Source organism: Camellia sinensis, chromosome 9, assembly GCF_055761805.1.
Source record: "Camellia sinensis isolate YWXY chromosome 9, ASM5576180v1, whole genome shotgun sequence".
Lineage (NCBI taxonomy): Eukaryota > Viridiplantae > Streptophyta > Magnoliopsida > Ericales > Theaceae > Camellia > Camellia sinensis.
In genome coordinates, this window is record NC_138969.1 from 87934653 (window position 1) to 88006741 (window position 72089).

At 36.8% G+C, this 72089-nt stretch overlaps 1 protein-coding gene across 1 annotated transcript; it reads left to right on the plus strand.

The window, feature by feature from the left end:
• The first annotated feature begins 12612 nt into the window (after positions 1–12612).
• Positions 12613–53689, plus strand: LOC114258054 (cullin-4). Its single transcript, XM_082887254.1, has 17 exons — positions 12613–13070; positions 27113–27228; positions 27312–27658; positions 33432–33612; positions 33821–33943; positions 34062–34349; positions 45281–45406; positions 45727–45828; positions 45947–46000; positions 50848–50954; positions 51068–51128; positions 51224–51355; positions 51472–51609; positions 51759–51839; positions 52060–52140; positions 52266–52346; positions 53128–53689. Exons 1-17 carry the CDS (start codon positions 12767–12769, stop codon positions 53239–53241), a joined length of 2436 nt encoding a protein of 811 aa, XP_082743380.1. The 5' UTR covers positions 12613–12766; the 3' UTR covers positions 53242–53689.
• The last annotated feature ends 18400 nt before the right edge of the window (positions 53690–72089 follow it).

Sequence of the window (72089 nt, forward strand, 5' to 3'; positions counted from 1 at the left end):
GGTATGCATAAACTGTACGTTGATGCTGAAGAGTCAAAGCGCCTAATGGAGGCCATCCACGGAGGAGAGTGCGGAGCGCACATGAGCGGAGTGATGCTAGCTCGAAAAATTCTCAAACAGGGTTACTACTGGTCAACCATGGAGAATGATTGTATTGGTTTTGTTCAGGGATGCCGCAAATGCCAGATCCATGCAAACTACATGAACATTCTGCCGTCGAAGCTGTACAACATGACTTCGCCGTAGCCATTTTCAGTCTGAGAAATTGATGTTATTGGGGCAGTTACTCCGAAGGGGTCAAACAGGCATGAGTATATCCTGGTGGCGATAGACTACTTTACAAAGTGGGTCAAGGCCCAATCCTACGTAGTGTTGAAAGCGTCATACATGGCTAAGTTCATCAGGAACAACATTATCTGTCGCTATGAGGTCCCGAATAAGATTATTTCGGACAATGGTTCCCACTTCAAGAAGGAAGTGATCGACTTGTTGGAGAAATACAATGTGGCTTTTCATAAGTCATCCACATATCAACCGTAAACCAACGGAGCTGTTGAGGTCGCCAACAAGAATATCAAGCATAATCTAAAAAAAATGATGGAAACTTACATGGACTAGCCAGATAAGCTGCCATTTGCTCTTTGGGGCTACCGGACATCAGTTCGAACTTCTACTGGGGCAACTCTGTATTCCTTGGTTTATAGGATGGAGGCTGTTCTGCCGATCGAAGTTGAGGTTCCGTCGCTGCGAGTAATGGCCGAGTGCCAGATAGCGGAAGCAGATTGGCAGCAGAGTAGGTTCGAGGAACTTATGCTATTCGACAAAAGAAGGCTGAAAGCACTGTATCACGTCCAAGGTTATCAATGAAGAATTGCCAGGGCTTTTAACAAGAAGGTTAAGTCCAGGAATCTAAAAGAAGGGGATTTGGTGCTCAAAGACAACCGAGCTCCCATCCATGACCCTAGGGGCAAGTTCAGACCTAATTGAACTGGCCTTTACATCACCAAATCTATTTGGTCGGGTGGAGCCGTCGTTCTTATGGACCTAAATGGCCTTGAATTCTCCCAGCCAATCAACATGGATAAGTTGAAGAAATACTACCCCTGAGTGGTTCGCTGGGCCGAAAACCTGAAAGGGCGACCTAGGCAAAAGTTAGAGCACACAAAATTTGAAATAAGAAAAACTGAGCTCGCAAGGTTGAAAACCCACAAAGGGCGGCCTTGGCAAAAGTTAGAGCGTAAAAAGAGAATGCTAAAACCCGAGTGAGCCCGAGTTGAACTACGTAAGGCTTGATTCCCATCTTCGGGATACGTAGGCAACTTCATTATGAAGTCTAGCCATAAACACTTCCAAATCAAGTGTGTCCATGTGATTATGTTGGTCATCTTTGTCTATTCCACATCCAAGAGTTCGGTTGTGATCTCCAATGCAGTGCAGTGTTATTCAGACAAGGGACAACTTTCCAGTTATTGGATTTGGGGTTGTACATCTGAAGGATAGATTCAGGCGTGTCCAGTTGTGATCCATATCGAAAATGGTTTTGAAAAGTTTTAATAAAAGTTGATTTTGTTCAAATGAATTTTTTTACAACTTAGACCATTTTTGGACCAAAAGGTAAATTTTTAGTACTCATAACTTTCAATTTCATTGATTTCAATACAGAGTTCTCCAACTCTTAATACAAATTGAACTTGCTTTTCACTACATTCAAAAAGAAAACTTGAAAGTACAGATTAAAGCAATAAACTTGAGGCATAGTTGAGTCAGGTGTTTTTGCGCCCCCTCCCAGAACTTGTGCAAGCTTCAGATGCCAAAATAGACCTGGTTTGTGCCTCATCTTCAAACCAAGCTATGCATTCGCCAGAAAGGGCACAACTGAAAGTGGGAGCAGGGGCCAAAAGTTCTTTAGTCCTCCATGCAGTGGTATACCGAGCTAATTATGTGCCTCGGATCGGAAATGAAGCTGGGTACTCTATCCCCTCTTCTGGGCAAGTCTGATCCTGTCCGAACTGGCGCCTGAATCGGAATGGAAAGTAGAAGACACAATGTGTCAAGCCAACCAACTGAATGCCAGGCTGCCGGGACATGCTGTAGCTCATCGCAGGCAGATCAAACCAAGGGCAGCGCCAAGCAATGTCAACAACAGATTTGTTGCACATCTAGTGGCACCACCATCCCTCGTTCGGGAAATTGACTAACTGTTGACGGAAGAAATAGCCGCGCGCTAAATACGCGGGACAAGCATTCCCAATGAATAATCTCAATGTAAGGAGGTTAAATGAATGTGATTCATAACTCATAAAATCAAAACAATGTAATGTTCTTGACTTAATTTAAACCAACTTCGAAAACGGATAATAGCAAATATGAATCATCAAACTTTTCATAACTCAACATATTTCGTCGTACCCAATAGTCTTATCAAAACTCGATTGAATACTACACAGAACGTTCACGGTGGAAATAAACATTTATTAGATATAAATATCTAGAGTTCATAAGGTTCGTCAAAGCGTTTAGAGTTACTTACATTTCATGGAATGACCCAATAGTGCTGAACAAAATATCAGCAAAACGATCACAATGGACCGAGGACAAAGGCATAACAATCACAACGGATCGACATATACATAACGATCGCAGTTGATTGACTTATACATACTAATCGCAACGGATGGACATAGACATAACGATCGCAACGGATCAACATAAGCATAATAGGAATTTCCGAACATCCAAGCATGTGTTGATGGATGCCACATTCGATAATCAAAAAGGGACTCTTATTCATTCTATTCAAAATCTCATTTTCGGAAACATATCATATCATACACAATTCAAAGTTTCAATCATAACTTAATGGTTCCAAAGTTCTTGTTCAAAAACTTATTGTATTAACATTTCATAACAAACAGAGGTTTCACAACTTATCGGATAACATAGTCATTTTCCAAGTAATTCATATACGAAAATATCTTCACAAAGACATTACTCATAGTACTTGGCTGAATGATACTCCTCATGCAAGCAACCTACACAACCCGTTTAAGCACAACATCTCAAATTACATTCAATTCGTTCAGTCAATTTTAAGCATATTCAGTTCATTTAGTACTTACTGGTTCGGTTATAACTATTCATTCTTTAATTTCTTTCCTTTTCATTCATTAATTTCCATCGTGTTCATGAGATGCATATGCACATGAAAAACACTTGAAAACTAGGCAATCAGACTCCCAGAAGTCACAAAAACAAGAAGAAAACAGGGCAAGGTTGGTAGCTCATGCAGTCAGAGTGCAGTGCAGTTCAAAAATTCTTCTATGTTTTGAAATCCAACCTTTCCAAGAACCAACTCCATTTCCATACAAATCAAGGCCCAAAACCCTTCAAAACACCTTTAATTTCATATTTCCAACTTCTAACAAAATCATAACTTAAAACAAAAATCCATTTTGTCATTTACAAAATCAAAAGCTTGAATTTAAGGAGGAAGTCAAGAACAATGCAAATGGGAAAGTCTAAACTCAAAATCCATGGAGTTTCTTCCTCCATCTTCAAGAATCATGCAAGAAACAAGTGATTGAACAAGAATAATGTTATGTATGACAAGATCTTAAGCAATTTCTTACAATTCCTCTCTTTAGGGTTTTTAATTTCAGCTTACACCACCCAACTCCTTAATTCAACTTAGATTCTACAATCTCATGAGTAAATTAACTCAATCTCATGAATTTAGAGAAGATTTCTTACCTTTGTTAGTGGAATTGTTAGAGGTTGACCCTAATCTTCCTTGATCATTTTCTTTTTCTTCTTTCCTAAGCTCTCTCTTCCTCTTTAGAACTATCTCTACAAAATATATATCTCTATAATTTCCCCTTCTCATTTGTTAACTTGAGCTAAAGAAGGGCTTAGATATTAATAAACTCAATAATTCCCAAGTTTAGATTAATGAATCAAAGTCAATAAATTTCTTTCTCATCTCATCCTACTTCAAAACAGGCTAAATTTATCCATATTTTTGTGAATCAGGCTCTAATTTCTTATTCCAAATATTTAATTTTAATCTTATGGTTTAATGATTCAGACAGGTTCAATTCCCATTCTCTGTATATCTGTTCACAGTATCGCATGGCAATTAACACATGGAAAATAACACATGGCACATAAATAACACACAACCACATAATCATTGCAAATCACATGATTAACTTAATTAATTACAGAGGTGGTTGTTACATTTAGCTTATTGAACTTTGCTATATATGGAAGTGTAATTAATATATTGAACATGGAATTGTAAAGTAAAAACCGTAGTTCAATGAAGAAGAGGATCTTTTGGAGTTAACTGTGTTTTAATTGATGTATTTATATTATATCTTTTGGGAGTATTACAAATTGGTATTAGAACTAACTAGGTTTGAATACCTTGAGCTCGTGAGACATGGCTTTGCCATAATGGGTTTATCATGGTAGGAAGGGACATTAGGTTGTCTTGTATGTTATATGTGTTTACATAACTATGTGGGTATGAGATCAAACTTCTAGGATACAACTTGGACCCACTATACTCATTGAAGTCCTTTTGGAAAAGCACCTGATCAATGCTTTTTCCACTTTGAAGTCCTTGAGCACTGCAGGACATGTTGATATCTTAGGAGGGTGGTTCATATGTGCTCTATGTGACTATGTGTTTAAGTGGTTTGCCCTCTGTGGAAATAGATACATGTATAGGCATTAGTACAAACCGTATGTGGCGTATGAGATCTCCAGCGGAGCATCTAAGTATGGAAAATGAGTCTTGAATTTGATTTTTACCTCTATTTCTTATAGAATGTCTGGGCGCATTAGAGGCTGTAGCAGACCTCACCGGGAAGGTCGGAATATTCCGGCCTAACTAGAGATCCCTTCACAAGAAGAAAAAGTGGGTCAAAACAATGTGGCCTGTCTATTGGCCCAAGATGCAATGGGGGCTTTGGCTTAGGAAATGGCAAGGGCTCTTAAAGAGTCCATGGATATACTGAAAGCCAAATAAGTAGCTAGGATTGTCGAAGGGAAGACTAGAACTTCTTTTCTAAAAAATGAATTCTTTCGTTCAAACCTCGCCGAGTTCAGTGGCAGGCCTGACCTTATGAAAGTGGATGAGTGGTTAGAGCAAACCGTCAAATCTTTTGAAATTTTGGACATTCGTGAGGGTGAGTTACGGGTGGGATTAGCAACCTATTAATTAAAAGAAAAGACCGGACAATGGTGGAAATATGCCAAGAACCGTGTTGGGCATACTTGGGAGGCATTCACATGCGCCTTCCAAAAAAAGTTCCTTTCTCTTACTGCTAGGGAACGGTTGAGGAGGCAGTTTGAAAAGCTATTGCAGCTCGATACCCTTGTAGCCAAATTTGAAGCCACATTTACTAGTCTTTCTCGCTTTGCACCTGAGCTAGTGACGATGGAAGAGCATCGATGCTTAGAATTTAAGAAACAATTGAGACCAAAAATCTTGATGAAAGTGGTAGGTAATATGATCTGCGATTATGATTGGTTAGTAGAGGTCGTGGCACATGTAGAAATCATGGTAAAGGTAGAGGAGACAAGGCAGAAGATGAAGATGACAGGATACTCAGAATCCCAGGGTGATTCAGGATCCTCTAAGAAGTCTAGGGGTTCATCATCATCATTTTAGTCACTACCACAGCAGACCAAGTTTTCTAGTTCTGTAATGGGTGAAAGTTCAAAGAACAAGGGTCAGATCCGTGGTGCATGTTACCGATGTGGCTAGTTGGGTCACAAAGCTTTAGAGTGTGGACAAAAGAGTGGGTCATAGTCTTAGTCTGCTCGTTTTTAGGGCCAGTCTCAGAATAGAGGTCAGGCTCTATTATGTTACTACTATGGTCAACTAGGACATTTGAAGAAGTTTTGTCCACAAAGAGCAGAGTAAGCCAGTGTGTCGGGGCCTCGTCAATCAAGAGGTTTTCAGACGAGTCAGGGGTAGAGACAATCTTTATCAATTAGCCTTGTTGGGGTCAGGCACCCAAGACAGTACACAGGGCTACATTTGTACAATCCCTACAGCAGACCTATGTTTCGAGAGACGATCTAGGAGATCAGAGGTTACAGGGAAGGGTGTATGTTGTCACTGCATCAGAGGTTTAGGACCATCCGTTGTGAGAGGTGCTTATCTTATTTTTAATACTTGGGCTAGTGTATTGATAGAAACCGGGGTATCTCACTCATTCATAGCATTTGTATTTGCATCCTCATTGGGGTTAGAAAGTGAGCAACTAGAGTCTTCATTTATGGTAGAGTCACCCGTTGAGGGTAAGACTATTTTGAATCGGGAATGTTGCAGGTGTGTGATTAAGGTTGCCGGTTGTCGACTTCTATTCAGCTTTGTGTTGTTAGATATGTCTGGTTTTGATGTCATTCTCAGCATGATTGGTTGTGCTCCTACTATGCCATCATAGACTGCTACCGTAGAAGAGTTACTGTGCGTACGTCGAGTGGTGATTGCTTATCTTTTTTGAGAGATAGAACCGGCGGATCGTTGTAGCCATTATATGATCCATGTGGTCGGGGAAAACTTAACTCTCTCTTGACAACCTTCTTAGATAATGGAAGTGGTAGGGTTCGAGATGCGTTTAGGGGCATTACAATAACGGCTTGGGTTAGACCCTACCCTTTCATGTTCTTGGATCTGGGATCTGATACTCTTTATTGTTGTCTATACTTCTTCTTGTTTTGTTGTCATTGAGTTTGGTTGTTTGGAGTTATTGGTTGTGTTGTGAACAGGTTGGTACATTTTTTAAAAGAATTCATGTCTGTTTTCTTCAAGTTTGCTTGAGCGGTCTTTGAGTTTTTTCAAAATTTTAGCAGGTCTGTGAAACTACTACAGGTAGGATGATCTTCGCTTGAGCAGTATCTTCTCTGCTCGAGCGATCTTCTGTAGTTTGCAAAACTTCTAAGAGCGGGTGTTTTCGTCACTTGAGCAGTGTCACTTCTTGTGCCCAACGGTCGAGCTGTGGTTTGGTTGCTTGAGCGGTCTGTGTATATATTAGATCAGAGAAAGGTCTTTTTTGTCACTTTTTTCTTTCTCTTTCTTTCTAAAAATTTCAAAACCTAATTTCTTCACTTTCTCTCTCTAGTTCTTGTTTAAATACTCCCATACACCTTAATCCGTTGATTTTTCCACCATTGTCCCTTAGAGAAAAGTGTAGAGCATGTAGAGGTGGTCGTTTTGATCAGAGAAAGTTTGCGTTTTGCCTTCATCAAATCTTGTGTCTTGTGTTGTTAACTCTTCTTGTCTTAAGTTAGGGATTTCTTTAACCTTTTTTGTATGATTCTTAGCTTCGTTATGTTTTCCTTGTAGAGTATTGTGATTTGGAGTTGGGGTTTTGATTTAGGGTTTGGTTTTTGAAATGCAAAAGAGGAGTTTTCAAATGGGTTCTTGAAGAATGTTGTGGGAATAAAATTATGGTTGAGTTGTGTTGAAATATTGGAAATTTCTCATTCAAATGTGTTTTTGAAAAGAAAAATGATATTTTCTTGGAAATCATTAGTGATTGACCATTAAAGAAAAAGGGAAAGATGTTGAGTTTTGAAAATATAAAATGAATGTATCTGTTGATGATGAGAGTGGAGTTAGATATGTATTATCACTCTCATTTCAAGATTTTTGAATTATATATTGTTGTTAGAAATTTATCAGTTGTATAGAGATATCTATTTTGGGCTATCAGTGGAGAATAATTTTGATTGTTGTAGAAATTGCATGTGGATTAGCTTAATTGAATTCAGCCACTCATACATCTTACATTGAGCATTGTTTCATACTTAAGCATTGAAAATGTATCGCTTTGAGAAAAGGGGTGTATACCTTAGTGAATCTAGTTAGGAGATGTGGTTGTGGTTTATTATGTTGGTCTGTATGTCCTTAGTGAAAGTCCAGAAACTTGCGTGGTTAGGTGTTGATCCTTTCTGTTAGTACCAGTAAAATGACTTTGGTAGTACTTGTATAGTTTACTGGCAGACATGTACCTAGAGATTCCTAGTGTTTTGTATCTACTGCCTTGTTTTATGATTTAAAAAGTATTGATTTATATATATAACTATGGCATTGCATTGCTTATGAAAAGAGAATGTGTAACATTTTTGACAAATGGCATGCATATGCATTCACCATATGACTTCGTTAAATTTCATTCATTGTGTTTAAATATTTCTACTGGGCTTTAGCACACTTTATGTGGCAAACAACTTTCAGGTGTTGATGGTATGCCTCTACCAAGGACGTAGCTTGGGAGGACCTTGGAGCCAAGGGCTTCTTTTTGTTTCTTTTGTGTAAATATTTGTTGTATGAGCTTTGAGCTTTATATGTATGGAGTTCAACTCATTTTGTTGTACCTGAGCATCGACTTGGAAAGATATAGTCATTAAGGCATTAACTTATTTGTATTTTCTTTTGTTCCTGTTCACTCACACATGTCATATGCTATAGATTTAGGATTTAGAATTTATGAATGTATACATGCATATGTCATCTTTTGTACGGTTAAAGGATATCAATAGAAGGTTAATATTACGTAAGTTTCCATTTTCCTTTGAATATCATGAGGTGTGTTGTTGCTATTATTTTGGGACATTACCTAATCAAAAAGCCCAAAAATTAATGGGCCCTGAGAAATTATCACCAAGTGACTTCAAATGAATTTTATTGAAGGGACATAGAAAAAAGCCAACCAATTGGACCGGAGAGGCCCAACAAGATTATATCTCTAAATAAAGTCTAACAAGCTCATCTGAGAAGGCCTAGATCATACGGATGTTTGATAAGGTTAACTGTTGCTTTTAAAAAAGACGAAACTCTCGAAGGAGATCCATTCTCCGAGGCATTTGCTTAGTCTTAAAAGGGCTCGGAATCACGATCCTAGAGACCTATTTGAGCTCAGATTCGAAAGGATTCGGATCCACGAACCTAGAGATTTCGAAGCGCTTAGCTTTGAACAGATTCGAACGCAATCTAGAAGTTGCTTTGTTAATGAATCCCAGAACACTTGTGGGCTCGGAACTTTTTGGAATCGACACACCATAACTATGGGTGTGACGGAGTCTGAACAAAGGACCTGATCCTAAGGATGGTAAGTGGAAATAAATTCACTTTTCGGTTAAATTAGCCTATACCCGAATCAAGGTGGCACGATCTAAGGGATCTCTAAGACTTGGCAATATTTACGGTAGAGTGTTCTCTTGAACTACCACTTACCCTTTCACAGCAAGGCATCCTTTGGGATTACCCCTGACCCTTTGGAATGATTGGAGATCATTGGTTAGGTGTGGCTAAGACGAAAGGTTCGCCAAGAGGTTGATCTCCTTTTTGGGGTTTTCCTTATCCTTAAAGAAGTCATCTCCTCGGATAAGATAGTTAGAGGGAATATTTTCCATGTGCCTCGCACATGGGTTTCATCTTGCATTATGAGGTGCCTATAAATATCACCCACTCATAACTTTACAAGAGAATGGATTTTGGAGAGACAATTTTTGGGAAATAACTAATTTCTCTTCTCCATTATCTACCTTGAGAGTGAAAGTAAGCGATCTATGGGAGAGTCTTGCCATTATTCTGGGGCATTTCCCTAAATAAGCCAAAATACTAAATCAATTCCCAAATTAAGCCGAGTTTTGAAAGATTTCCCCAAATAGGCTAAATCATGGTTTATAACCACGATTTCAACATATATGCGCTTGTCTCGTGTGAAATTTGGGAAGTTTTAAAATCGTGGTTACAAAACGCGCTTTTGATTAAGAAATCGCGGTTACAAAAGGCGCTTTTAATTAATTTTTTTTTCTTCTGAACTCGCTGTTCTAAACCACGCTTTTATCTAAAAAAAAATTTCTTCTGAACTCGCTATTCTAAACCACGGTTTTAGCCAAAATGTAGAAACGTGTTTTGAAAACATGTTTTTAACACAAAACCACGCTCAACTTTCAATTCATCAAACACACACAAACACTCTCTCTCCCTCTGACAACCCCACGCACAAACATCACTCACACTCAATATATATATATATATATATATTTTAATATATATTTATACTTTAATATATATATAAATTTTATTTCATAAAATTGAAACTAATGTTAAATATATATAATAATAATTTATAATAATAAATAATAATCAACTATATAAAATAATTATTATTTTTATTTTAATTTTACTGTTCAGGGATAAAATTTTTTATTTTTTTTATTTTAAGGTTTAAGGTTTAATTCTTAAAATTTATTTATTTTTATTTTAGGGTTTAGGATTTATAAAAAAAAATAAATTTTAAGAATTAAATTCTAAATTCTAAACCCTAAATTCTAAACTCTAAAATAAAAATAAATAAATTTTAAGAATTAAACCCTAAACCTTAAAATAAATTTTTTTTTTTTTTATCCCTAAACACTATGGTAGCGTTTGGTAACATTTACATTTTTGGTTTATGTTTACAATAATTTTATAAACTGGTTTATGTTTATTTTTAGAAAAACATAAATTACAAACGTGTTTGGTTTGAACAAAATGTTTAAAAAAAATTTAAAACATAAACTAAAAATATGTTTGTTCAAGCCTAAAATATTTATATTTATACTTATTATTTATGACAGTGGAATCACGCATATTATAATTGAAAAACATTAATTAAAAAAATAATTGAAAAAAAATTAATTGGAAAAAACGTGGTTTGTAAAAATTATTGAAAAAAAATTAATTAGAAAAAACGTGGTTTGTAAAAATTATTGAAAAAAATTTAATTGGAAAAATTTATTTGAGGAAAAAACGTAAACTCAAAAATGAGTTTACGGTTTCAGTTTTCAAAAAATTTTTTCAAATAAATTTTTTTGAAAAATAATTTTTTTTAATTAATTTTTTTTTCAATTATTTTTTTAATTAAATTTTTTTTCATTTTTTTTCAAATATTTTTTTTTCAAATAATTTTTTCAATTAAATTTTTTTTCAAATTTTTTTTAAATAATTTTTACAAACCACATTTTTTCCAATTAATTTTTACAAACCACGTTTTTTTTCAATTATTTTTTTAATTAATTTTTTTTCAATTATAATATGTGTGATCCCACTGTCATAAATAATAAGTATAAATATAAATATTTTGGACTTGAACAAACATATTTTTAGTTTATGTTTAAAATTTTTTTTAAACATTTTGTTCAAACCAAACACGTTTGTAATTTATGTTTTTCTAAAAATAAAAAGAAACCAGTTTATAAAATTTTTGTAAACATAAACCAAAAACGTAAATGTTACCAAACGCTACCTTAGTGTTTAGGGATAAATTTTTTTTTTAATTTTATTTTAAGGTTTAGGGTTTAATTCTTAAAATTTATTTATTTTTATTTTAGAGTTTAGAATTTAGGGTTTAGAATTTAGAATTTAATTCTTAAAATTTATTTTTTTTTATAAATCCTAAACCCTAAAATAAAAATAATTAAATTTTAAGAATTAAACCTTAAACCTTAAAATAAAAAAAATAAATTTTATCCCTGAACGGTAAAATTAAAAAAAATTAAGAATTAAAATAAAAAAATAATTATTTTATATAGTTGATTATTATTTATTATTATAAATTATTATTATATATATTTAACATTAATTTTATGAAATAAAATTTAAATATATATTAAATTATAAATATATATTAAAATATATATATATATATATATTGAGTGTGAGTGATGTTTGTGCATGGGGTTATCAGAGGGAGAGAGAGTGTTTGTGTGTGTTTGATGAATTGAAAGTTGAGCGTGGTTTTGTGTTGAAAACGTGTTTTCGAAATACGTTTCTACATTTTGGCTAAAATCGTGGTTTAGAACAGCGAGTTTAGAATTTTTTTTTTTAAAAAATAAAAGCGTGGTTTAGAACAGCGAGTTCAGAAGAAAAAAAATTAATTAAAAGCGCCTTTTGTAACCGCGATTTCTTAATCAAAAGCGCGTTTTGTAACCACGATTTTAACACTTCCCAAATTTCACGCGAGACAGGCGCATATATGTTGAAATCGTGGTTGTGAACCACGATTTAGCCTATTTTGGGAAATCTTTCAAAACTCGGCTTAGTTTGGGAATTGATTTAGTATTTTGGCTTATTTAGGGAAATGCCCCCATTATTTTCTCTCTAACTACTTTGCCTTCTTCTTTACCTAATATCTTATCTCCGTTATCTCTTTGTTATTGTATTTCTAGTTGCGACCGTTGAAAAATTCAAGCCTCTCACCACTTTTAAAGAATTTAAATTTTTTAGCCATCTTCAAATTTTTTGACGAGCATTCAAATTTTACCATAATATTCTCAGACCCTCTCATATAGAGCTAAACTCACCTCAGCACGGTCGATGTCAAGTTGCTCAACCCAATCCATATCAATCCAATCCATTTCCAAATATTAGCATGCAATAAACATAATTAAAACCCGAAACTTTATATATAGTAAAATTTAAGGAGTCCATTAAGTATATTTATAAGTGTATTTAAAAATTAAAAAATTCATTTAAAACAAAAAAATATGAAAATTTTTTTTTCTAAAAAGATTTTTTTAAAAACTAAAACCAGAAATATTATACAAATAGTAATGTATCATAACCCCAAAAAAAATAAAATAAAAGGGAATGCAAATCTCTCTCTCTCTCTCTCTCTCTCTCATAATCTGGAGCTTTATTTCTTCCTTTTCTTCTTCTGTTTGGGTTCTCTCTTACAATGACCTGTTGATTTGACCTTCTATGTCTCAAGCCAACAACAAGAAGCGCTCAGTCTACAACACTACCACCGGCAGCAGTTCCGGCGGCGGCGCTAATTTTCTGGCGATGAAAAAGGCCAAGTCTCAGGCCGTCGCTTGTTCTCTCGACAATAAAAACGGCCTCCAACACCACCAACACTCTTCCTCCATGATCCAAGATCCCAACGACCCAAACGACGTCGTCGACCCCGCCGCCGCTGGACTCGGCCGCTCCGCCACCAATTTGTCCCGCAAGAAGGCCACGCCGCCTCAGCCTGCGAAGAAGCTCGTCATCAAGCTCCTCAAAGGTTTTCTTTGATCTCTATCGATTCATATTTTAATATGCTTAATTTTTGTAAAGATTCATCATTTATTGATTGTTTTGATCGCTCGATTGCTTGTTTGAGTGTGGTTCAGTTGGACCTAAAGACCTATTGTTCATTTTGTTAATACATTACTACTTGGAATTGCAGGTATTGATCAATATCTAGGGCTCTTTGCTATGTATACAACGTTCTTTTTGTGAACATATGTTAATTTAATATTTAGAATTAGAGTTGCTTTGATTTTGCTATTGTAAACAAAGTATAACGTAGCGGAATAAAACAAAACATGGTCATACCTTTCAAAGTGAGTCTGAATTGAAGGATCTCGTGGGTAAATCATGTGCTTCCTGAATATGGTCAATCAACCCAGCAATGGGGTGATATTACAATAGTGAATATCACCCACACAAACCACAATGCAAATGGCTTTAATCGTTGTTTTTGAGAGAGAGTCAGTATATGAGAAAAACTCAAAAACATATGTTAATCACCCATATCCCATATATCAGATATATAATCTATTTATCTCATTTATCCATATTAGTTATATGAGATAATATCTGATATCTATATCATTTATCCATATCAGAATATGATAGATATATATCCTGAGTGGCTATTCAAATAGGTTTGAATTCAAATTCAAAGCCTATTTGGAAAAGGTTCAAAAAGTTGAAAAGGGTCATGCCACATGGGCGCCCATTTCTAACATCTCCCAGTCGCACATGAGTTGGCATGACACTGCCACATCTCTATCTCAATCTCCCCAAAAATGAACAATCTCATACTAGCCAATGCACCGTGCGACCGCTGAGAACACCTGCAAGTGGGAGCTCTATACTAGAAATTCAATATGAGTCAGCATAGAGACATCAACCCAAAAAGAACAGAAATAGTGTCTCATGTACCCAGACCCATCTAGCTACATCAGTCCAAAAATATCTCTAATCCCTCAAAGAGCATGTTTGACTCTCCTAGGTCCCGCATTATATTCACACCCAATCAGCATCCTATAAAGAGCGATGTGAGTTGTCGACAATGAATATAGAACAGAGATGTAGAACTAGATGATCTTCCCTTCACCCTCATATCATTTAATTTGAAATTGACCGCTTTCCCAGTAATGTCCCTTAAAGCCGAATCATACATGACCGCAGGCAACATACCAAAGTAGCTGAACATCAACTCTTTATCTTATGACATAGTCAAAGGTCACAAAAGGCACAAAGTGAAGTCATTTAGGGAAAAATGACTTTTAGGACACGGTGAAGAAGCAGGGATCCATTCTTTCACCTCGCTAACGGGTCGATAAGCACATACAGTATGAATGCATGTTACAGTGGAGTTACTCTTCCAAAGAGTGATGTTAAACTCACACACCATACAGATCTTAGTCTAGTCGCTCTTAAGCGCACGAGTCGCTTCCTAGCGTCTAACTCGAATTCTCTATTTGCTCGCCTCTCAGGCATCAAATGAGATCTCGCATATGGCTATCCATAACAGACATATCATGGAAAAGTGGGTACTCTCATATCCATGGTCGGTCTCTAACAAGACCTCTTGGCTCCAACCAAGGCGACATAGCTAGTGGATAATTTATTAATTTTAGCTTCTAGTCTCATCCTTACTAGCTACCTAGCGCTAAGGGCGATTGCTCGTGTGAGTGAGCCAATCTTGCCTGCTAACATCAATTTAATTATTTTGTGTATGCTAATTCACAAACCATTACTCAAAGTAGTAAACATAAATGTATAATAGAAACAAATATGAATACTAATGGCATAAATATCCCCAAAAAAATGAGTTCAACTGAATACACATAAAAATATCACCACCTACGTAGTCCTAAAGCCCTAACATGAGTAAGATAAACATCTCTAGCAATGGGTTTAGTCAAAGGGTCCGCAACCATGCGACTCGTAGGGATGTGCTCCAGGATCATTTCTTTCTGCGCCAAAATGTCTCTGATAAAGTTGAACCTCACATCAATGTGTTTGGTTCAGCCGTGGTATTTAGGATCCTTAGCGTAAGCGAGTGCAGCTATGCTGTCACAATGGATAGTCACAGGGTCTGTAGTGTGTGTGACAACATCCAAATGCTGAAGGAATCTCCTCAACCACACAGCTTCCTGAACGACAGATGAACAAGCCACAAACTCAGCTTCCATAATCGATAAGGCGATACAGGATTGCTTTTTACTGCTCCAAGAAATAGCACCATCGCTAAGCATGAAAGCATATCCTGAAGTAGACTTACGCTCATCTAGGTCTCCTCCCCAGTCAGCATCACAATAGCTAACTAGATGTAGATCTGAACTCTGGTAGCAAAGTGTGTAATTTGCAGTCCCTCTAAGATATTGTAATATCCTCTTAACTGCTTTCCAATGAGCTGGTCCTGGGTTGGATTGGTAACGACTCACCAATCCGACTGCATAACAAATGTCAGGACGTGTACACATCATAGCATACATCAAGCTTCCAACAACATTTGCATAGGGAACACGGGCCATCTTTTCATTTTCTTCTTGAGTCTTAGGACCCATATCAAGGCTTAGGCTCTCGCCTTTTGCAACAGGAGTGTCAATGGGTTTGCAGCTCTGCATCTGGAACCGCTCTAGAATAGTCTTAATGTAAGTCTCTTCAGACAAACCAAGAAGTCTCCTAGAGCGATCCTTAAGGATCTTAACACCGAGCACATAGCTCGCCTCACCCATGTCCTTCATCTCAAATGTAGAGAACAACCACATTTTAGTGGCGACAATCATCTCCTTGTCATTTCCAGCCAATAATATGTCATCTACATATAATGACAATATCAAAAAAATGTCCTTGGACCGCTTAACGTACACACAGTGATCTTCATCAATCATCATAAACCCATTAGAAACAATGGCTCAATGAAATCTCAGATTCCACTGTCTAGATGATTGCTTTAAGCCATAAATAGATCGTTGAAGCTTGCAAATTTTGCGCTCCTGACCTACTGCCACAAAGCCTTCTGGTTGATCCATATAGATCTCTTCATCCAATTCTCCATTGAGAAATGCAGTTTCAACGTCCATCTGATATAGCTCTGAGTCCAACTGAGCTACTATGGCCAGGATTAGGCGAATAGAGGCAAAACTTACAACTGGTGAAACAGTTTCCTCATAGTCCACACCCTCTCGTTGGGTGTAACCTTTCGCCACTAGGCGAGCCTTATACCTTTCTATGGAACCATCCGCCTTGCGCTTGATTTTGAGAACCCATTTGTTCCCAATAGTCTTGCGCCTTAGCGGCAAATTAACCAAGTCCCAGACATGATTTTTCTTCATAGACTCTATTTCTTCATCCATTGTAGTACTCCATTCTTTACTAGCAGGGGATGAGAGAGTCTCTTTGAGATTCTTAGGCTCCATCTCATCACTCGGAGCAATCATGAATGCTTCCCCTTCAATCTCAAAACGACGACGGGGTATAGCTCCACGTTTGCTTCTACGTGGTTGAGAATCCTGAGAATCCTCATCCATTGGATCTAATCCATGGGTAGGTAGATCGCTCCCACTGTCCCTAGGAGCTTGAGGAATTATTTCCTCATTCTCTACTAGGCTACTAGGTGCGCCTTCAAGTAGATCCTCCATCTCATAGAGTTCTACTTCTCCAGTTACCTCACCTCTGCTAGGGAAATCCTCCTCTAGGAAATCCACATCTCGCAACTCAATTTCAGTCACACTTCCATCCGGATGCTCCCCAACAAACACATAGCCCTTAGAATGCTCACTATAGCGAATGAAGATACACTTCTTTCCTCTAGGGCCCAACTTCCCAAACTTATGAGAAGCGTTGTGTATGTAAGCTGCCGAACCCCAAGGCCGCAAATTGCCTAAATCAGGCTTTTTGCTAGTCCACATCTCATATGGGGTGGAAGGAATTGATTTGGAGGGCACACGGTTAAGGACGTAGGCAGCAGTCAACAAATCATCTCCCCAATAAGAAATTGGAAGATTAGCTTGCGCCATCATTGATTTAACCATGTCAAGCAATGTGCGATTCCTTCTCTCCGCTACACCATTTTGTTGCGGAGTCCTAGGAATTGTCAATTGCCTGATATCTCTTTTTTCCTCACAGAGCACTTTAAATTGCTCAAATAGATACTCACGTCCTCGGTCAGTCCTTAGAGCCTTAATGCTCCTGTCTAATTGATTCTCAACCTCATTAACATACCGTCTAAAGCAATCCAATGCTTCTGGCTTGTGAGAAATCAAATAGACATGACCAAAACGCATGCAATCATCTATAAATGTGATGAAATAAGGGGCTCCATGCCTTGCCCTCACATTCATTGGTCCACATATATCAGAATGAATAAGTTGCAATGGAATAGATGCCCTTATGGCTTTCCTAAATGGTTTCCTTGTTGCCTTTCCAGCAAGACAGTGCTCACAAGTAGGCAAAGTGACTCTAGCGAGTGGGCCTAAAAGACCTTCTCTAGCCAATCTAGTCATCCTGTCTTGCCCTATGTGGCCTAATCTAGCATGCCATCTCATAAAATCATTATCACAAAAAGATGCAATATTAGAAACAGAGCCATTGGCATTTTTATTAAGACTAGAATCATCCACATCCAAAACTAAAAAACCATCTGAAAGATAACCAAAACCATAAAAAATTGTTCCCAAATAAATGCTAACACCATTATTCTCAAAACAAAAGCTAAAACCAAGGCTCATCATGCTAATAACTGAAACTAAGTTTCGCCGAATATCCGGAGCATAAAGAACATCATGAAGATACAAGGTGCGCCCTCGTCGCATTTCCAGCTTGAATGTGCCAATGCCAAGCACCTCCACACTGGACTCGTTCCCCATGTAAACTTTTCTGCTCCCAGCAGGTACTTGGCGATACTCAACGAACCCTACTCTGTCCCTCGCGATGTGGTCTGTTGCTCCGGAGTCTACAACCCAAAAATGAGGAGAATGAGCAATTAATGCTTGACTAGACACAAAGCATTGAATGCGAGAAATTAAGTAAGGGAGTACCTTCTTCTGCTCAGGGCAATCCCGAGCGAAGTGTCCTTCTTTGTTGCAGTTAAAGCATGTCAATTTAGCCTTTGCCTTCTTACCACCTCTCTTGCCCCTACGCTTGAAATTTCTAGCGCCATTGGGCTTAAGCGCAGCTGCTGCTTGCTTCTTAGGGGCACCTTTTGTTTTTCCGCATTTGAATTGAGAAGTCCTACGTGAGCTTGACTCAACCACCATAGCAGAACCATCAGACTTAGCCGCCTCAAGGCCCTCTAGCTCCAAATGACGCGATATGTCTTCGAATGTTTTCACTCTCATTATGCATCATGTTCTGCTTCATCTGCTCCCAAGAATTTGGCAGAGAGCGTATCACAGCCTGTACTTGCTGCTCTTGAGTCAAATTGTGCCCAGCAGTCGCAAGCTCACGTATCATGGCTGACATGACTCTCAAATGCTGCTTCATCGAGTGATGCGCCCTTTTCTGATATGAGTCAAACTTCATAGTCAGCCCACGTAGCTTTGCCAAAGAGGTAATACCAAACTTTTGCTTAAGAGCTTCCCACATCTCAAATGCAGTCGGGCAATGCTCAAACTCACTAATCAAGTTGTTGTGCATGCTGCTCAACATAGTAAAGCGCGCACACCGATCTTTGTTACGCCAAGTCTGAAAGGCTTCAAGATCACGACGATGTTGAGCTGTATTGCCCTGCTCTGGCTCAACCATCACTTGTTCAAGTGTGGTCAACACTTCTTGCTTATTGAGGAGGTATTGGATCTTACGGCGCCATATATCATAATTGTCGCCATCCAATTTCTCTCCCTTAGTTAAGTCTGCCACCACTGTCTTAGCAGCCATTACTACATACAGGGTAAATAAATGCGTAGGGGATATTAATGATAGCAACACAAAACAAAATATTTTGCAGCAAAAAAAAATCTAAATTAAATAATGATAATTTTACACATGTCTCAAGATCGAAAATTTGCTATGCTCGTAATCATCTCTTGCGCCTCTAGTGATAATTATCAAAATTTAATTTAATTCCATGCGCAAAAAACAATCAAACAATCTCCCACTACTTATGGCATATACAAAGCATGATAAATTCCATACAATAGCATCTCAATGTAAATTTACAAACAACTCATGCTATGTTTATTTAATAATGGAATTTAAATAAATAAATAAATAAATAATCATGCTTTTTTAATTGCAACATATTACAAACCCAAAAAATATGCTGTATTCAATATTCAGATTATGCCATAATTAAAGTGTACAACATTTTGAAATTTTCTGGAATTTTCTGGAATTTTCTGAAAATTTCTAGAATTTTAAATAACTAATAAACACACATAAAATTAGAAATAAAAAATCTAGAAACTGATAAACAGAAACAATATTCAGATTATGCCATAATTAAAATGTACATCATTCTGAAATATTCTGGAATATTTCTGAAATATTCGGGAATTTTAAATAACTAATAAATATACATAAAATTAGAAATAAAAAATTCAGAAACTGATAAAATGAGACAATATTACCAGTAAATAGTAAAACCTTTCAGAAGTCTACAATAAAAATTTCAACCCCAGAAAATTATTTATGCAATACCAGAAGCATTTTAAAGCATAAAACATGAATTATTAACACAGAAAAAATATTTTATATTTTCGTAAAATTTTCAAAATTTTACAGAATGTAGAAAAATTAATTCTGAGTCTAACAGTACAAGCCACGCATAAAACAAATATGTAATGAATTAATTATGACCATTTAACGCGATTCAGAATTAAAAACAAAACAAACAGCGCCTAATACATCAGCAGCCAAGCCAGCCGAGCCGGCGGAGGAAAACGGCACGGCGTGGCTCAGCGAGCCCAGCTCAGCACGCGGCTCGGAGCGCGGCTTGGTGCGCGGCTCAGCCCGCGGCTCAGGGCACGGCTTGCGTGCGTGGCGCGGAGGGCGCGCGCGTGAGGGCGCATGCAGGCGCGTCGGCAGAGCATCTGGCGCGTGGGAGCGGCTCACGGCGTCAGGTGGCGCGTGCAGACCACGCGCCGCCTTCCAGGGTGTTTTCTGGTCCGATTTTTGTACTGCCGGACTCCTTTTTTCAAAATAAAACCATTTATGGTATGAAGAAAGACATTAATGAACATAAAAAAAATATATTTATGCTCCTAATCTGATAAAAGTAGATTTTTTTCTCCTCTACAAATATTCATGTATATAATGTATACATATACATATAAAAATATATACATGATTAAAGGAAACACGAAAATATCCATCAACTTGCTCTGATACCAATGTAAACAAAGTATAACGTAGCGGAATAAAACAAAAGATGGTCATACCTTTCAAAGAGAGTCTGAATTGAAGGATTTCGTGAGTAAATCACGTGCTTCCTGATTCTGGTCAATCAACCTAGCAATGGAGTGATATTACAATAGTGAATATCACCCATACAAACCACAGTGCAAATGGCTTTGATCGTTGTTTTTGGGAGAGAGTCAGTATATGGGAAAAACTCAAAAACATACGTTAATCACCCATATCCCATATATCAGATATGTAATCTATTTATCTCATTTATCCATATTAGTTATATGAGATAATATCTGATATCTATATCATTTATCCATATCAGGATATGATAGATATATATCCTGAGTGGCTATCCAAATAGGTTTGAATTCAAATTCAAAACCTATTTGGATAAGGTTCAAAAAGCTGAAAAGGGTCATACCACATGGGCGCCCATTTCTAACAGCTATGTTTGTATTGATCAGTATCTAGGGCTCTTCGCGAGGTAGTGTTGGGTTCACTAGAATGGAGTGGAATAGAATGATCATTTTATCAAAATATTCATTCCTATGTTTGGTTGACTAAATAATTGACAGAAAATACATTACAAATGAAATCGTTGTACACCATTGTAAGGGACTGATTCCATTCCATTCCATTCCATTACATTACATCTCATTCCAGTGAATCAAATCGAGCATTCCTGTGTAATGGGCATTGTGCTTCTGAACGTCATTGACTTAGTAGTTATAACTTATCAGTGGGATTTTAGTTAGGGTTTTATGTAGTATGGCGACAATCTGATTGATTCATTGTTAACAAGTTTGGCTAAGTTGTTCCAAATTTTTAAGTGGTTTTAGCTTTTTGAAATCATTTGTTCCATTTCAGTCTGTTAGAGACTGTCAAATGGTGAGTGGCTTTTGATGAAGACATATAGAATTCTATTAGACTCCTACTGGGTTTTTTTTTTTTGTCTTTTTTATATAAATTTGTATATGGTTTTAGCCACTTCAGTGACATATTGTCTCACTGTTCTGAGATTAATAGCTTGTTTTGGGAGGCATTGAACAAGATGCACAACCCTAGGGCTAAAGGTCAAAATTGCATGATCATATTTTTCACCTTTGATGACTTGGGACAATCTTTGATTACTTATGGTGTCTAGGAATTCTTGAAGTTTTACATTGTCTCTGCTTCATTTTCATGTAAATCTCCTCCCAGAATAGCATGCTGCAGTATTAACCAAAGGTAAGAATAGAGATAGAGATATGTTAGATGCCCAAACTGTTGAGCAATATATAAGATGGCCCCAAATTCTAATTAAAAAAAAAAAAATGCTCCAAATAAAAAAAAATTTAATTTAGAAATTCTGTAATACATGGGATTCAAGACTTCAGAACTGGAGCATTAAAAGATACAATGTGCACCAAATTGTTTGCTTATTATGCTGTTTAGCATAGGTAAGAAATGTCCATTTGCTTAGGACCAATGTGTCAAAATTCCTCTATTCAGTATCATCAAAAAGATATAAAATAGGCACCTCTTTGAATTTTCAAGACAGTAGGAGAGTTTTACTGAATGCATCTATTTAATAAGGAAGTTATATATGAGGTTTGTTAATATTGAGGATTTTGAAAAAGGTTTGATGCAAAAAGGACTGTTGTAGAAATAAATTCAAAATGTTTTTCAATGTTGTTGTTAGTTGAGCCACCCGAGTAGTAGGTTGGTCGGACATGAAACTGCATGGGTGGATGTGTTTTACGCATCATCTGTTGGAGACAAAAGCATTAAACAAGTTAGAGAGGAAATGTCCTTAATTCTTAAAATGCTTCCCCATAAATTATCTTTTGTTGCATTGAATTTTCCAGAATTAGTTAAAGCACATCTTTGAACCCTGGGATTCTTCAATAATTCAGCTAATTTCATGAGGCCTGAAAGTGGAGGATTTGGTAATGGAAGTTAACTAGTCCAGTTTGACAATTGTATTATGCTCTGTCAGGACAGTACTGGACAACGTTTCTTTTATTTTATTTGTGTTTTGTTTTATATCATTGATCTGTTGAGAATGTCAACTTTCAAGAAAGCTACAAGCCTGCAACTTAGAGCCACTTTATTGGGAACCGTGTCTCTATGCCACTGCAGTGTCTTTTCAAGGATCCAGACAAAGTTACTGTTGGCAGTGGAATAGTTTGCTGACATAAAATGATAGAACCATTCAGGACTGCGTAATGAGATGTATTGCAAATCAAGTGCCCCTTGTAGTGTCACTCTCGAGCAATGGCATGTGGGGCAAAGCATATGAAATGGATGAAAAAACAAGAGTTTGTGGAGACCCACATTTTGGTACAACTAAGGCCGACCAGATGAAAATTCATTTACTTGCTATTCCAAAATACAACTTCTGAAGACACCAGTTTCAATGTTGACATGCATAATTGATGGATTGAATGTGAATATAAGGTTTAGGAGACTCTCTCTCTCTTACTATAGGTATATACATATATTTATTACAAAATATATATACGTATATTGTCTGCACTTCAGGTGTTGCCACAATATGATTGAATTAGAATTAACAAAAGATGACATATGTCTGCTCTTCAACATTTCTATACCATGAGAAAGTATAGCATTATAGAGCAAGGCAGCCACTGGCCCATGGAGCATTCATAAAAAAGAAAATTAAATCCGAATATAAGCTTCGTATAAAAACCTCCACAAGCCCATCTTCTAATCTCCACCAAATAAAATAAGCATCATTCATCTGTGCACCCAAACTAACATAAAATGAACTGTGTTTACATCAATTAAGCAAATAAAAAAGATGGCATATCATGTACGTAGTGCCTCCATATACTCAGTTTTCTATACCCACCAGAATATAAAAGCCAAAACCACTTTACCCATCCCATGTAACATGTTCCTATGACCCAACTCATATAACTTTCTCTGTTATCACAAAAGGATATGCATATGTATATCACAATGTGAAGGCTGTCAAGGAGCAATATATAGTTTGTCCCTAACAAAGTTCTCAATAAACCCAAGGGCAGGATATATCATTTGGCCCCAACACGCTTATCACAAAACACAAAGACAGCATGCACATCTAGAAAGGGACCTAACCCAATCACCACATCTGCCCCTTTTCCCCACCAAACTCTGAATCAAACCCATGCCTTCTGTATTTGCAATATAATATTTCTGCATATGTATATGCATGGGATTAAGACTCTTTCTACACTTACTAGTGGGTAATGTGACACTGCCACAATTATAAAACTTAGTGAGTGGAGGGGAGATTAGAGGGATACCTGTGTGAGAGACAAAGGAAAGATGACAAAATAAGAGTGGGAGAGGAAGAAGAGGATTTCTGCCATCTTCAGTGTAGGGAAGAAAACTAGAAGAGTAAGAGTGAGGAGAGGAGGCATATTGGTGAGTCCTCACTGCCATTTCAGTCATGTTATAGAGAGAGAAACTTCAACAAGTAGAGGAATAATCACCTTGTTCTCTTTCAAATTCATACAGGTGCATGTGATTATTTGTAGCAAATATATATTGAACATGACTATATATTGTTGTTGGAATATAAGAATAAACATGCATATCAAGTGAAGAGGTCTATGTGACGATTCATGTCGTTGGAACTTGACTGCATGTATTAACCTGTTATAGGGATATATTGTTGAACTGAATATATTGTTTAATATGGTTGCATGTAAACCTATGAGCTCTAGATTCATATTAGCGGATATTGTGACTGTTTGATGCAGTGTATGTGGGTTTGAAACCTGCTCGTTTTTAGTAACACTTTAGGAGTCACAAGTCTAGGCATTTCTAGAATTTTTTGAAGAGTTCATTTTTCATATGTAAAAAAGTTAAATATAATTGTCTCGTCATATACTTAAAAACTACATATTAGGAGTTCTTGAGCTCTGGTCTCATCCCAAAATACTTAATATGTGAATTTTTGTAAATTTCTAAAGTTGCACTAAAGCTACTGGTACTGATTTCATATGCACTTTTATTCCACCTTTTAATTATTATTATTATTATTTCTAGAGATTGGAAAGCGATTTGTGATGGTTAATTTATGTCTTAGTTTTTGGTAGTTGATGTTGTCTACTCTTTGTAGAGGACATCTTATCCTCTGTTTGTACTCATTTTTCTTTTTTAATAATTTTTTTGTTGCCAATAAAATAAAAAATAAAAAAAAACTAAATAGTAGTAGTGAAGATTGTATAATTGGAAGTAGGCAAGATGTCTTTTGGCATGAAGGGGTCCTTAAAAAATTCTGTCAGAGAATAATTCTTTATGGCTTCTTTTTTGTTTTTGGGTAATTAAGCTTTTTATTACCAAAAACCAAGTATTACATGATAACTTGGTGCACGCACCTATACACATTGCCTGAAAAGGCACACACAAAGACATAGGTAAACCCTATCAAATCTAACCAAAAAAATAAAAACCAATCAATATCCAATTAGCTAGGTAGAAGGATAACCTTACACTTGTTAGTATAGAAATTATTTCTTGGATCCACGTCCAACGAGATAAACTTGTGCCAAAAGACACACACAACCACAGTCAAGCAAAAGAGGATGCTAGTTGGATCGCACAAAACAAAATCAGTGGGAAGCACCCCGTCCATACACACAAAAGTTTAGCTATCTCTTAGGTGTTAACACGTGGACATTCACGATTAATTGATCAAGGAGGTAGGTGGAGTAGTCATGCATCAAGAACACCCTGCCCAAGGCCCATGCTTACAGCTGTGTGTGCAAAGCAAATGCACTCCTAGCAGCCACAACAACAGACCACCGGATCGCGATGAACTAAACCCACAATTACAAGTACCATCCACCACAACTGAGGATTACACCTTTATTCAAAGACTGAAACAAACAAAAAGGTTCCAAACCTAACCTCATCAAAATTGGATAGACATCCCAAAAGATATAGCAATAACAGTGAATTCAGGCTCCATTACACTGCGTCTCATCAACACGACTTTGGTCCGTGGCGGTGCCATGCATGACTCTTCACCATATAACAGGAGAAAATAGGCGTTTAACGGAACAAAAACCCACTACCTCTGCGTTTCCACTGAACCCTTAATTGGTCCATCTCAAGGATCAAAATTTCATTTTGGCATTCTGTTTTGATTAGCTTGGAAACATAAACATTTCGGAAATGAGAGAAAATTAAAGGGCATGTTTGGTTTGTCTCTCAAAAAAATTCTAAAAACATGTTTGGTTGAAGTTTTTTTTAAAAAAAATCCAAAATCATTTTTCTCTCTACTACACATCAATCAATCATTTTTTCTCTCCCCTCTCTCCTTCTCAATCACTTTTTCTCTCACATCTATCTATTCAACTATAAAAAAAAATATATCATCCCAAATTCCAAAACTCCAAAACTATTTTCAAAATATACAATCAAACAAAATTTCAAATTTTCTAGATTCTCTCCAGAAAATTATTTTTGAAATAATATCTTAAAACACAAACCAAACATGGCCAAAGCATTTGAAAATGTTTGGAAACAAAAACTATGTCAATACTTTCTCGATAATTAAATAATGTAAAATGTTAAAAGGTTTAGTTAGTTAGAGGTTTGCCATTGTATGAGAGAATTTTAAAAATATGCAAAATTCGAAAAGTAGTCGGAATGAAAGAATAAAAAGGGAAGGTATTTTATGGTAACAAAGAAAGATAATAAGTGACTTAAATCATATTTGCTTTATCTTCTCCTTTCTATCTCTTCTTTCCATCTTTCTAGTTTCTCAGATTCTCTAATAATTTAATATTTCTTTGAGCAATCCTACATCCACTGAATTTTGGCTTGCCCGAATCGCCATGTCGGTCGTCTGGCCAGTCATTCGCCAACGGCGGTTGACAAGGGTTGCACTGGTCGTTTGGGCGGTCGACTGGCATGCACAAGTTCGGGCGATTCGAGCAAACTCAAATTCGGTGGATGAATTATTTTTGTGTTTCTTTATTTTCAAAATTTTCTTTTGACAAAGATAGACAAATAGAAATGTGTAATGTTAAATATTCTTAGGTGTTGAAACTAGTCATTGTTTTGGTATGTTTCATAGTGTTTTGGTGGAAACATTGGAATTTTGGTATTCCACTCATGTTTCATTTCGGTTTCCTAGAAAGAGGAAATGTTTTAGCAGTTTTGATGGAAAAGGAACGAAATTTTGTTCCTTGGTCCAGCGAAAATCAGAACCTCGTCAAGCGGACTCAGACACTCCGCAAAGAGAGATCCCTGGACAGAGACCAAGGATCGAAAACCTCAGGAAAACTGACTGAAAAACAACCCTCAATGATGCAGCATATTGATTAGCCCATGCGGGTGCTCTTAAGACCATGGAATGAATTAGGAAATCGTGCCTCCTTCACCATGGTTGGCAACTGTGCGAAGCTCTAGTGAGAGAAACCCATTCTTTATGGTTTCATTTACCTCAATGGATTGTTTATCCTCTTTTTGTGGAGCTCTGATAATTTGTCATGTCTTGCTGGGGGGCGGGGGGGAAGTAAAATCCCTGACGCCAGATTTTTATGACTGAGATTAGTCTTCTGTCGAAAATAATTGTCAAAAAAATTGAGCTTAAACTCACCTTACAGAATATATTGTTTATTTTCCTACAGTATATATTGACGTAAGGACCTGATATTATTTGCCTTACATTTTCTTTTCATATCGTTGAAGCTAAACCAACTCTTCCCACAAATTTTGAGGAAAATACATGGGCAACACTGAAGTCTGCTATAAGTGCCATATTCCTGAAGCAGCCAGATCCTTGTGACTTGGAGAAGCTTTATCAGGTGGGTTCTAACACATTGTTTTTCCTTTGTTTTGGATACAATAGCTCCTTGTAATATGAATTAAACATCTGTGTTATTATTAGGCTGTCAATGACCTTTGCCTGCACAAGATGGGGGGAAGTCTTTATCAACGGATTGAAAAGGAGTGTGAAGCACACGTATCTGCTACACTACAATCTTTGGTTGGCCAAAGTGAAGATCTGGTGGTTTTCTTATCACTAGTGGAGAAATGCTGGCAGGACTTTTGTGATCAGATGTTGATGATTCGTGGTATAGCCTTGTATCTTGATAGAACATATGTCAAACAAACCCCAAATGTGCGTTCATTGTGGGACATGGGCTTGCAGCTTTTCCGTAAACATCTTTCTCTAGCTGCGGAAGTTGAACACAAAACTGTATTTGGCCTTCTAAAAATGATTGAGAGTGAAAGGTAACTTTTGACGTTGTCTAAACTTTGACTTTTAATTAATTTCACATGTTTAAATGTCTAATTTATGCAAGTATGCCTGTCACTGCTGCAATTTTATATGAACATCTGTGCATTTATTATTTCCTTTAGGGTACATTTGATATAGGGGAACATGATGCCCATTCTAGCTTCCCTTTACCTTTCCCATGTCAGCAAATGTAGGCTTGAATGATCATTCTATTGGAATGATTAATCCATTGGAATGCCCATTCCCACTCTACAAGGGAGGGAATGGTCCCTCATGAAATGATCAGTGCTAGAAACAATATATTATATAATATATCTTAATAATTAATACATACTAGATATTTATTCTTATATATTTGATGTATATTTACTATTTTAAATATAATTTATTATATACTATATGTCACTTATAAAAGAAATATTATGTACTATATATTATAGAGAAAATTATACCCTTAGTCCTTGTAATTGGTCTCGTGTCAATTTGGTCTTTGTAGTTTCAATTGCATCAATTTTACCCGTTAATTTTCGTACCATGTCAATTTAGTCCAATTGATAACATCTGTTAAGAAATTGAATAGAAATCAAGAGCAAATGGTCAAATGGAAAAGGGCTCATTTAAATTCGACGCCAACCCCTCAATCACTTTAGAAGATGGGTTAATTGTTCCATTGATTTCAGTCCAATTTCTAGACATGCATTGTCAATTGGACTTAAGTGTCACAATATGAAAAATTCAAGGATAGAATTGGGGAAATTTTATTCGCACCGCACACCACAAAAAATCTCAGTACATATTATTTGTGTCGTTCGTTTATAAACTTTCGAAGAAAAGTCAAATGTTCAGACATAAACTTTCCAATAAAAAATAGTTGTTTGGGCATTTGACTTTTCTTTGAAAGTTTATATCCGAATGATACAAATAGTATGTATTGAGATTTTCTGTGGTGTGCGAATAGAATTATTTATAAAATTGATGCAATTAGAACTATAAGTACTAAATTGAGACAATAAACAAACTATAGAGTGCACGAGTGTAATTTTCCCTATATTATATATAATAAGAAATATCTTATATATATATATATATATTAAATGGGTCATGCTACCATAAACACCTTTTTTGGAGTGTGTACCATATGCAAGTTATGATATTTGTGGTAAAAAAAAAAAGATGAGTCATAACCAAACACTACATAAAGTATAGCCTGATTTTTTTTTTTTTTTTTTTTTTTTTTTTTTTTTTGGGGGGGGGGGGGGTGGTTGGGGAGAGAGAGAGAGAATATCTTCTAATCAATCAATTATCATATATCAAAGTTAGTTACAAAATGATTTCTACCTCTCCACATACAAGCCACCAACTAACTACTCCTAACTAACTCACATGTTAGGCATGTCCTACATCATAACCAAAGACTTTGTTGATCATAATCAAAATAATAATTGCAATAGGTCATAACCAATATCACAATAAGTCATAACTAACACAACAATAGGTGATAACAAAAGACCACAAATGTCATAACTGGGGCATATGGTATTATAGAATTTCCCATATTAAATGTATTGTAATAATATATAAATATAAATTACATATTAATTTATATATATATTTATTTTAATTTACATATTATAAATTACATATTAATTACATAAGTACTTGTGCTAGACTGTTGGCAAGGGTTGTGGTACATGGACTCTATTATTTCTACTAAATTACTCTTGTCCATCGGATATGACTAGGGTAAGGGTGTGAGATATGTGTCGTACCTAGTTTAGACATTTGGATCCTCTAATTTTTTCGCATTTGCTAGTAAAGAAATATTTTTAGCTTCTCATGTGGGTGAGAAGGAGAAATTCTATATTTTCCTAAATACTATTTAATTTCAATTACATTTTTGCTTAGTGTACATCTTATCTAAGAATATTACACAATACACAACATATAGAATTGTCTACGACGCATCTCTGTACCTATATGCAACTTTTGGATACATATCTCACTATCCCAAGATTTAAGTTTATGAAGATTTGACACTTGGACACACATTCACCCCAGATACTCATATCTGAGTTCATGTAATATAGAGTAAGGTATAGGATATGTGTATGTATAAGTAGTTGAGTTTACTAGATAATTAATGCACAAGACTTCCATTTTATACTTCAATGCTATTTTTTAGTTTGTAAGCACCATTTTATCCTTAAAAAATTAAAGTATATTTAAAAAATATGAAATAAAGTCCCATCTTGGTGTTCTTGACATTGATATTCGCTGAATCTGACACTGAGACACATCCTTGCACCTAACACCCATACGTGAGTCTATGTAACATAGTTTATATTTGTAATGATATGACTTAAAAGTTATACATAAGTTGGTAAAAATATATTTATATATTATTTAATATAATATTAATACAAAGGCATATTATGTACCTAATATATAATATTTGTTATGATATATTATATATAATAAATATAATGCATATACTATCTAATATGTAATATTTAGTTTCTATGAATATATTATATATTAGATATACATAAAAATATGTAATATAAGATAAACAGTTTTTGTTTTTTGATATATCCAAACCAAAAGAAACATTGTGTCCCACTTAACTGGGGTCAGTATTATGGTAATTTGTAGAATTTTTGGGCATGGGCTGTGCAGATTGCCTATGGATCTTCTTGTGGGTTAAGTTGTTTAATTAGTTTTTATTTATACGTCTTGTTTGGTCTTAGATAGGTTTTAGAAGTTATAAGTTTAGTAGTTTCTTCTTTTGGAATCTTAGTTCTGGTAAGAAAAGAAAGTCTCTAAAGTCGTGTAATGATTGTAATTTTATAGAGTTATATTTTTGCAACATTTTTAGAGGTTTGGAAATTCTTTTTTAGTTTTTTATTTATGGATTGTGTGATGCAATGAAACCTTAGATGTGATGCCTAAAGTCTTTAGGAGTGATTCTTAGAACTATTTTCTTGTTGTTTTTCCTTTTTCTTTCTCGTATTTCTGCGCTTAACAGCCCAAAACATTGTTCACCGGTACTATGCATAGCCTCTAGAACAACCCAAAAATTCATTCATGCTTAAACTCATATTCCTTTATTACATCATACAAATCCTTAAAACTCCTATATTATTATTGCGATTTCAGACATAAAACTTAATTAAAATTAGCCCCCAAGTCCTAGGGCATGCATATATTAATTTTGGGTTTGTTGGTAGGAGAGTAATCCCGTACTCATCCTACATCACTTGGTGTAGAAAAAAAATGAGGCGATAAATGGAATAAAATGCAGCCATTCAATAACAAACTGGTGACACATGTCGTTCATGCAACCATTCAATGACAAGCGACACATGGCTATACATGCAACTAGCAATTGACATGTGTCCTACATGCAGGCACTATACCAAGCAGTAGGTGACAAGCTACACACAAGCAACCTACAAGCACCGACTTCCAAATATGTTGCCTTGCAACTAAGTAAACTAATAAAAATACACCTAATCACAGAAATCCTAAATTGTATCAAAACTAAATAAATAAATGCTACTTAATCATACAACTCCCCAACACACACACACACCCCCCCCCCCCCCCCCCCCCCCCCCCCCCAAAAAAAAAAAAAAAAAAAAGGGCTATCTCAAAATTTGTTTCCTAAAGCTTAATTGTGTTCCTTTCGTTCTCAAGAGTTGGTCCTTATTCTTGGTTACATCAAAGAGATAGTCTATGGGTTGTAGGAGGGGAAAATGCTGAAATTAGATTGATATCAAAAGTTGTATGTTACTGGATTTTCTGAACTTAAGCTACTGGAGAGCTTAGAGAATGACTACTTTTATGGTGTAAAGTTAATCAAAGGCCCAAAGGTAAGGATTGGGTTAATGTTGGTTAGTTATAAGCTAAGTTGCACAAACATAGACATGCGATAGGACACAGACAAATTGACACTGACACGCTGACACATCGATTTTCAAAAAATGTAGGACACGACATGCTTGGGACACGTTAAAAATTTAAAAATTTATAAATTTATTATATGCCATATAAATGATTAATTTATTTAATGTAATTGCTACATGAATGATATTTTGATGTTTAAGTTATGAAATACGTAACCTTTTAATATAAAACAATTATATAACATTGTAATACACATGATGTATTTATCTTATAAATGTTTCAAAACATATTTAGAATGCATAAGTTGTGTTTTGAAGAATGCATAACATTGTTATTATGAAGGTATTCGTCACATAGGACATGTTCGAAAGGTTCAAGAAGTGTCGCCGAAGTGTTGATAGTGTCCAATATTATGAATTTGATTTTTTAAAAGTCGAAAAAGTGTCGGACACGCATTTAGGAGTATTCGAAGAGTGTTGGACATGACACACTTTCTCAGTAGAAGTGTCAGTGTTTCTTAGGTTACTAGTGCAAGAGAGTTTAGAGGTTGAAAGAAGAATTGCTTAGGTGCTCTAGACAGTCTCATGAGAATAGTAATCTGGTTATTTTTTCAGAGGACAAGGGGAAGAATATAAAGAATAAGAAGTTGAAGAAAAAGATAGAGAAGTGCATTAACTTTGCAATGGTTAGGAAAATTCACGTATCATAATCTCCAACTCTCTCAAGTAAGGCCATTACTTTACATGTAGGAACGTTAAACTTGGTAGCTAAGTAAACTCGATAGCCAATTTTTTGACTTTGGACACTCAGCCCATTACAATCCTATGTTACCTAGAGTGTAGATCGTTTTGGTACAAGGAACAGGACTGGAGCTTGGTACAACGCATGCTCTGAAATGTGGTATAATAAGGGTAACTTCTTAATATGACATCCACTATACTATTGTGTAATTTTCTTCATTTTAATTGTTCAACAACACAGTTCTATGAGCATTAAGACCTATTGTTTTACATTTTGTCAATCCACAACTCCGCTGCATCTTGATTTTAGTTTATTATATCTTACCTTTTTACTAGTAAGGAGAACTTTTAATGAAAAACATAGAAATAGTTATGGGATTGCTTTGGATTGCTAAATTTACTACTTGGAACGAAGTGTACTATGTTTTAGAAGTGTTCCAAAACGTAAATTGCTTGGTTGTTACTGTTTTTTGGTAACATTGTTACAATCTAACCAAGCAAGATCCATGAACTCATGTCGCAATCTACACATCCACATTCCAACCTGTACCTAACAAATGAAAATTATTGGACAACCTTCCTCAAACCCGATAAAACATAAAAAAGAAAAATTCAACAGCCAACTGATATATAAATGTGTGAATTATGAGCCCCAAACACGAGTGTATGAATTCCAAGGCATGCTCCATGTGAAATTCCAAAATTGATCCTCTTCTTCTTCCTCTGTCTATATTATATTTTGAGCATACTTTGTTGAACCTAGCTTTGAATTTAAAATGTCCCTCCAAAACCTCTGATATGCTACAAAGATTTTGTGGGAAAGAGGGATTTTTATTTTTCGTTATTTCTTCTCTTCTCTCCTCCTAAGCCAACAAAACAAGAGAAAGGAAGTGATTGATAAAATTTCTGTTGTCTTCCTTTTTTTTTTTTTCCTCTCTTCTAGCAAACGTACCATTAAATACAATTTTTAATATTGTCAGGACTTACAAAGCATGGATATTATGGCTGCTAGAAATTTTCATATTGTTGATGCAGCATTCCTATGAACAATTCTAGGTCAGGATGAACTCTTCTTATTTTTTATCTTATAATGTGCAGCATTCTTCTTTTGGCTTTTCAGATTAGGTGAAGCAGTTGATAGGACTCTTCTTAACCATCTTTTGAAGATGTTCACTGCTCTAGGAATTTACTCAGAGAGCTTTGAGAAGCCATTCCTCGAGCGTACATCTGAATTTTATGCTGCTGAAGGTGTCAAATACATGCAGCAATCTGATGTTCCAGACTACTTGAAGCATGTGGAGGTCTGCTTTGTTCCCCCCCAAGTTTTAGCCCCTCTTTTCAAGTACTAAAGTGGTCATGAGTGCTGTATCTCTTACCTTATTTTATTTTCTCTCTAGCTTCTGCACTGTGTAATTTACTTTACGCATTCTAGCCGAAGGAAATTGTTAATTTGATATCGTGTTTCATGATTTGGAGTTATCATTGGGTGAGGATAATCTTTTTTTGCAGATAAGGTTGCATGAAGAGCATGAAAGATGCTTACTCTATTTGGATGCAAGTACAAGAAAGCCACTGGTAGCAACTGCAGAAAGGCAACTCCTTGAACGCCATATATCTGCAATTCTTGATAAGGTTTGAATTGTTATCACTTTATGATTCTTTTTTCAGTTATTTCTTGCTGGCACCTCAATGAGTGCGAGAATTTCCATTGGATTAGTTACTCCATTTTTTATTTTCCTGATTGGTTCAGGGTTTCATGATGCTGATGGATGGTAATCGTATTGAGGATCTTCAGAGGATGTACTTCCTTTTCTTGAGGGTCAATACCCTTGAATCATTAAGGCAGGCACTCAGCTCGTACATCCGGAGAACTGGGCAGGGCATTGTCATGGATGAAGAGAAAGACAAAGATATGGTATCCTGCCTCTTAGAATTCAAGGCATCTCTTGATACCATATGGGAAGAAAGCTTCTCTAAGAATGAAGCATTTTGCATCTCTATTAAAGATTCATTTGAGCATCTCATTAATCTACGACAGGTCTGTATATCTTCTCAAAATAATTATTAACTTGTAGAATAAGAAACTTAATGTAAAGTTGTACAATGGAGTCTTTATTATCCCTGGTGCTTTGTTTGGTAGGAGGGAAAACTCCCTATGGGCTTGGGGGTGGGCATTGTAGTTTTTCTTTGTTTGGTAGGAAGGGAAGTGGAGGCAGAGTAAACATTCCAGCCCAAGAAAGCCAATTTTCTGCCCAAAAGTAGTGGGAAAGAGGAAATAATAAATGAATTTTGAAGGGGTTTTAAATATTTATTTATTTTCAAAAAACATCCTCGTCTTTAACATAGAGGTATTAGTTGGTGATGCCTAGTACTACACTGAACCAAATATTCATGAACAATTCGAGTGTGGCTAAAAGAATAAGCTTTTTTGGGCTTATTTACTAGTCTAATGAACTGATATGAAGCTCAATTTTTTGGCTCATTCAGGCCTCGTTTGGCAACTCACTGTTTTAGCTTAAAAGTTAAAAAGTCACTAAAAAAACTAAAAAAACAACAACCTATACCAAAAAGTTAAAGATTCTATTTTCTCTCTACTTTTTGCACATCTTTTTGTAAAAAACTAAAAAGTCATTCCAAATATATTAATTTTTTTTACCTCATATTTTAACCCCAAAACCACAAAGTTATTAAAATAGCCTTCTCCCAAACGAGGCCTTAATAAACAATCTAAGTCCATACATGACCAAACTTGGCTTGGTAGTTTCGTGAACATTTTTCGTCTGTGTTGGGGGAGAGGGGGGCACACAATAGCGTAGCCTAGAATTTCATTCCGAGGTATCATTCAACAATTCATCATCAATGCCATTACCAAAAATTTTTAGTTCTACACAACCAATTAAAATCAACTTTCACATGACCTATCAAAATCAGCTTCCACATGATACATTGTAGTCCTGAGGTGGGCGGTTTGGGGTTGAGGAGTTTGGTGTTGTTTGATAAGGCTTTATTGGTTAAGTGGCTTTGGTGGTTTGCATGGAAGAGGGAGCATGTTTGGCGTAAGGTAGTGGCGGCAAAGTATGGGGGCGGGTTGTGGGATTGGTGTTCGGGGGCAGTGGTAGGCCCACATGGTGGGGGTTTGTGGAAGGGCATTTGGTTAGGGTGGGGGGAGTTTTGGAATTGGGTTCGTTTTCAGGTAGTCAGGGGGGACCGGGTGTGTTTTTGGATGGATTTATGGTGTGGAGAGCAGTCGTTATGCTCTAGGTTTCCATTGATTTATCGAAATGTGGTTAATAAGCATGCGATAGTTGCTTCTTATTTGGCTTGGGAGGGGAAGGGAGAAGGTATTTTGGGATGTGCGCCTTTGGCAACTGGTTCAGGAGTGGGAGGTTGAGCAACTAATGGATTTGTTGAGACTCTTGTATAGTGCGCGTGGGGTGAGGGAGGGGGAGGGGGAGGATTAGAGGGCCAAAGAAGTGTTATGAGTTTCTTCCTTGTATCGAGTTTTAGAGGGGAGGGCTAAATCGGAGTTGTTGTGGCGGAAGGTGTGGATTGTTGGTGCATCTTCCAAAGTTTTTTTTTTCATGTGGACGACGGCGTTAGATTGGATTTCGACAATTGATAACCTTATTTACCATAGTCATATTTTGGTGAATTGGTGTTGTATGTGTCGGAGGGATGTGGAATCAGTTTCTCACTTGCTCATTCATTGGCCTGTTGCTCATCAATTGTGGGTGTTGATTTTTTCGATTTTCAATTTGGTTTGGGTGCAACATAAGGACGTTGTGGGTGTCCTTTGGAGTTGGAGAGGGGGTCGGGTGGGGAAGTGTCGAGGGAAGGTGAGGGATCTTGCACTGTTGTGTTTAATGTGGTTTATTTGGTTGGAGCGCAATAGGTGGGTTTTCTAGGGGATGGACGAGTCGGTAGGTTGTCTAAAATAGAGATTTATGTGAGTCTTGTATAGCTGGGGACTCGAGGCAGGTGGAGCTGGATTTGTGTTCTTTTTAATATTTTTTAGACTCTCTTTATGGTTAGGTGATGGTGTATGGTTGTTTATAACTTTTTGTATTTGTTGTAAAAGATTAAAAAAAAAAAAAAAAAAAAAAAAACTTCCACATGATACATTGTAATTTTATATATTCTCAATCACTACAAAACTAATAAAATTTGTCAAGTTACATGTAAAAACAAAATCTACGACATTAATACTATTGTTTCAACAAAAATCAAGCAAATATCTACACTTTGCAATTGGAGCTGGATTTGTGTTCTTTTTAATCTACGACTCGAGGCAGGTGGAGCTGGATTTGTGTTCTTTTTAATATTTTTTAGACTCTCTTTATGGTTAGGTGATGGTGTATGGTTGTTTATAACTTTTTGTATTTGTTGTAAAAGATTAAAAAAAAAAAAAAAAAAAAACTTCCACATGATACATTGTAATTTTATATATTCTCAATCACTACAAAACTAATAAAATTTGTCAAGTTACATGTAAAAACAAAATCTACGACATTAATACTATTGCTTCAACAAAAATCAAGCAAATATCTACACTTTGCAATTGTCCATGGTGAGTTTTCATTTTCTGAAATTGATGTTATAACCAAACAATCATCATTCCAACCACCATCCATTCAGTTATGCAGTTGATTCAAATTGGATTTCAATAATGCATACAATTCAAACAAGCATTCTCGACAATATAGAAAACTAATAAATCTGATGCACAATTCGAACAAGCATTTATTCAAATAGCAGGTTAAGAAAGATAAAAAGAAATAAATAAATAGTTTTGCAGTAAAATGCAATATGAAATCTATACAAGACTACAAGACCAAAAGGTATATTTTGAGAAAGAAAGAATAGAAAAAAGTTCAAAAAAGAATAACCCCTGAAAACTAAAAATAAAAAGCAAGTGATTCATCAAAAATCAATATATGATAAATTTGGTTATGTATATACCATTCATAAATACAAATAGTAGGTTAAATTGAATATCTTTCTAAGTGTGTGAGCTCATCCAATTAAAATTAAAATCCTAGTTCCTGTAAGGCCATCTCCAATCGTTCTTCAAATGTTTCATCAAATTTAAATTTGATGAAAAACGCCTTAATACTCAACTCCAACACTTTCATCAAATTGATATCAAATGAAGGGAGAACCAAATCTTTCATCAAATCAAGGGAGCTTTTATCCTTTATCAAATTTTGCAGGTAGCTGTTGGGCCGGATGTCAACCCCGACATCCTCCCGGATAACCGAGCTTTCTTTATCTGAACGTCAATTTTTACTCATGGCCGAACGTTCTCCCAGACATCTTCCTAGACAACCGGGCATGTATCAAGATTTAATGAAAATTTTGAATTTACCATTGGAGCGCATTATATCAGATCAAACTTTTCATCAAATTTTTACTCAAATTTGATGAAAATTTTGATGTAGTGTTGGAGATGCTCTAAAACTTCAAAAATTGGCAAATAAATCAACATAATGAATCACACACATTTTAGAGAGAGATAAAGCAGAACTTGGTGCCACAATTGAATTTGATGCCAATGGGTTGAAAACCTTAAATTACATAAATAAAAAAAAACAATGCCTTCTGAAATGCTTGATTTAGTCGGGCCAACTTGCAAACCTTCTAGAGGCTAGCGTTTAGCGATGAGGTGTTTTGAAGATTGATGGGTTAAATCTCTAAGACCAAAAAGTTTGTTTTTATATATTCTTTCCCTATTCCATTGGGGTCAATTTGTGTAATCTATAGATTAGTTTCTATGTTTTTTAATTCCATTAGGATAATATCCTAAAGTTTTGGATAAAAATCTTCATACTAAGCCATGTGTCCCACTCAAGTGGGGTCATCTAAGTGAATAATATTTTTTCATTCTTTTTTGTCAAGGGCTATGTGCTCTATTAAATTTAATAAATAAATTATTTAATTTTTTAATTGCATCATCCCATTTCAGATTTGGTCTTTCATTTCCCATAACATTTTCATTTGTAGTGATTATAGCACTCTTTCTTACTGATACACTATGAAGCACGGATACGGACACGCGACACGACACGATACGACACGGACACGCAGACACGCAAATTTTCAAAAAATGGGGGACATGACATGCTGGGCACATATTCAATATATATAATTAATTTTATTTATTATGTCATAAAATTATAAAAAAATTACAAAAATTACAGTGTATTATTACCAAAATTACATTGTAATTGGTAATTTCCTCCTTCGTCCCCAGGTTTTGCTAATTTAGTTTTATACTTTCACAATGGTTTGTTCTAATCAAAATCATCATCAGGTATATCATTAGAACTACCACCCGTAGTAGCCATTGTTTCAGAATTAAAAATTGGTTCCTATAATAAAATTAATAAACACATTATTAAAATTAACAAGATTAATAAAAAAAAAATTATGTATTCAAATAATAGAGGCACAGGGAGAAAAAAGAAAATATAAAATGAAATTAGAAAAAAAAAATAGAAGAGAGAGAGAGAGAGAGAGAGAGAGAGAGAGAGAGAGACAACGACTGAGACTGAGAGAAGATTAGAGAAGAAGAAGAAGATCGAAGAAGAAGAAGAATGAAGAAGAGCAGCGAAGGTGTACCTTAGATAATAGTCGACGAGCGACGAATGACCACCAAAAAGCGACAAGGTCTTCTCTCTTTCTCTCTCTCTTCTATTTTTCTGTTCTAACTCGATTTAGGGTAGATATTGTTCTGTTTTTGCTTTTTTACAAATCGACCCCATAGAAGTTTCATAAATTATGAAATTGACCCTGAACGTGTCCTGAAAGCGTCCGAACGTGTCCAGAAAGTGTCCGGCTGCAAAAAAATCAAAAATAAAATAAAATGGGGACACTCTCTGTTGCGTGTCAAACACGTATCTACTGTGTGTCCAACGCGTGTTTATGTCCGACACAGGTACGGAGCCCTCAGAGAGGTGTTAGTGCTTTGTAGCCGATACATCTACAGGTATTCGTTGTACATGACCAAATTATCTTAGCCTGTTCTATCTCAACTTAGTTTCAATTAGTGGTACTCCTACCATTTCACAAGTGTATTCAATTTTAATTCTATCTTTTTTAGTCTCATCACACATCCATCCAAGCATTCATCTTAGCTTTGCTCACTTTATGAGTGTTGTTTCTTAGTTGCTTAGTATTGTCTTGTAAAGCACCGTTGGCCTTATAGTTGTTCCATGAAATTTTTTGTTCAATTTTGTTGGTATTTGTCGATCACATAATATGTCAGGCACATTTCTGTTCTAACTCGATTTAGGGTAGATATTGTTCTGTTTTTGTTTTTTTTACAAATTGACCACACAGAAGTTTTATAAATTATGAAATTGATCCTGAACGTGTCCCGAAATTGTCCGAACGTGTCTGGATGCAAAACAATCAATAAAAAATGGGGACACTCTTTGTTGCGTGTCGGACACATGTCCATTGCGTGTCCGACATTGGTATGGAGCCCTCGGAGAGGAGTGCATGCTTTTTAGCTGATACATCTACAGGTATTCGTTGTACATGACCAAATTATCTTAGCCTGTTCTATCTCAACTTAGTTTCAATTAGAGGTACTTCTACCATTTCACAAATGTGTTCAATTTTAATTCTATCTTTTTTAGTCTTATCACACATCCATCCAAGCATTCATCTCAGCTTTACTCACTTTATGAGAGTGTTGTTTCTTAGTTGCTTAGTATTGTCTTGTAAAGCACCATTGGCCTTATAGTTGTTCCATAAAATTATTTGTTTAATTTTGTTGGTATTTGTTGATCACATAATATGCCAGGCACATTTCTCCACTTGAGCCAACTTACTTTGATTCTGTGAATCACATCATCTCGAACCTCACCATCCTTATTAATAATTAAACCTTTGTTACAAAAACGGTCACTAGTTGTTATCTTCTGGTTTCAATCTTAACTTCTCCTTTATTTCTACTTCTCTAGTCACTAAAATTATATTTCATATATTTGGTTTTATTTCTATTAATTTTAAACCCTTTTGATTCTAGTACTTCTCTCCAGATTTTTAATTTAGTGTTAATTCCTTAATTTTATCCACTGGAACGATATCATCTGCAAATAACATAAATCTCGGGACATGATCGTGAATGTGTTTAGTTAATTCATTCATGACTAAGAAGGCAAATAGGTAAAGACTTAATTTGACCCTTGATGCATCCCTACTGTGTTTGGAAACTCACTAGTTTCTCCTGCAGGTGATCTAGTTGTAATCACAACTACATTTTACATAATTTTTGTCGCATCAATATATCCTTTCGTTATAATTTCCCCCCCGAAACAAGCTTATATTATATCTCTAGGCACCCTATTATGAGCTTTTACTAAATCTGTAAAACTCATTTGTAGATCCCTCAATTTCTCTCTATACTTTTCTATTAATCTTCGTAGTAAATATATCGCTTCCATGGTTGATATATTGGGCATAGATCCAAACTAATTTTTTGACACTTTTTTTTTTGGGTTTTGATAATTTGGTATTCGTCCCACTGGACCGACTAATCCGAGAGATCAATTCCACCGTCCACTAGCAATGGGCCCAAGTAAAGGTAGGGCAAAGCCCTGTATGGACTGGACCCAATAAATTATTTGCTCCTTGGAAGTTTCGAATTTGAGACCTTAGAGGGAGCACACTCCTAGACCCCAAACTTTGACCATGAGGTCAACCCCTTGGGATTGGTCCAAATTGATTTTTTGACACTGTTGTTATAATATCAACCTTAAGCAATGTTCAATCTTTCTCTTCCATAATTTCATTTTATTAACTTAATACATTTATAGTTGTTGTAATTTTGGAAATTGGCTTTATTTTTATATAGGTACTAAAATACTTTTTCTCCACTCACTAGGCATTTTTCTTTAGGGCTGTACACTGGATGAACTGTTCGAACTATCAGTTTGGTCCAGTTTTTTGTAGCTTTAGTTCTAGTCATGGTTTTAAAAATGGATAAACTGTTCAGTCAAGTTTGTTTCATGGTTTGACGTTTTTTTACCTGTTTCTGAATTGAGCCGAACTAAACCGTAACAGATATTATTTTGTAAAAATGCATGGTAGGGAGAACTAGCAGGAATTGAACTTGCAACTACAAGAATAGTATTGGTTAGAAAACCGAATATACTGGCCTTGTAGTCGCAAGTTTAACTCTATGTTACGTGCAACGGGAACGGGAATGGGAACGCATTGCATCACATGTTCAAAATAGTTTATACTACAAGAATTTAAGCTCCTTCTAGTCTAGAGAATTTTATTTTATTTTACTCAAATTAATCATATGGCAACACATTTCTATGACCATCATGATCAATTTTTATGTTTTGTTATGTTCAAATTTCACTCACCTTAGATTTTAGTTCATAACTTTTGGGATTGCTTTGGATTGCCAAAGTTATTGCATTGAAATGAAAGTGTACCATGTTTTGGAACATGTGTTCCAAAATGTAATTTGCTAAGGTATCAACTTTTTCTAGTAACACTTGTTCAACTGTTGTTAGTCCTCTTATGAGGGTTCAGTGACTGGCGGAAAATTTGTGAAAAGGACCGGACTGAATGGTTTTTTCATTTTTAAAACTAGCACCTGAGCCAAAGTTACAAAAAAATGGGAGCAAACTGACTATTCAGACTGGTATGCCAGTTCTGATCCAACCCTAGCTCCGCCCTTGGAGCAACATGTGTAATTTTATGGAATTTGGTTTCTATTTGCTAGCTCTGAACATTGCATTTTCATGCATGTGATGCTTATGTGTTGTATATATGTATAAAAAAAAAAAAAAACAACGCCCAATAAGTACACATTAATGTGTGTTTGGGAGGGGAAAGATTCAGTACACACCTAACCTTTAGCATAAAGCGTAAAGTGGTGGTCCAAAGACTTGAACCCATAACCTCAAGGTTATTAGGCCAAGTCTTAACCATTAAACCAAGTGTTGTATATATGTATATATATATATATATATATTAAATTACTCTATTAACCAAGCTAAACTTTGATTGTTAAGAAGCACGAACACGGGACAACAATTTTCAAAAAATTAGGATACATGCACGATGGGGGATATGACAATTCTTTATATATATATTTAGTTATTTTGTTTATGAATATAAATTTTTGGCACAGAGATATGAAAGGCATCATTGTATATGTTTGTGTATTTTTATTTTTCCCACTTTTCCCCTCTTTGTTTCCACATATTTTACTTTGACCCAAATCAGCTTTAAAAAATTATGAAAAAGACCCACTAAGGTGTCCTGAGGTATATCTAGACACAAGACACGTGTCTTTGAAGGGTCCCCAACGTGTCTTACAAAAAAAAAAAAAAAAATAAATATTAATTTAAAAAATTGACATGTCACATAGTGTGAATGACATATGGACGTGCATTTGCACCCAATCAATGTTGGAGACACATGGTATCCATTGTGAAATCTAGTTTGATTGATTCCTCTAGTGTGATGTCATTGAACTATTTTTTGTGAAACTTGTCACTGTCTTACCTTTTATTTTGTTGTATACATCTTTAAATAGTTCTCTATAGCATTTGGTTAGTGTTGAACTAAAAGATTCACTTTACTTTTTTCAAAACAGGGTAATTAAGATTTTGACAAGTGTTCATATAGTTGGATTTTGAAACCCATTTGCTTGTCAACCGAGCTGGTTCGTGAGCCTAGTCAGCTGCCATTGAGCTGATTTTAAGCTATGCTCTCTAAGCTTGACTCGAGCTCGAGCAAGCTGACATTCGATTTCATTTATCAATTCTTGATTATAAATTTAAACTACCTTGATTGTGAAAGCTTTCCATGTAGTCTTATCCACCCTCTTTTTGATCTATCCACCACACACACAAGCTAGAATGACTCCATCACCTTTTTGGCTCACAATCATGCACCAGCCAAAAGGAAACATCCCACATAATCCTCTGACCATTGATCATCAAACAATCCTGTCAGATGCATCCCTCAACTGCAATGTAAAGACAAAAGGCCATCCTCAGTGAAGAGCCTCCACACTAGATCATGTGAAAACCGCACCATACTCCTCCATTACAACAAACAGGACATGTTTTGCTCCATTCGGATACGCATATCAAGCACTTTTGATGCCCTTTCATAAATTGATACCATAAGATAAAAAATGGTCATGATGATTGGATCACCCAGTTACTACTATCTTTGTTGCTAACTCTTGCACAATTTACCTGTCACTAATGGATATTTCTGAACGCTTGATTCTACTTCCCCACCCTTCTAGTTCTGAACCCTCCTGATTGCATGGAAGAGTGCACCATATCCTAATCTGTAATAGCACACCATATACTATTACTCAGAATTCCTTTCTTTTTGTCCCACGGAAAGTTGCTTTACAACTCTCATTCACTGATGCTGGAACGAAAAGTGTACAAAAAGTTAAGATATTATCTAATATGAAATCGTTACTAAGAGCCCTGATTTTTATATTTGTCCTGAAATCAGAATAAATTTTAAATATTTTGTTGAATTTCAACTTGGTTAGTATTATAATGGGAATGATTGGATTCGGATTCCACCTGAGATCTTGGTAATTACATGCAGAGTTGAATTAATTTGACCCATTGACAGCTCTAGTCACTTTAATGGAGATGGATGTGTTGGTTAAATGAGCATTCTCTCTCTCTCTCTCTCTCCCCTTAATGCATTAGTAGTGGAAAGTGCCATGTCTCTTTCCTTCACTGCTTGATGTCAGAGACAGTGGGTAGTGGGACTGTGAAGACAATTCCCTTCATTTTCCTTTCTCCTACGTTGCCTTTCCTTTGGATTTTCCAACCTTCCTAGGGTGACATGTTGTGGAGTATCTCTTCTACATGATTGTGGGTCATGGATTTGGTCATCTCTTCCTCACTTACCCCAAGGTTGATTAATGGTATTGCTTGCTCCCCATTCAAAGTAATCTGTGTGATGTATGTTGTGAGTTTATTGTGTTTTTATTTCCCTTAGAAGAAACATATAATTTGTTTGAAAATAGAAAGAGGCATTGGAAGGTGGAGCACAAGGAGCCGACTGCTAAGAGGATGGAACATACTAGAATACAGAAGGAAAATAGGAGTTTCTGAATGTCTGTTGGGGAATTATTTTTATTACAATAAAAAAAATCTTTCCGTGAGCACAGGCGCACACGACTCAACACAGATGTGTATATTTTGCTGTGCTTCTCAAGTTTATGGGGTTCATACATGATGATACAACCTTTTGCTTCTGTGATCACTCAATTCACTCTGGTGTTAGGAATGTTTTAGTTCTATATTTTTCTTGTTTTTGACTTGTATATATTAACCTTATGTCATACAGTACCACGAGTAGTTTTATTGTTAGATGATTCTTGATAGTAACACGAGTCGCTAACTGAATTTATGATCACTGTTGCACTACAGAAAAATCACACATTGTGTCCACAATGCTTGGTCATTTGACGTTATCTTTCTAAATAAGAGAACTACTGGGCTACATAATTGTGGTATTATGATGACATCTGCAGTGCATGATGGCACTCAACTTTCTACCATCTTAGCCAACCCACAAGATTATGTAGTTCTTTAGCAAAACAGGAGTCTTCCCCATATGGTTGTATTTACCTTTTTATTGAAAACATATATTTGCTCATAATTGATGATTATGTATTGTAGATTGTCCTTGGTTTTAAAAGTAGAGGTAGGGGTTAACACCTGAGAAAGATAGTATAGTAGACTTCGGTGACTTAAAACATTGAAAAGGCTTATTCTAGGATAACTGACCTATGATATCTTGTGTATGTTTCATGCCTGCGAATCAGGACCGACATTCTTATCAGTCATTAGCATGTTAATTTGCAATCACATATGACTTGATTTTTTTTGATAAGTACAGAGTATTATTCTTCAAATCTGGAAACTAAAAGTATGTCGTTGTGATTTGTAACAGAACCGGCCTGCTGAATTGATTGCAAAGTTTTTGGATGAGAAGCTTCGTGCTGGCAATAAGGGTACATCTGAGGAGGAATTAGAGGGTACACTAGACAAAGTCTTGGTTTTGTTCAGGTTTATACAGGTATATGCTCTTCATGGAATTTGAACTTGCATTAGATTTGCAGTACTATTCTTTATTTTTTATTTTTTTATTTTATTTTTTCCTTTCTTGAACACCAGTACCATTCCTATTCATGCTGTTTCATAATTTTGGTTAGCTTAGAATTTTCTCTCTTATTTTGTAATCAAAATAAATAACATTGAGATAGTCAATGGCATTGTAGCACAATGGTAAAAGTGTTGTGGCGTTGGTATCTAAAATAGTTCTCCATCTCACCAGAGGGGGAAAAAAAGAAAAAGAATAGTGAGGGATCATATTTCATTTTATCTCCTGTGTATTAGGGTAAGGATGTGTTTGAAGCATTCTACAAGAAGGATCTTGCAAAAAGGCTACTACTGGGAAAGAGCGCTTCCATTGATTCAGAGAAGTCCATGATTTCTAAGGTGAAGGATGCTTCTTCTTCTAATAATAATAATAATAATAATAAATCTTTTATTCCCTTATTTTGTCAAACATTATTTACCTGTTGATCATATTAAGAAGTTTCCTTCATTATTACAGTTGAAAACCGAGTGTGGCAGCCAGTTTACCAATAAACTTGAAGGAATGTTCAAGGTGTGTATCTTCGTTGATAAGTGCCTTCTCTGGTATATACCAAATTAAAACGGAAAAGAAAAAGTCTTTTTTTCGCATAAATTTTACTGATTTGTTTCTTGAGCTGTTGGTTTGATGAATGATTGTGTCTTATGCACCATTGTGTTTTCAATTAAAAAGGGTGGTAATTTTTGCCCTACAATCTGGCCTGTATTGCCCTACACCATCGTGTTTTTTTTTTTCCCCAAATAAATTTTTCCTCCAACTTCTTCCCCCCTAATTTTTGTTCTAGACAGATCCAGGTTGTCCAGCCTTAGGGCTTCATTAGTTTATGTATGTGTTACTATTTGGACAAACCAACCAATTTTGAAATGGATTAGGGGTTGTTGTTCCAGATGCACCCAGGGTGTCCGATCTTAGGGCTTCATCTGTTAGTGTAACTATTTGAAAAAACCAAGCAATTTTGAACTGGATTAATGTGAAATTATATTACGTGTAATATAAATGAGGTATATGACGACGTCTACATGTGTTATTCAAAGACTTGAACTGAAGTAACAAAATATATGATGTAGAAAAAAGTCACCTAATTCGCGTTGAGGGGACTACTGCTCCTGCGAATTTGCGAATTTGGCCCAAATTCGTTGTAAATTCACGAATTACGTTAGGCCAATTTGCAAATTAAGTAATTGATGGGATGAAGAATTCATTTATGGTCAGTTTTGGGCTTTCATCTTTATTTATTTATGGTGTACCATATATTTTTCATCGATTTCATTGATTTTGGCTCAATATTTTATTGACTTTGAAAAAACACAACACGTGGCAATGGATTGAAACCCTATGAAGTATGGGTACTTCGGCAAATATGCCATATTCGTATAGAGCACTTACCGAGAATTGGTACTTCGTATTGTGCCCAATTATTTTGTTCTTAATTTTTTCCATACCCCAGACATACCTAATATATACCCTAGTCGTACCTCAATCGAAATAATATTTTCTTCTAATACAGATATTAGCTTCATTGGATTTTTTTATATATATTTTTATATACCCTAGCTGTACCTCAATTGAAATAGTATTTTCTTCTAATACAGATATTAGTTTCATTGGATTTTTTTATATATATTTTTATTAATATAATGACATTTAATTTTAATTTATACCTTTATTTTTGGCATTAAATGTGAATTGTAGGTTGAATCTGAACAAATTAAACCATTTAACTAAATTTTGTCTAAATTTTGTATTACTCAAAAATAACAATAATAAATATTTTTTTACAAACAAAATGATGACAATAATAGTTTGGCTTACCAATGAATGAGGTAGAGGCCTTGTATATATGATAAATTCATGATACAATTTAGGAAACAACATAACTAAGGTACTAAATCAGTGATTGACATAATTACGGATTATATACATAATACTAAAAATAAAAAGATTCTATATACATTCCTAGATTCAACACTCCTCAAGCTGGTATGAAGATATTCAACAAACGCAGCTTGCCAATGGATGATTGGAGCAATGTTAGTCCTACAGACTTTGTGAACATGTGTGTTGAGAAAAAGAGACAAAGGATGGACTCACAATGCTAGTTTGAACCTTCTTTCTAATGAAATGTATGTCAACCTCGATATGCTTGGTAAACTCATGAAGCACAGAATTGGAGGATAACATAATGGCAAATTTGTTATCACAAAATAAAGAGGAAGGAATAGTCTCCTCAAAACCCAACTCTGCCTTAATAGAACAAAGCCAGAGAATCTTACATGCCTCATGTGCCATAGCCTGATACTCAGTCTCTACAGAAGACCTAGAAACAACCGTCTGCTTCTTACTTTTTTATAATATAAGATGATCATCGTAGAAAGTAGATAAGTTAGAAGTGGAACATCGGTCAGTCTTAGATCCTGCATAGTTAGCATTAGTGAAACAGGAAAGCCCAGATTGAATAACAGCTGTGAAGAACAATCTCAAGTCAGGAGAAGTCTTCAAATACTTCAAAATTTGATGAACCGCGTTAAGGTGCTTTGTACGAGGTGCATGCATGCTTTGACTCACAATACTAACTGCAAATGTCAAGTCAAGTCTAGTGTTGGTCAAATAATTGAGGCGTCCAACAAGGCGCTAATATATGCCTGGGTCAAATAGTAAGGCCAAGTTTGGCAAGTCTAGAATAAGTCAAAAAATCAAAAAGTTACTCAAAAAGTTAAAAAGTTAACATTATTCACCAAAAGTCAACAATTACGGCTGCACAACTCCCAATTCTAATTTTCTCTTACAAACCAATTTTTACAATTTTTTATTACACATTTTTTCATAAAAAGTCAAAAAGTTAACCAAAACATCTATATTTTCTTCCTCAATTTTTTAGTTCAAAAAGACAAAAAGTGCACTTATTTAGGACACTCCAAACAACCCCTAACTCACCAGATTCTGATGTGAGCTTGACATTAGGATCCATATGAGTAGAAGCAGGTTTACACCCTAACATACTAGTATCTTTAAGCAAGTCAAAAGTGTACTTTCTTTGAGACAAGGAAATCTCCTGCCTTGAGCGAGTCACCTCAATTCCCAGATCTTTAATATCAAAAGAAGGCTCAAGTCTTTTTTTACTTGACCAATGCGAACAGACTCATCACATGAGAGGATAATGTCATCCACTAAAGCAGTAGTGCGAGGAGTGCTAGTACTGGGAGTGCGAGAGGAACGTGGCCTCAACTCGGGATGAAGCTTGAAGCAACGTGTCTTAACATAACCAGAAGCACCACAATGACGACAAGTAACTGGACTAGTAGAACCTCGAGAACTAGACTTTGTAGCAAGAGCCATCTGATCAAATGAAATAAGAGACACGGGTGGAGGGCTCTGCTGAACTAGATGCCTACGACGCTCATGGCTATCAATAGTAGCAAAGGCCTCATAGAGAGATGGCATGGGTGATGTGTTTGAATCTGGCAGCATCTGCTGGTAACTCAGTTAAGGGCTCGTATTAAGCCAATTCTTTCTAATGGGCCAGAAAATATCTAAAGAACTCTGACACAGAAAGACCCAAGGCAGACTGGGAAGCACGAGCAATATCCTGATAGAGCTCAAAGATGCGAGTATCATTATGAGCATGAGCATATATATTTGACAAGGCAATATACTAGGAACTGTGTCGCTATAGAGAAACATGTGATAAATACGATCCTTCATGGAGTTGAACATCCATCCTAGAATAGTACAATTATCAATATCCCACTGAGCACGTGTAGGGTTTGTTGTAGCAGGTTGGGCAGTAGAAGATAAAGAGCTAATGAGCTTTGCCTTTCCCTCTAAATGGAGTTCAAGGGAGCGATTCCAAACGGCAAAATTTTTTCCATTCAACACACGTAACACGATGAACAGGAGTGTCATGAGAAAGAGAAATCAGAACTAACTAGGACAGGCTTTGGTGGGCATGTTAGAAGTGACAATAGGAGGTGTCTTAGTCATGATGGAATAATAGGGGCTAAAAAACACACAGAATCACAGCAACACAGTTCAGAAAAAATAAGAGAAGCCAGAAAAACTCAATGGCTAATCCAGATAAATGCTACTGAATAAACATGGTAGCCCGTGGAATGAAAAAGAGTAAGAAATAATGCTTAATACATCAACACCACACACTGAAAAGGGAAAAAGAGGGCCTAAACTACCCTTAAAAGGCTGCTGAAGCACCTAAGGCCTGTAAACAGCCAGGTTGGCAGCAAATAGTGGCCTCGGCTGGGATGAAACCACCTGCCGAGGGTCTAGGACAGATGGGTAAGTGTTGTCTAGGGGTCTAGGAGAGGGGTGAGGTGGTCGAGTGGTTTAGAAGGGCTAGGAGGGGTTTTGGCACCTAAGGAAGAAGAAAGGAGGGGAAGAATAGGTTGGGCAGTGGCTGGGTAATGGCGGCAGGGAGGAAGAGAAGGGCTAGGGTTTCTGAAATAGGCTTTGATACCAAAAAGGATGAAAAGAATGATTTGGCTTATCAATGAATGAGGTAAAAGCTATGTATATATAATAAATTCATGATACAATTTAGGAAACAATATAAACAAGGCACTGAATCAGTGATTGACGCAATCACGGATTATATACATAATATTAAAAATAAAAAGAATCTATGTACTCTAATTCCTATATTCAACACAAAGCTATCTAGCCGTACCCATACCTTTTTCTTTTTGTTTCAGATTTTATTGTATTGACGTACCTGTTCTCGTACCCGTATACGTGCTTCATAGATTGAAACATGTAATTTGAAAAGTATGACACAAATGTGATTCCAAAGCGTTGAACTTAGTACCTAGCACAAGAATAGAAGAGTCGTCAAACCATTGAACCATGCTATCTTTTGTTATTTGTAAGTTTACTTTTATTCTTTTAAGTTAACTAATTAGAGTATTAATAGTAAGACAATTTTATAATTTAAATAGTACATTCAAAATCAATTACATTCAATTTATTAATGAACAAAAACAAATAAATAAATTATATATTATTATATATGTGGACAGTTGCTGATCAAAAGTATATATATACACTTTGAAGGCGCTCCCACTTTCAAGATATTTTTGAAAAGAGGCGCTCTTGCTCCCACTTCACATATTGGTTACTTAGACATAGATAGTATATAAGTGTAATAGATGTGTTGTATTGTTTTATATACCATGTTATCTGTAAGTAGCCGAACTAATGTAACCAGCATCTTGAGTTTGCAGGAGATCAGCATTAAATGTTGTATTATTTTTTTGGTGTAGCACAGTTTAGCTAGAAAGCATTTGATTGTATATGATGTTCATAGAAAGGCACTATATTCTCTTTTCTACAATAATTGAACGATTTTGCAGGACATTGAATTGTCGAAAGAGATAAACGAGTCTTTCAAGCAATCTTCCCAAGCCAGAACAAAGCTCCCATCTGGAATTGAGATGAGTGTCCATGTTTTAACAACAGGGTCGGTTTTAGTCTTATTTATTTTGTTTTACTCTTCAAGCATGCATGATTATAATGTTTCATCTTCAAGTTTTGGATGAAATCTCATTGCATATATGTTTGGCTGGGCTGCAGGTATTGGCCGACATATCCACCGATGGATATTCGGCTACCTCACGAACTCAATGTGTATCAGGTTTGGCACAAGCCAAAGAATGGATCGATTTCACTTTACTCACCGTGCATAGTTTATGTGATTGCTTGGCATGCTTCTTTTGCTTGATTCTGCAGGACATTTTTAAGGAGTTCTACTTAAGCAAGTATAGTGGGAGGCGATTAATGTGGCAAAATTCTTTAGGTCACTGTGTGTTAAAAGCAGAATTCCCAAAAGGTAGAAAGGAGCTGGCAGTTTCTCTATTTCAGGTTGGTCTCATTTGGGCAATTGTGCATTATTTCGTTCAGTCTTTTATTCTATGCCTCATGTTCTAGTGCACAAGTGCCTAATATTTCTGGTGGGGGCTGTCTGTGTTGTGCTACAGACTGTTGTTTTAATGCTGTTTAACGATGTCCAAAAGCTTAGCTTTCAAGATATTAAGGATTCTACTGGCATTGAGGATAAGGAACTGAGAAGGACTCTCCAATCCCTGGCATGTGGAAAAATTCGTGTCCTTCAGAAGGTGTGTGGTTTATGCAGCTGAAAGATTTAGGTTTTTTTTTTTTCTTTTTTTCTTTTTCCTCCTCTTTTTTCATTTTTTCTCTTTTTTTATTATTTGTTTTTATTATTTATTTTATAAAAAAAATTATTAAAGAAAATTGTCTTATGCAGTCGCCTAAAGGGAAAGAAGTGGACGATGACGATTCATTTGTGTTCAATGAAGAATTTGCTGCTCCTCTCTACCGGTTAAAGGTAAACTTGATTGTATATTTATCCGCTACAATGGCAGTAAGAACTTAGCTGAAAGGAGCCTAGCAAATGTCACGAATGAAACATAGAATCAAAATTATTTTCCATGTCAGTTTTTTGTTTTTCCAGTTTTGAGCCTCTTAGTTCCATGCACAACATGGTTTGTTGTGGAATTGGGTCGGACAAAGTAGTCTGGAAGCTAACTTGATTTGAGGGGGGACAGGTAAATGCCATACAGATGAAAGAAACAGTGGAAGAGAACACAAGTACAACTGAAAGAGTGTTCCAAGACCGTCAATATCAGGTTTTAAATTTGACTCAAATCTCTTCATATTCATTTAAATATGAAAGGAAACATCTAGAATCTCCAGAGTTTGAAGTTGTCAAATAGACAAAAGTATAATATTTGCACAAATGCTCATGTTGCAGATTGATGCTGCTATTGTTCGGATAATGAAGACAAGGAAAGTACTAAGTCACACGCTTTTGATAACCGAACTCTTCCAGCAGGTCGTGGAATTTTTTATTTTTTATTTTTTCTGCACAACTCAAAAAGAAAAAAAAAATATGAATAAAGGAAAAAAATAACCAGTGTGTTTGGTTTCAGTTTTCTGAAAATTGAATTTTTTATTTTTCGTATTTTTTTGTTTTTAGTGAATATTTTTTAAAATTTTAAGCAATTTTTTTACTTTTTTAGATGCACCTTATTTAGATGTATCTAAATAGTAAAATATTTATGAAAAAATATTTTAAAAACTTAATAAATACTCAAAAATACGGAAAATGTACTGAATTTTCGTTTTTTTTTTTGTTGGTATTTAGTGAATTTTTTAAAGATGTTTTTCACAAATATTATACTTTTTAAGTGTATTTATGGTAGGTGTGTCTAAAAATTAAAAAAAAAAATTACTTAAAATATTAAAAAAATTCATTGAAAACAAAAAATATGAAAAATAAAAACGTAGAATTTTCTGAAAAGTGTTTTTGAAAACTAAAAACAAACAAGCTGAATGGTTTGCTCATGGGTGACGTTCAGTTCTGTTTTATAAGCATCCATTTTCATCTGGCTATTATTTTATTACATTGAGAAAAGGTCATTCTTATCGCTGACGCTGAGGAACTGAAATAACTGTTTTATTAAATACCCTTGATTTGGTGAGCTTTGTACCATGCTGAAATAGAAAGTGATGTCAGGCAATTTAAAGGAAAGGAACAACCCTTTCACTTGTTAGGGTGGTGAGTATGACTGACCTCATGATATGGCTGAAATGTCTTTGTTTTGGTGACACAGCTCAAGTTTCCAATAAAACCAGCTGATTTGAAGAAGAGAATTGAAAGCCTCATTGATCGAGAGTACCTTGAGCGGGACAAGAACAACCCTCAAATATACAACTACCTTGCATAGACCATCTGTTGTCACTTATTTTCTTCTTGTAAATGACACGGGAAAGTGCATCTCTTCAAGAGGATGGATTTTTATCAATTCCATGTTAGATCATGTACAGAAACTCACTCCTAGCTTGTAATTTTTTTTTTTTTTTTTTTCCTTCCCCCCCATCAAACTCTGTTAACTGTAAATTATATATTTGTAAGTTATGTTCATGCACTGGATATAAATAGTATACATGAATAAAGTGGACCGTTTTGTTTAACACAAGAATGGACAAAAAAAGTGCAGGTCTCAGTTTGTGCAGCAAGGATGGTGATGATGATGATCTTTGTTAATCTAATCCTTTCAGTTGGATTCTTGATTTGAAACTGGAGCTCAGGAATTATGTTGAACATGAGAACCCGTTTGATTGTTGGGATATATGATTTTTATTTATTCATATGATTGTTGAAATTTGCCGTTATGATCAGGTTGTCATGGGTTTAAACAATGGAAAGTCTTTCCTGTGTAGATGGTTCAAACAATGGAAATAGTCTCTTTGCATGCAGGGATAAGACTAGATTTGATCTTTCTTGATGGGAGCCTCATGCAGATTTTCGGTGGTTGCAAACTGGCTATTGTTACCATTTAAAAACTTGTTCTATTTGGCATCTCTTAAAAAAAGATAAAAAGTTAAAGAGTTATTGGAAAAGTCAAAAAATTTGTATTTATGACCTATTTGGGTGGGTAGTGTGGGGGTAAAATTCAGACGGCAAAAAGACACTTTTGCCCTTGTTTTGGAAAGTTTCTGTCACTGACAATTATTAAAGTGAACACATCACGCAACTCTGACCTCATTCCTCCTTCAAACACCTCTCCTCACCCTCACATCACCATCCCATCACCCTGGCTGCATCGACGTGGCACACGGTGAGCCACGCAGAAAGTTGCACAAGTATATACCAAAAAAAAAAAAAAAAAAATAATTATTTGAAATGCAAATATTGTCCAGGCACTGCAGCTATGTAAGTCCGTCCACACAAGGTAGAAACGTAATTTTACTATTTGTTACAATATTTATAACACATTTTTCGGGAAAAAGTCAAAAATTTATTCCATACATCTTTTTTTTTTTTTTCTAAACTTTTTTAGCTAAAAAGTAAAAAAGTGTATTTATATAGCACATCCCAAACAACTGCAACGGCTCTGTTTGGAAAAAGTAAAAAAAAAAATATTTTTTTGATTTTTTTTAGTATTTTTTTAATTTGTATTATTATTATTATTATTTTATTTTTTATTTTTACTTTTCAAGTCTTTCTAATTTAGAAAAATATTAAAAAAATAAAAGCAATTTAAAAAATAGTTCATTAAAGAAAAAAAAAAGAAAAAAGAAAAAAAGAAAAAAAAAAGGAGTAAGGGTCTTTTAGTCTAGCAAGATCTAAAGTGAAAAGTTTTTTTTTCTAAAAAACTAAAATTATTGAAGACAAAAAAAATTACTCAAAAAATAATTGCCAAACCCCCTCTCGAAAAGAAAAAAAGGTTAAATCTTCAGTTCAGTTGCTTTCTTCGGCTTGATCTTGTGTTGTTGTGTATTTGTTTCCCTTTCTTTTGGAAAATAAAAAAAAAAACATTGTGAATTTTGGCACCAAATGTGGCTGGTGATGGTGATTGATTGGTGCGTGGGCATGCCAGGACTTGTAACCTAGTTCAAGCCGTGGTTGTGAGTGATATGCTCAGATCTGACTTCTATCAAGCAAATTGTGTGCGGTTGATTCGACAATCATAATTTTTTGTTTGGTTGTTTGTTTGTTTGGTTGTTTTGTTTTTTCATATTAACGAAGACAACTTTCACAATTTTCTCAGGCGATGGAGATGGAGATTAAGTAAACTTTACTATTATAGAAAAAGCAAAAATTACAAATTTGGGTAAAGGTGCTGAGCTAAAGATAAGTTAGAATTAAAAGATAAAAGCATTAAATTAATGAAAGAGATTCTAAGCTATGGAAGTTAGTAAATGTAAAAGATAAAGGCAATGGGCCGAATTGAAGTATGAAATTTATTTGATTGGTGCTAGACTTCTTGCTATGCCCCCTTCATTCAGTATTTATAGTTGTTGCTTGCCACTTGCCCCATTATCTTCCACTTAAAACTAACCACTTGTTGCATTTGTGGATAGTTGGTAGTGAATTTTTACATCTCCCTTCCATGTCACCACTAACCCATAATCTCAGTTAATACTGACTTACTATGTATTTTATGGCAGTTATGCCCAATAATGATTTAGATACTCACAAAACATGTCCCCTACAATTCCTACTCACTTGTAATCGGTCCAAGTAAGAAAGAGAAAGAAAAAAAAAATAAAAAAAAATACAAACACAACATTAGTTCACATCACTATGGGGGTGGTTGGGGCCTTTTTAAAAGGGGGTTCCAAATATTTTCCCAGTATGCCATGTGTCCCATGATCTTTTCATTATTAATCCCACTTCAAACATTTTTTCGATGCTTTTCTAGCATGGGTAAACGACCCATAACATTTTTTGATGCTTTTCTATATGAGAGTAATCACCAGGAAATCCTAGAATATGGACATATGATGTGCATCATGGTTGGATCCTCTTTACACATTTATAGTTGCCTGGCAGTTGTGTTGAGAGAAAATAAGATTAGGATCTCAATCTACTTTCTGAAAACCAGTCCATAACTGTTGCTCTTGACCACGTTAACTCTTTGTTGTTGCTATGGATATACTAAGGTGTCGGCACTATGGGTTGACCCAATCAAAACTTGGGCCCTGCGGGGTGACCCGAAACCACTTATTTTTTGGAATCTTCATGCCACATGGTGGCCTTCTATGCTCACGACCACTGATGCAGTATAAAAAAAGATCCAAACGGCTCTGATTCACAGTGTCTGCAATCCAACTTCCATCTTCAGCTCTCAACTTCATGACCACCACACCTAATATCATAATAAACCCTATGTTCACTATTTTTTCCCATCCAATCACAGCTTCAGTGAGTACGAGTGCATACCTCTTCCTTATTGACTCTGGAACCTGATACTTAAAAAAATCCTCAATACCATAAAGAGCTAATCCATCCATGATTCCCATCAGTACAAACTTTGGAGAGAGCCAAAATACAGATATTGGTGCAATGGCATCGGGATTACCTAACAAGTCGTGTTCTTTTAAAGCTTTTAGCCTTTTATACTCCACCCACCAAGCAACATTACAACAAGCCAAAGCGGCAAGCATTCCTAAACCAACCTTCATTCCAGTTGAGTATCTCCCACTCATTCGCTCAATTCGTCGTTCAAACACTATCCTACACAGAGGTTGCACTGCACACTATGAAGCACGACCACCTCTCCGAGTGCTCCGTACCAGTGTTAGACACGTGTCGGACACGGACACGCGTCTGACACGCGGAGGGCACGTGTCCGACACGCACCAGAGAGTGTCCCATTTTCATTCTTATTTTTTTTACATCTGGACACGTTCAGGACACGTTATACAAACTTTCGAGACACGTTCGGGCGTAATTTCAGAAATAACAAAAAAAAATTGTGGTCGATTTGTAAATAAGTAAAAATAGATCAATATCTGTCCTAATCTACTTCGATTAGAACAGAAACAGAAGAGAAAGGGTGAGAAAGAGAGGACCGGATCGATTCCTCGTTCATCGTTCGTCGTTCGTCTTCGCTTCTCGTTGGTCGTCGATCCTCGTCGATCGTCACTCGTCACTTGTGTCTCATCGTCCCTCATTATGGTACACGCTGCTCTTCTTCCATCTTCATTATTCTTCTTGTTCGATCTTCATTTTTCTTCTTGTCTCGTCGTCACTTATTTTTACATTGATATTTCATTAGAGGTTAAAAAATATATATGTATTAACCGTAACGGAATGGAGTGGTTCAGTTGGCGGATTATAAATTTTAAAGTTTACGCGGATAGTGGTTAGAACGGTGTGAATTGCTACGGATCAATTCAATTTCACAGAATTGAGTGACATTTTGCACAGCCCTAGTTCTTATTGTTGTTTCTGTTTCTTCATCTGGTGTGGGTTCCATCTTGTCTTGCTTCTTTCCAGTTTTAACTTCTTTATGTGGATCTTCTTCTTCGTCGTCATCTTTCTCTTCTGGAAAATCACGGTAACTGTAGAACCTAGCAACATATGCAAAGATTAACAGAATGGCTATGCTCACGATCACTAATGCAGCATAAAAAAGATCCAAACGGCTCTGATTCACAGTGTCTGCAACCTAACTTCCTTCTTCAGCTCTCAACTTCATGACCACCACGTCTAATATCATAATAAACCCTATGTTCACTATTTTTCCTCATCCAATAACAGCTTCAGTGAGTACTAGTGCATACCTCTTCCTTATTGACTCTGGAACCTGATACTTAAAAAAATCCTCAATACCATAAAGAGCTAATCCATCCATGATTCCCATCAGTACAAACTGTGGAGAGAGCCAAAATACAGATATTGGTGCAATGGCATTGGGATTACCTAACAAGTCGTGTTCTTTCAAAGCTTTTAGCCTTTTATACTCCACCCACCAAGCAACATTACAACAAGCCAAAGCGGCAAGCATTCCTAAACCAACCTTCATTCCAGTTGAGTATCTCCCATTCATTCGCTCTATTCGTCGTTCAAATACTATCCTATACAGAGGTTGCACTGCACACTATGAAGCACGACCACCTCTCCGAGGGCTCCGTACCAGTGTTGGACACGTGTTGGACACGGACACGCATCAGGCACGCGGAGAGCACGTGTCCGACACGCACCAGAGAGTGTCCCATTTTTATTCTTATTTTTTTTACATCCGGACACGTTCAGGACACGTTGTAGAAACTTTCGGGACACGTTCGGGGGTAATTTTAGAAATTATAAAAAAATTTTGGGGTCGATTTGCAAAAAAGAAAAAATAGATCAATATCTGCCCTAATCTACTTCGATTAGAACAGAAACAGAAGAGAAAGGGTGAGAAAGAGAGGACCGGGGCGATTCGTCGTTCGCCGTTCGTCTTCGCTTCTCGTCAGTCGTCGTTCCTCGTCGATCGTCACTCGTCACTCGTGTCTCGTCGTCCCTCATTAAGGTACACGCTGCTCTTCTTCGATCTTCATTCTTCTTCTTGTTCGATCTTCATTCTTCTTCTTGTCTCGTCGTCACTTATTTTTACATTGATATTTCATTAGAGGTTAAATAATATATATGTATTAACCATAGCGGAATTGAGCGGTTCAGTTGGCGAATTATAAATTTTAAAGTTTACGCGGATAGTGGTTAGAACGGTGTGAATTGCTACGGATCAATTCGATTTCACTGAATTGAGTGACATTTTGCACAGCCCTAGTTCTTATTGTTCATTCAGTTTCTTCATCAGGTGTGGGTTCCATCTTGCCTTGCTTCTTTCCAGTTTCAATTTCTTTACGTGGATCTTCTTCTTCGTCGTCATCTTCCTTTTCTGGAAAATCACGGTAACTGTAGAACCTAGCAACATATGCAGAGATTAACAGATTGGCTATGCACACGACCACTAATGCAGCATAAAAAAGATCCAAATGGCTCTGATTCACAGTGTCTGCAATCCAACTTCCATCTTCAGCTCTCAACTTCATGACCACCACGTCTAATATCATAACAAATCCTATGTTCACTATTTTTTCCCATCCAATCACAGCTTCAGTGAGTACGAGTGCATACCTCTTCCTTATTGACTCTGGAACCTGATACTTAAAAAAATCCTCAATACCATAAAGAGCTAATCCGTCCATGATTCCCATCAGTACAAACTTTGGAGAGAGCCAAAATACAGATATTGGTGCAATGGCATCGGGATTACCTAACAAGTCATGTTCTTTCAAAGCTTTTAGCCTTCTATACTCCACCCACCAAGCAACATTACAACAAGCCGAAGCGGCAAGCATTCCTAAACCAACCTTCATTCCAGTTGAGTATATCCCATTCATTCGCTCTATTTGTCGTTCAAATACTGTCCTACACAGAGGTTGCACTGCACACTATGAAGCACGACCACCTCTCCGAGTGCTCCGTACCAGTGTTAGACACGTGTAAGACACGGACGCGCGTCAGGCACGCGGAGAGCACGTGTCCGACACGCACCAGAGAGTGTCCCATTTTTATTCTTATTTTTTTTACATCCGGACACGTTCAGGACACGTTATAGAAACTTTCGGGACACGTTCGGGGGTAATTTCAGAAATTACAAAAAAAATTTGGGGTCGATTTTTAAATAAGTAAAAATAGATCAATATCCGCCCTAATCTACTTCGATTAGAACAGAAACAGAAGAGAAAGGGTGAGAAAGAGAGGACCAGGTCGATTCGTCGTTCGTCGTTCGTCTTCGCTTCTCGTCGGTCGTCGTTCCTCGTCGATCGTCACTCGTCACTCGTGTCTCGTTGTCCCTCATTAAGGTACTCGCTGCTCTTCTTCGATCTTCATTCTTCTTCTTGTTCGATCTTCATTCTTCTTCTTGTCTCGTCGTCACTTATTCTTACATTGATATTTCATTAGAGGTTAAAAAATATATATGTATTAACCATAGCGGAATAGAGCGATTTAGTTGGCAAATTATAAATTTTAAAGTTTACGCGGATAGTGGTTGGAACGGTGTGAATTGCTACGGATCAATTCGATTTCACTGAATTGAGTGACATATTGCACAGCCTTAGTTCTTATTGTTTTTTCAGTTTCTTCATCAGGTGTGGGTTCCATCCTGTCTTGCTTCTTTGCAGTTTTAAATTCTTTATGTTGATCTTCTTCTTCGTCGTCATCTTCCTCTTCTGGAAAATCACGGTAACTGTAGAACCTAGCAACATATGCAAAGATTAACAGATTGGCTATGCACACGACCACTAATGCAACATAAAAAAGATCCAAACAGCACTGATTCACAGTGTCTGCAATCCAACTTCCATCTTCAGCTCTCAACTTCATGACCACCACGTCTAATATCATAATAAACCCTATGTTCACTATTTTTCCCAATCCAATCACAGCTTCAGTGAGTACGAGTGCATACCTCTTCCTCATTGAGTCTGGAACCTGATTCTTAAAAAAATCCTCAATACCATAAAGAGCTAATCCATCTATGATTCCCATCAGTACAAACTGTGGAGAGAGCCAAAATACAGATATTGGTGCAATGGCATCGGGATTACCTAACAAGTCGTGTTCTTTCAAAACTTTTAGCCTTTTATACTCCACCCACCAAGCAACATTACAACAAGCCAAAGCGGCAAGCATTCCTAAACCAACCTTCATTCCAGCTGAGTATCTACCATTCATACGCTCTATTCGTCGTTGAAAAACTATCCTATACAGAGGTTGCACTGCACACTATGAAGCACGACCACCTCTCCGAGGGCTCCGTACCAGTGTTAGACACATGTCGGACACTGACACGCGTCTGACACGCGGAGTGCACGTGTCCGACACGCACCAGAGAATGTCCCATTTTTATTCTTATTTTTTTTACATCCGGACACGTTCAGGACACGTCCTAGAAACTTTTGGGACACGTTCGGGCGTAATTTCAGAAATTACAAAAAAAATTTGGGGTCGATTTGTAAATAAGTAAAAATAGATCAATATCTGCCCTAATCTACTTCGATTAGAACAGAAACAGAAGAGAAAGGGTGAGAAAGAGAGGACCGGATCGATTCCTCATTCGTCGTTCGTCGTTCGTCTTCGCTCCTCGTCAGTCGTCGTTCCTCGTCGATCGTCACTCGTCACTCGTGTCTCATCGTCCCTCATTATGGTACACGTTGCTCTTCTTCCATCTTCATTCTTCTTCTTGTTCGATCTTCATTTTTCTTCTTGTCTTGTCGTCACTTATGTTTACATTGATATTTCATTAGAGGTTAAAATATATATATATATATATATATGTATTAACTATAACGGAATGGAGCGGTTCAGTTGGCGGATTATAAATTTTAAAGTTTACGCGGATAGTGGTTTGAACGGTGTGAATTGCTACGGATCAATTCAATTTCACTGAATTGAGTGACATTTTGCACAGCCCTAGTTCTTATTGTTCTTTCTGTTTCTTCATCAGGTGTGGGTTCCATCTTGTCTTGCTTCTTTCCAGTTTTAACTTCTTTATGTGGATATTCTTCTTCGTTGTCATCTTTCTCTTCTAGAAAATCACGGTAACTGTAGAACCTTGCAACATATGCAAAGATTAACAGAATGGCTATGCTCACGATCACTAATGCAGCATAAAAATGATCCAAACGGCTCTGATTCACAGTGTCTGCAACCTAACTTCCATCTTCAGCTCTCAACTTCATGACCACCACGTCTAATATCATAATAAACCCTATGTTCACTATTTTTCCTCATCCAATAACCGCTTCAGTGAGTACTAGTGCATACCTCTTCCTTATTGACACTGGAACCTAATACTTAAAAAAATCCTCAATACCATAAAGAGCTAATCCATCCATGATTCCCATCAGTACAAACTGTGGAGAGAGCCAAAATACAGATATTGGTGCAATGGCATTGGGATTACCTAACAAGTCGTGTTCTTTCAAAGCTTTTAGCCTTTTATACTCCACCCACCAAGCAACATTACAACAAGCCAAAGCGGCAAGCATTCCTAAACCAACCTTCATTCCAGTTGAGTATCTCCCATTCATTCGCTCTATTTGTCGTTCAAATACTATCCTATACAGAGGTTGCACTGCACACTATGAAGCACGACCACCTCTCCGAGGGCTCCGTACCAGTGTTGGACACGTGTTGGACACGGACACGCATCAGGCACGCGGAGAGCACGTGTCCGACACGCACCAGAGAGTGTCCCATTTTTATTCTTATTTTTTTTACATCCGGACACGTTCAGGACACGTTGTAGAAACTTTCGGGACACGTTCGGGGGTAATTTTAGAAATTATAAAAAAATTTTGGGGTCGATTTGCAAAAAAGTAAAAATAGATCAATATCTGCCCGAATCTACTTCGATTAGAACAGAAACAGAAGAGAAAGGGTGAGAAAGAGAGGACCGGGTCGATTCGTCGTTCGTCTTCGCTTCTCGTCGGTCGTCGTTCCTCGTCGATCGTCACTCGTCACTCGTGTCTCATCGTCCCTCATTAAGGTACACGCTGCTCTTCTTCGATCTTCATTCTTCTTCTTGTTCGATCTTCATTCTTCTTCTTGTCTCGTCGTCACTTATTTTTACATTGATATTTCATTAGAGGTTAAAAAATATATATGTATTAACCATAGCGGAATTGAGTGGTTCAGTTGGCGAATTATAAATTTTAAAGTTTACGCGGATAGTGGTTAGAACGGTGTGAATTGCTACGGATCAATTCGATTTCACAGAATTGAGTGACATTTTGCACAGCCCTAGTTCTTATTGTTCTTTCAGTTTCTTCATCAGGTGTGGGTTCCATCTTGCCTTGCTTCTTTCCAGTTTCAATTTCTTTACGTGGATCTTCTTCTTCGTCGTCATCTTCCTCTTCTGGAAAATCACGGTAACTATAGAACCTAGCAACATATGCAGAGATTAACAGATTGGCTATGCTGACGACCACTAATGCAGCATAAAAAAGATCCAAACGGCTCTGATTCACAGTGTCTGCAATCCAACTTCCATCTTCAGCTCTCAACTTCATGACCACCACGTCTAATATCATAACAAATCCCATGTTCACTATTTTTTCCCATCCAATCACAGCTTCAGTGAGTACGAGTGCATACCTCTTCCTTATTGACTCTGGAACCTGATACTTAATAAAATCCTCAATACCATAAAGAGCTAATCCGTCCATGATTCCCATCAGTACAAGCTTTGGAGAGAGCCAAAATACAGATATTGGTGCAATGGCATCGGGATTACCTAACAAGTCATGTTCTTTCAAAGCTTTTAGCCTTTTATACTCCACCCACCAAGCAACATTACAACAAGCCGAAGCGGCAAGCATTCCTAAACCAACCTTCATTCCAGTTGAGTATCTCCCATTCATTCGCTCTATTTGTCGTTCAAATACTGTCCTACACAGAGGTTGCACTGCACACTATGAAGCACGACCACCTCTCCGAGTGCTCCGTACCAGTGTTAGACACGTGTAAGACACGGACGCGCGTCAGGCACGCGGAGAGCACGTGTCCGACACGCACCAGAGAGTGTCCCATTTTTATTCTTATTTTTTTTACATCTGGACACGTTCAGGACACGTTATAGAAACTTTCGGGAGACGTTCGGGGGTAATTTCAGAAATTACAAAAAACATTTGGGGTCGATTTGTAAATAAGTAAAAATAGATCAATATCCGCCATAATCTACTTCGATTAGAACAGAAACAGAAGAGAAAGGGTGAGAAAGAGAGGACCCGGTCGATTCGTCGTTCGTCGTTCGTCTTCGCTTCTCGTCGGTCGTCGTTCCTCGTCGATCGTCACTCGTCACTCGTGTCTCGTTGTCCCTCATTAAGGTACACGCTGCTCTTCTTCGATCTTCATTCTTCTTCTTGTTCGATCTTCATTCTTCTTCTTGTCTCGTCGTCACTTATTTTTACATTGATATTTCATTAGAGGTTAAAAAATTTATATGTATTAACCATAGCGGAATAGAGCGATTTAGTTGGCGAATTATAAATTTAAAAGTTTACGAGGATAGTGGTTAGAACGGTGTGAATTGCTACGGATCAATTCGATTTCACTGAATTGAGTGACATATTGCACAGCCTTAGTTCTTATTGTTTTTTCAGTTTCTTCATCAGGTGTGGGTTCCATCTTGTCTTGCTTCTTTGCAGTTTTAAATTCTTTATGTTGATCTTCTTCTTCGTCATCATCTTCCTCTTCTGGAAAATCACGATAACTGTAGAACCTAGCAACATATGCAAAGATTAACAGATTGGCTATGCACACGACCACTAATGCAGCATAAAAAAGATCCAAACAGCACTGATTCACAGTGTCTGCAATCCAACTTCCATCTTCAGCTCTCAACTTCATGACCACCACGTCTAATATCATAATAAACCCTATGTTCACTATTTTTCCCAATCCAATCACAGCTTCAGTGAGTACGAGTGCATACCTCTTCCTCATTGAGTCTAGAACCTGATTCTTAAAAAAATCCTCAATGCCATAAAGAGCTAATCCATCCATGATTCCCATCAGTACAAACTTTGGAGAGAGCCAAAATACAGATATTGGTGCAATGGCATCGGGATTACCTAACAAGTCGTGTTCTTTCAAAACTTTTAGCCTTTTATACTCCACCCACCAAGCAACATTACAACAAGCCAAAGCGGCAAGCATTCCTAAACCAACCTTCATTCCAGCTGAGTATCTACCATTCATACGCTCTATTCATCGTCGAAAAACTATCCTATACAGAGGTTGCACTGCACACTATGAAGCACGACCACCTCTCCAAGGGCTCTGTACCAGTGTTAGACACATGTCGGACACTGACACGCGTCTGACACGCGGAGAGCACGTGCCCGACACGCACCAGAGAATGTCCCATTTTTATTCTTATTTTTTTTACATCCGGACACGTTCAGGACACGTCATAGAAACTTTTGGGACACGTTCGGGCGTAATTTCAGAAATTACAAAAAAAATTTGGGGTCGATTTGTAAATGAGTAAAAATAGATCAATATCTGCCGTAATCTACTTCGATTAGAACAGAAACAGAAGAGAAAGGGTGAGAAAGAGGGGACCGGATCGATTCCTCATTCGTCGTTCGTCCTTCGTCTTCGCTCCTCGTCAGTCGTCGTTCCTCGTCGATCGTCACTCGTCACTCGTGTCTCATCGTCCCTCATTATGGTAAACGTTGCTCTTCTTCCATCTTCATTCTTCTTCTTGTTCGATCTTCATTTTTCTTCTTGTCTCGTCGTCACTTAAGTTTACATTGATATTTCATTAGAGGTTAAAATATATATATATGTATTAACTACAACGGAATGGAGCGGTTCAGTTGGCGGATTATAAATTTTAAAGTTTACGCGGATAGTGGTTAGAACGGTGTGAATTGCTACGGATCAATTCAATTTCACTGAAGTGAGTGACATTTTGCACAGCCCTAGTTCTTATTGTTCTTTCTGTTTCTTCATCAGGTGTGGGTTCCATCTTGTCTTGCTTCTTTCCAGTTTTAACTTCTTTATGTGGATCTTCTTCTTCGTCGTCATCTTTCTCTTCTGGAAAATCACGGTAACTGTAGAACCTAGCAACATATGCAAAGATTAACAGAATGGCTATGCTCACGACCACTAACGCAGCAGAAAAAAGATCCAAACGGCTCTGATTCACAGTGTCTGCAACCCAACTTCCATCTTCAGCTCTCAACTTCATGACCACCACGTCTAATATCATAATAAACCCTATGTTCACTATTTTTTCCCATCCAATCACAGCTTCAGTGAGTACCTCTTCCTTATTGACTCTGGAACCTGATACTTAAAAAAATCCTCAATACCATAAAGAGCTAATCCATCCATGATTCCCATCAGTACAAACTGTGGAGAGAGCCAAAATACAGATATTGGTGCAATGGTATTGGGATTACCTAACAAGTCGTGTTCTTTCAAAGCTTTTAGCCTCCACCCACCAAGCAACATTACAACAAGCCAAAGCGGCAAGCGTTCCTAAACCAACCTTCATTCCAGCTGGGTATCTCCCATTCATTTGCTTTATTCGTCGTTCAAATGCTATCCTATACAGAGGTTGCACTGCACACTATGAAGCACAACCACCTCTCCGATGGCTCCGTACCAGTGTTAGACATGTGTCGGACACGAACATGCGTCAGACACGCGGAGAGCACGTGTCCGACAGGCACCAGAGAGTGTCCCATTTTTATTCTTATTTTTTTCACATCCGGACACGTTCAGGACACGTTATAGAAACTTTTGGGACACGTTCAGGGGTAATTTCAGAAATTAAAAAAAAATTTTGGGGTCGATTTGTAAGTAAGTAAAAATGTAACAATATCTGCCCTAATCTACTTAGATTAGAACTGAAACAGAAGAGAAAGGGTGAGAAAGAGAGGACCAGGTCGATTCGTCGTTTGGCGTTCGTCTTCGCTTCTAGTCGGTCGTCGTTCCTCGTCGATCGTCACTCGACGCTTGTGTCTCGTCGTCCCTCATTAAGGTACATGCTGCTCTTCTTCGATCTTCATTCTTCTTCTTGTCTCGTCGTCACTTATTTTTACATTGATATTTCATTAGAGGTTAAAAAATATATATGTATTAACTATAGCGGAGTGGAGCGGTTCAGTAGGCGGATTATAAATTTTAAAATTTATGCGGATAGTGGTTAGAACGGTGTGAATTGCTACGGACCAATTCAATTTCACTGAATTGAGTGACATTTTGCACAACCTAGTTCTTATTCTTCTTTCTGTTTCTTCATCCGGTGTGGGTTCCATCTTGTCTTGCTTCTTTCAAGTTTTAATTTCTTTATATGGATCTTCTTCTTCGTCGTCATCTTCCTCTTCTGGAAAATCACGGTAACTGTAGAACCTAGCAACATATGCAAAGATTAACAGATTGGCTATGCTCACGACCACTAATGCAGCATAAAAAAGATCCAAACGGCTCTGATTCATAGTGTCTGCAATCTAACTTCCATCTTCAGCTCTCAACTTCATGACCACCACGTCTAATATCATAATAAACCCTATGTTCACTATTTTTTCCCATCCAATCACAGCTTCAGTGAGTACGAGTGCATACCTCTTCCTCATTGACTCTGGAACCTGATACTTAAAAAAATCCTCAATACCATAAAGAGCTAATCCATCCATGATTCCCATGAGTACAAACTGTGGAGAGAGCCAAAATACAGATATTGGTGCAATGGCATTGGGATTACCTAACAAGTCATGTTCTTTCAAAGCTTTTAGCCTTTTATACTCCACCCCCCAAGCAACATTACAACAAGCCAATGCGGAAAGCATTCCTAAACCAACCTTCATTCCAGTTGAGTATCTCCCATTCATTTGCTCTATTCGTCGTTCAAATACTATCCTATACAGAGGTTGCACTGCACACTATAAAGCACGACCACCTCTCCGAGGGCTCCGTACCAGTGTTAGACACGTGTCAGACACGGACACGCGTCAGACACGCGGAGAGCACGTGTCCGACACGCACCAGAGAGTGTCCCATTTTTATTCTTATTTTTTTTACGTCCGGACACGTTCAGGACACTTTATAGAAACTTTCGGGACACGTTCGGGGGTAATTTCAGAAATTAGAACAAAAATTTGCGGTTGATTTGTGAATAAGCAAAAACAGATCAATATCTGCCCGAATCTGCTTCGATTAGAACAGAAACAGAGGAGAAACTGTGAGAAAGAGAGGATCGGGTCGCTTCGTCAATCGTCGTTCATCTTCGCTTCCAGTCGGTCGTCGTTCCTCGTCGATCGTCACTCATCACTCGTGTCTCGTCGTCCCTCATTAACGTACATGCTGCTTTTCTTCGATCTTCATTCTTCTTCTTGTCTCGTCGTCAGTTATTTTCACATTGATATTTCATTAGAGGTTGAAAAATATATATGTATTAACTATAGTGGAATGGAGCGGTTCAGTTGACGGATTATAAATTTTAAAGTTTATGCGAATAGTGGTTAGAACGGTGTGAATTGCTACGGATCAATTCGATTTCACTGAATTGAGTGACATTTTGCACAACCCTAGTTCTTATTGTTCTTTCAGTTTCTTCATCTGGTGTGGGTTCCATCTTGTCTTGCTTCTTTCCAGTTCTAATTTCTTTGTGGGAATCTTCTTCTTCGTCATCATCTTCCTCTTCTGGAAAATCACGGTAACTATAGAACCTAGCAACATATGCAGAGATTAACAGATTGGCTATGCTGACGACCACTAATGCAGCATAAAAAAGATCCAAACGGCTCTGATTCACAGTGTCTGCAATCCAACTTCCATCTTCAGCTCTCAACTTCATGACCACCACGTCTAATATCATAACAAATCCTATGTTCACTATTTTTTCCCATCCAATCACAGCTTCAGTGAGTACGAGTGCATACCTCTTCCTTATTGACTCTGGAACCTGATACTTAAAAAAATCCTCAATACCATAAAGAGCTAATCCGTCCATGATTCCCATCAGTACAAGCTTTGGAGAGAGCCAAAATACAGATATTGGTGCAATGGCATCGGGATTACCTAACAAGTCATGTTCTTTCAAAGCTTTTAGCCTTTTATACTCCACCCACCAAGCAACATTACAACAAGCCGAAGCGGCAAGCATTCCTAAACCAACCTTCATTCCAGTTGAGTATCTCCCATTCATTCGCTCTATTTGTCGTTCAAATACTGTCCTACACAGAGGTTGCACTGCACACTATGAAGCACGACCACCTCTCCGAGTGCTCCGTACCAGTGTTAGACACGTGTAAGACACGGACGCGCGTCAGGCACGCGGAGAGCACGTGTCCGACACGCACCAGAGAGTGTCCCATTTTTATTCTTATTTTTTTTACATCTGGACACGTTCAGGACACGTTATAGAAACTTTCGGGAGACGTTCGGGGGTAATTTCAGAAATTACAAAAAAAATTTGGGGTCGATTTGTAAATAAGTACAAATAGATCAATATCCGCCCTAATCTACTTCGATTAGAACAGAAACAGAAGAGAAAGGGTGAGAAAGAGAGGACCAGGTCGATTCGTCGTTCGTCGTTCGTCTTCGCTTCTCGTCGGTCGTCGTTCCTCGTCGATCGTCACTCGTCACTCGTGTCTCGTTGTCCCTCATTAAGGTACACGCTGCTCTTCTTCGATCTTCATTCTTCTTCTTGTTCGATCTTCGTTCTTCTTCTTGTCTCGTCGTCACTTATTTTTACATTGATATTTCATTAGAGGTTAAAAAATTTATATGTATTAACCATAGCGGAATAGAGCGATTTAGTTGGCGAATTATAAATTTAAAAGTTTACGAGGATAGTGGTTAGAACGGTGTGAATTGCTACAGATCAATTCGATTTCACTGAATTGAGTGACATATTGCACAGCCTTAGTTCTTATTGTTTTTTCAGTTTCTTCATCAGGTGTGGGTTCCATCTTGTCTTGCTTCTTTGCAGTTTTAAATTCTTTATGTTGATCTTCTTCTTCATCGTCATCTTCCTCTTCTGGAAAATCACGATAACTGTAGAACCTAGCAACATATGCAAAGATTAACAGATTGGCTATGCACACGACCACTAATGCAGCATAAAAAAGATCCAAACAGCACTGATTCACAGTGTCTGCAATCCAACTTCCATCTTCAGCTCTCAACTTCATGACCACCACGTCTAATATCATAATAAACCCAATGTTCACTATTTTTCCCAATCCAATCACAGCTTCAGTGAGTACGAGTGCATACCTCTTCCTCATTGAGTCTGGAACCTGATTCTTAAAAAAATCCTCAATACCATAAAGAGCTAATCCATCCATGATTCCCATCAGTACAAACTTTGGAGAGAGCCAAAATACAGATATTGGTGCAATGGCATCGGGATTACCTAACAAGTCGTGTTCTTTCAAAACTTTTAGCCTTTTATACTCCACCCACCAAGCAACATTACAACAAGCCAAAGCGGCAAGCATTCCTAAACCAACCTTCATTCCAGCTGAGTATCTACCATTCATACGCTCTATTCATCGTTGAAAAACTATCTTATACAGAGGTTGCACTGCACACTATGAAGCACGACCACCTCTCCAAGGGCTCCGTACCAGTGTTAGACACATGTCGGACACTGACACGCGTCTGACACGCGGAGAGCACGTGTCCGACACGCACCAGAGAATGTCCCATTTTTATTCTTATTTTTTTTACATCCGGACACGTTCAGGACACGTCATAGAACCTTTTGGGACACGTTCGGGCGTAATTTCAGAAATTACAAAAAAAATTTGGGGTCGATTTGTAAATGAGTAAAAATAGAACAATATCTGCCCTAACTACTTCGATTAGAACAGAAACAGAAGAGAAAGGGTGAGAAAGAGAGGACCGGATCGATTCCTCATTCGTCGTTCGTCGTTCGTCTTCGCTCCTCGTCAGTCGTCGTTCCTCGTCGATCGTCACTCGTGTCTCATCGTCCCTCATTATGGTACACGTTGCTCTTCTTCCATCTTCATTCTTCTTCTTGTTTGATCTTCATTTTTCTTCTTGTCTCGTCGTCACTTATGTTTACATTGATATTTCATTAGAGGTTAAAATATATATATATGTATTAACTATAACGGAATGGAGCGGTTCAGTTGGCGGATTATAAATTTTAAAGTTTACGCGGATAGTGGTTAGAACGGTGTGAATTGCTACGGATCAATTCAATTTCACTGAATTGAGTGACATTTTGCACAGCCCTAGTTCTTATTGTTCTTTCTGTTTCTTCATCAGGTGTGGGTTCCATCTTGTCTTGCTTCTTTCCAGTTTTAACTTCTTTATGTGGATCTTCTTCTTCGTCGTCATCTTTCTCTTCTGGAAAATCACGGTAACTGTAGAACCTAGCAACATATGCAAAGATTAACAGAATGGCTTTGCTCACGACCACTAACGCAGCAGAAAAAAGATCCAAACGGCTCTGATTCACAGTGTCTGCAACCCAACTTCCATCTTCAGCTCTCAACTTCATGACCACCACGTCTAATATCATAATAAACCCTATGTTCACTATTTTCTCCCATCCAATCACAGCTTCAGTGAGTACCTCTTCCTTATTGACTCTGGAACCTGATACTTAAAAAAATCCTCAATACCATAAAGAGCTAATCCATCCATGATTCCCATCAGTACAAACTGTGGAGAGAGCCAAAATACAGATATTGGTGCAATGGTATTGGGATTACCTAACAAGTCGTGTTCTTTCAAAGCTTTTATCCTCCACCCACCAAGCAACATTACAACAAGCCAAAGCGGCAAGCGTTCCTAAACCAACCTTCATTCCAGCTGGGTATCTCCCATTCATTTGCTTTATTCGTCGTTCAAATGCTATCCTATACAGAGGTTGCACTGCACACTATGAAGCACAACCACCTCTCCGATGGCTCCGTACCAGTGTTAGACATGTGTCGGACACGGACATGCGTCAGACACGCGGAGAGCACGTGTCCGACAGGCACCAGAGAGTGTCCCATTTTTATTCTTATTTTTTTCACATCCGGACACGTTCAGGACACGTTATAGAAACTTTTGGGACACGTTCAGGGGTAATTTCAGAAATTACAAAAAATTTTTGGGGTCGATTTGTAAGTAAGTAAAAATGTAACAATATATGCCCTAATCTACTTAGATTAGAACTGAAACAGAAGAGAAAGGGTGAGAAAGAGAGGACCAAGTCGATTCGTCGTTTGGCGTTCGTCTTCGCTTCTAGTCGGTCGTCGTTCCTCGTCGATCGTCACTCGACGCTCGTGTCTCGTCGTCCCTCATTAAGGTACATGCTGCTCTTCTTCGATCTTCATTCTTCTTCTTGTCTCGTCGTCACTTATTTTTACATTGATATTTCATTAGAGGTTAAAAAATATATATGTATTAACTATAGCGGAGTGGAGCGGTTAAGTTGGCGGATTATAAATTTTAAAATTTATGCGGATAGTGGTTAGAACGGTGTGAATTGCTACGGACCAATTCAATTTCACTGAATTGAGTGACATTTTGCACAATCCTAGTTCTTTTCTTCTTTCTGTTTCTTCATCCGGTGTGGGTTCCATCTTGTCTTGTTTCTTTCAAGTTTTAATTTCTTTATATGGATCTTCTTCTTCGTCGTCATCTTCCTCTTCTGGAAAATCACGGTAACTGTAGAACCTAGCAACATATGCAAAGATTAACAGATTGGCTATGCTCACGACCACTAATGCAGCATAAAAAAGATCC

Bases quoted from the DNA above. Each gene is read 5' to 3' on its own strand.
- LOC114258054 (XM_082887254.1), top strand. From the start codon at position 12,767: ATGTCTCAAGCCAACAACAAGAAGCGCTCAGTCTACAACACTACCACC. The intron at 45,407-45,726 runs GTATATGCTCTT...CCTGTGTATTAG, and splicing joins TTTTGTTCAGGTTTATACAG to GGTAAGGATGTGTTTGAAGC. The intron at 51,840-52,059 runs GTAAACTTGATT...GAGGGGGGACAG, and splicing joins CTCCTCTCTACCGGTTAAAG to GTAAATGCCATACAGATGAA.